General features: G+C 31.7%; 3 protein-coding genes across 3 annotated transcripts; 1 reads left to right on the top strand and 2 right to left on the bottom strand.

Annotated features, from left to right (window-relative positions):
* Positions 1–3,958: 3,958 nt before the first annotated feature.
* LOC115698010 (probable glutathione S-transferase) lies at positions 3,959–5,256 on the bottom strand. Its single transcript, XM_030625190.2, has 2 exons — positions 4,812–5,256; positions 3,959–4,592 (listed from the first exon to the last, which is right to left on the bottom strand). The coding sequence occupies exons 1-2, from the start codon at positions 5,121–5,123 to the stop codon at positions 4,254–4,256; spliced, it is 651 nt and encodes a 216-aa protein (XP_030481050.1). The 5' UTR covers positions 5,124–5,256; the 3' UTR covers positions 3,959–4,253.
* Positions 5,257–25,554: 20,298 nt separating this feature from the next.
* Positions 25,555–29,351, top strand: LOC133039605 (uncharacterized mitochondrial protein AtMg00810-like). Its single transcript, XM_061118502.1, has 4 exons — positions 25,555–25,651; positions 26,828–26,960; positions 28,197–28,342; positions 29,320–29,351. Exons 1-4 carry the CDS (start codon positions 25,555–25,557, stop codon positions 29,349–29,351), a joined length of 408 nt encoding a protein of 135 aa, XP_060974485.1.
* A 7,141-nt stretch (positions 29,352–36,492) lies between these two features.
* LOC115698009 (probable glutathione S-transferase) lies at positions 36,493–37,747 on the bottom strand. Its single transcript, XM_030625189.2, has 2 exons — positions 37,248–37,747; positions 36,493–37,051 (listed from the first exon to the last, which is right to left on the bottom strand). Exons 1-2 carry the CDS (start codon positions 37,557–37,559, stop codon positions 36,713–36,715), a joined length of 651 nt encoding a protein of 216 aa, XP_030481049.1. The 5' UTR covers positions 37,560–37,747; the 3' UTR covers positions 36,493–36,712.
* Between the last annotated feature and the right edge of the window lie 27,012 nt (positions 37,748–64,759).

Raw genomic sequence — 64,759 nt, forward strand, 5'->3', positions numbered from 1 at the left:
CTCTAATCTCTCTTCTCTCTTTCTCTCTTGTACACGCCCAAGGGGCTCTCTCATCCTCTCTCCCACATCTCTAAGGCTATACTTCTCTTTCAATAGTGATTTGCCTACTCGATTTAAGCTTTGTAACCTTATAGATAACTATATCAGATCCCACCGATAGTAATCTGAATAGTATTATCTCTAGGTATCAATATAACTAAATGGGGAGTAGGTCATTACCAGCTAACAAAGGGGGTCGAACCTCTATAAAAATCCTTGTCTTATTTACTTTATTGTTCTTGTTATGTAACACATGGCAAACACCAGATTTATAGAACCCAACTGTCAATTGATCACTTTTTCAGGTCAACAATATATGTTAGTATAATTTCAAATTTCTTAATAAATAAGTAAATTATAGAACACACTAATAAAATTTTCAATAATCCTCCAAATAATAAAAATAAATATAGTAATTTGCAGTGTAGATATCTAAGTTTAACTCTCAGTTACAAATAAATACCTAAGTTTAATTTTTGGCAGTAATAATTGTTAGGATTTTATGCCCTAAATAAAACTCATTTCAGTATAATCTTATTTACTGTCAATAGAAGATTAGAAATCATTTAGGTTTACATGTAGTTTTTATACTTATAGTTTTAATATATAATTTCTATTAAATTCTGAACATATAGTTACTCACAATTACAATGACATTATCACAATGGAAAGTAATTGTGATTATATGCTTTAAACTATTTAGTCCTATGATGTATCAGTGCACTAGATTTACACTGACGTGATAATCAGCGATAAAGTTTACTTGCACAATGATATGTGAAATGTCCTTTCTAGGGCATTAGCAAAGTATACTAGTATCATTTGTATTAGCTATACATCAGACTGGACCGATATTGACAGTGGATAATATATCATAAACTTACCGTTATATCTTTACAAAGTCAATGCCACTTAGTTTATCTTAGATCAAAAGATTTAATCCTAAGATTAGGTTCTGGATTAACTATACTGCATGAATGAATTCTTTGATTTGTTCGTTATAACTAACCACTTGGATCGACCTAATACTTACATCTTGGGAACATAGTAGTACAATTGAGTGCAAGCGCTAATCATAGATATAGAATCTATAGCTTCCATAACTATTTAGAAGTGAAACGATAATTTTCTTAGAGCTTGGCTAACAGACATAAATGAAATAACTCTTATTCCAGCAATTATATTAGTTTAGTGAAATATTATTTATAAGAAGCTAAGTATTTTAAGGATCAAATACGTTGAGGGGTAAAACGGTAAATTTATCCCTACTTGATGTAAATGATTTATAGAGGATCTTTGATTATTTAGATTGAAATAATGGATAATTTATCTCATATTTATTTTTGGTGAATAGAGCGTTTGATGTAATTAGGAGTGCAATTCTAAATCTGTAATGGAGTTAGGAGGAATTAATAAGATAGAGAATTCACTTGGTAAATTCTAGAACTACTTATTGGGAGCTTGGTTACATAGGCCCATGGTCTCCACACTAACTGTGATAATATTATTTTGTAGCCTCAACTAATTGATTTATTTAATTAATTAGAATTCTAAATAACGACAATGTCTTATTTGTGAATTTTATCAAGGGCATAATTAAGAAGAAAGAGAATTTAAATTGATATATTAATTAAGAGACTTTGGAAGGTCTAATTAATAAATATATTTAAATAGTAATTTTATTTGATAATTAATTATAATTATTAAATAGACATAATTAGTGTTTAAATAACTAGAGCAGAAAAATAACATTATTAAAAAAAAAAAAGATAAGTTTGTTTCATTAAGGAAGCAAAATAATGACAAAAATCTAACTCATAGGCCTTCATAAGGGGTTCGACCCTGAAGGAGTATTTTAAGCCATTGGATCTTTCAATACGCCTATTTAGTTCTAACCATAAACCTAATGAATCCCTATAAATAGAACATGATAGCGTTTTATTCAATAGAACACTCTTAGACTCTCTCATGTCTTACAAATTAAATCAAAAAGAAAACATATTATTTTCAAAATTCTCTGAGTTTTCTTCACAAAAATTTGTGGTCCTTGGTATTGAGAAATTGTCCACACATTTCATAGCAATACTCAGCATAGTGAGGAAGATTGTGTAGTTTAAATTGTCAACTGAAGGAGAATCTAGGTTTAGATCTTGATTAGACTCTGCAACAGAAATGATCAAGGGTTACGGATTTGAATGGAAGAAGTCATATTATTCTGCTGCCATCAATGTAAAGTTTTCTACAACTTTTATTTGTTTATTATTATTTTTAAAAATTTATATTTATGATGTTAGATTACAGAATTATAATCCAACATGCATGTTAGTAATTCTAGATCCTGGTAAAATAATTTCTAATAATAATACCTAAATTATATTTCTGGAACTTCCGTAAGTACCTGGCCGTTAAATATCAAGTCATTATCCACGTATCTTTTTCTTGTTGTTATTGGTATATTTAAACTATTTTTTTAAAAAATAAAAATTTATTGACTTGGACCAATCAAGGATTGTCATGTGGCAATTTACTTAATACTTAAAAGCCAGGAACCTACTTATGTTCCAGAATTATAACTTAGGTATTATAACCGCCAAAAATTAAACTTAAATATTTATTTGTAACTGTGAGTTAAGCTTAAGTATTTATACTGTAAATTAATGTAATTAATACTATTGTGACTAGAGAACTTTTTCTATTTTATAGAGTTTTATTTTTAATAAATTTAATTAACAATATTAATATGTAATTATTTTATATAATTTCAATATAACTATTTATTAAAATAATTTTTTAATTATATTATATTAATAATAATTTTTTATTATTATAATACTAAAAAAAATTATATTAATACGCGAAAAGCGACTATCTTACTTAAATTTGATATAAATTAAAATTTCTTTATATTATACAAAAATATAAATATATGTAACATAATACTATAAAATATAATACAATCTAGTTAGGCTTAACAAATGATCTATAAAATCTTAAGGATTATATATCCTCTAAATCATTGTGTCCAGCGCCTTATACTTCATCTTTTACAAACTCTAAAAAATTCTAGAGTAAGATGAAACTTTAAAGTACCTCCAAAAATCAAATATTTTATATGGAGGGTAGTGTCTAATGCCATTCCTGTAGCCTCTTCCCTTTTTGTTAAGCATGTTATTGATTCTCCCATTTGTCACATCTGTAAGATAAGTCTTGAAACAGTTAACCATGCTCTGCTAGAGTGCTCTAGATCGAGGAAAACTTAGAAATCTTCAATATTTGTGAATCACTACTATAATTACAAATACCTTGATATCGATCAATGAATTTTTAATGTGTATTATAAATATTCAGGATAAGGATTATGTTAGTATTTTATACTATTTTTTGTGGGCTCTTTGGAATAAAAGGAATAATGATCTTTATAATCATAGTGTTATTCCAGCTAATAATATCATTGATTGGTGTGTTAATTATTTCTTCAAATATTTGGATGCACAGCAGCACAATCACTACTCAAGTAAATCAGCTCATATGCACACCAGGTCTTTGGTAGCTTCTTCTGAGAGGATACTTTTCAGGTTTTTTACTGATGCTGCCATTGATCATCATAATAGGATACATAGCTTCGGCATTGTTGTTTTGGATGAATTGGATAGAGTTAAAACTGTGATATCCAAGCCTTGTATTGGCAGTGTTTCTGCTGTCATAGCCAAAGCGAAGGCAATTTTTCATGCTGTTCAATGGATTCAACTGCTTCACCTTCTTGTGGATGTGTTAAAAACTGAGTGTAAAACTATAGTAGATAAGCTCAATTCTTGTAATTGGAATGGTAGTCCACGAGATGACGTTTTATTGTATAGAGATTCTAATGAGTTAGCTCATAAAATTGCCAAGTTAAAATTAAGACTAAATAATGAATTGGTTTGAAATAATTACCTTCTATATAACTTGATTGCTCTGTACTCTCACTATTTATTCTAATGAAGTACAAGTTTTCTAAAAAAAAAAAATATTACAATATAGACTCAAACTCAGGACCTCTAACATATACAGACTCTCTTATCTCTTATGGCCACTTGAGTGTGGCTCAAGTGCTTACCAGCGCCCTATACTCTAGCTATATTCTATGGACATAACTAAAATAGATAAATCGTAAATATCAACCATTTGATGCTCACAAACTTTATCCATATTAATTACAAATTCTGAATCATTTTTCAATGGGTGATATTCAAACGAGGCCTGAAGTGTGCATTGAGTTCTTCTTTAGAGGGTAATACATCCTTGACCACAGGATGAGCAGCAAAATCATGGCTCCATTTACAGAGCTTAGGAAACTTTGTCTCTATCAACACCTCTATTCCCACAAGCTCTTGTACAGCTGGAATCCATTGGGCTACGAAATTTGCTGCTATGTCCACCATTCCAGTGCTTTCTCCTCCAAAGTATTTGCCTTTCAGCTCTTTCTCTAGAAACTCTAGATTCTCACTTGCTTCATTTAATGTTTCTTTCTGATTTTCTTTTACCCATAATGCTTTCCATACAGTTGGAACGATCTGGGAAAATAATATTCAACAACAAATTGTTATTTTACAGATTGCACATAACTTGTTCGACGAAAGTTCTAGCTAAAAAAAATGTAAAGATATTACAATGCATGACATATGATAATCACATTATTCATCATCAAAATTATCTTTACTATGAGCAGAAAGTTCAATTTCAAAAAAGAAAAGAAAAAAAGAGAGATTATTTTCAAAGAATTAACATTTTACCTTATCATCAATGAAACGAGCCCAAAAACGGGCTTGAGCTCTTTGGTATGGATGTTGAGGCAAGATGGGGTGAGTCTTCCATGTCTCATCAATGTATTCAAGAATGACAAGTGACTCTGCTAAGGACTTTTTATTGTGAACAAAGGTAGGGACTTTTTTGTGAATTGGGTTGTATCTGAGGAGTGAAGCACTCTTGTTCTTCAGATCTTCTTCATAGTATTTGTATTCAACACCTTTGAGTTTCAAAGCAATGTTTATTCTGTTACTAAAAGTGCTTGCCCTAACACCATAAAGCTTCGTTTCTTCTCCCATAATCCTATATATATTCTTACTAAAACACTTGATTTTCTAATCTCTGACTGTGTTTGGTTGGACTCTCTACTCTCTATATTTTTATTGGTTTTGTATCAAATATCATTTTCTCTTGACCACTAAGATCTGTTAGCATATGCTTTTTTCTATTCTTTCTTTTTCTCTTTTTATTATTTATTTATCTATAATAAATGTGTGGAAACAATATAAAAGGAGCTATTTGTATTTTTATTAAATAAAATATTTAAATCTAAAAAAAAAAAAAACTGTAAATCTATATTTAAAATAGTTTTCGTTATTTTTGAGTTTTTATGAAAATAGCCCATATGGCAATTCAATTACAATTTTGGTCTTAATTTATGGGTTTATACAATTTGAGATTTTATATTTTGCATTTATTTTCATTTAAACCTTGTATTTTAACAAATTAATTTTTTTTATCAAGAAGGAAAATACTTTATTAATCAAGAACAAAACCAATACAAACAATCAAGCAAAGAGCAAAATAGCCCTTAACCGAAGCAAACAAACAGTAAATTACATTTGTATAATCTGTAAAAACCTGCTATCTACTCTATTCAATCTTCTATTTTTTACATTTTGAACTCTATACCTCACTATACTTTTAATATCAGTAACAATGCGAGTATTCTTATGCGAATATCCCTCAAAAACACACCTATTGCGATTAATCCAAAGATAATAGCAGGTAGCGGCAACAGCTGCTACACTGATTTTTTTCACCCAATTGTCCATGTTCAAAGACAGCCAGCTTATCCAACCTTTAAAATCTGAAGGCCACATGCGATTACCAAGCCAATCGAACACCAACTCAACCACTATGGGAAAGACATCAAGAGAAAAACAAGTGTTCATGAGTTTCAATACAATCCTCACAAACTGGGCGCTTGTTCGACTCCAACAGAATGTGCATTCTAGCCATATTATTCTTTGTCAACAGATGGGAGTTAACCACTTGCCAAAGAACAAATTTGTGCTTTGGTAAGTTAAGAGAACTCCCTATAGTTTTATGGCAATGAAAATTGATTTCGATCAAGCATGCTGTTATATAACAGACCATTTCGGAATTTACTTGTATTCCCAGCTGCCTTTATGTCATCCTCCGTGAATCTCTTCCTCAAGTGACAAAGCTTTCGCCAATACCAACTTGTGTCAGGTTTTAAATCATACAACCAGTAAGACTCTTGTTTTAGGCAAATGGTATTGATCCATTTAACCCATAACAAGTCTTTTTTAATAGAAAGAGCCCAAACAAACTTGGCTAAGTTCACCTGATTCCATTTAGCACCATCCTTGACCCCAAACCTCCATAAGCTTTGGGCAAGAAGATTTTATCCCAAAAAGCAACATGGACTTTGCTTCTGTTACCATTTAAATGTTGGGAATATTTTACCAGGATCTAGATTTACTAACAAGTATGTTTCATTAACATCCTAAATATGAATTCTCTAAAACAATGAAAATAAACACATAGGGATTTAAGAAAACCTTACATTGGTTGCAGCGGAATATAATGACTCCTTCCGTTTAAGATCTCTAGCCCTTGATTCCTTTTTGTAGCAAAGCATTATCAAGATCAAAACCTGGATCTCTTTCTCTCCTTCAGGTTTGGTTACCACCGTCTTACTCACTATGATTGAGTACTTGACTTGCTATGTGTGGGCATGGCACTCACTCACTATCGGCTGAAGTAAGAAGAACAATGAAGGAGGTGAATTCTCTATAGAAGGAACTCTCTCATCTAGGTTTGGTTGAATAGTCAAGTTGACATTAATTGGATGAGTGAGAGTATCATGTTCCTTTTATAGTGTTCAACTAGGGCTTAGGGTTGAATTATATGGATTAAAAAAGAACAAAATATTGGGCAAAATTACATGTTGGTCGTACACTTCAAAAGGCCAATCTCTAGTTACAATTTTGCCACTTTATTTCAACCACTTATTCTTCTTTTCAATAATATCATATTTTCCAATTCAAACCTATAAATGCCAAAACTATTTATTTAATAATTATAATTAATTACTAAATAAAATTGTCATTTATGTAATTTATTAATTAGACCATACAAAGTCTCTTAATTAACAAATTGACTCCAAAACCTCTTTTCTTCACAATTAAGCCCTTGCTTAGTGAAAATTCATAAATAAGACAGTCTAATTTTAGAATTATAATTGATTAATTAAAATCAATTAACTGAGTCTGCAAGCAGTATTATCTCAACTAGTGAGGGGACCATGGGCCTATATAACTGATCTTTCAATAAGTAGATCTAGAATTCACCAAGTAAATTCTCAACTTATTAATTCTGCCTTGCTCCACTATAGATTTGGAATTGAATACACTCTCAGCTATATAGAATGCTCTATATGTACCAAGATATAGATACGTTATGATTATCCATTGTTATAATCCTAATAGTCAAGGATCCTCTATAGATGATCTACACTGAATAGGGATAAATTTACTGTTCTACCCTTTAATGTATTTCATCCTTAAAACACTTAGCAACCTATAAATGATACTTCGGTAAACTAATATAATTACTGAAATGAGGCCTCAATCATTTATCTCTATTCAGCCATGCTCGAAGGAAATCATCGTTTCACTTCTATGTCCAGATAGAAGCAATAGATTCCATATCTATGATTAGCGCTCCCACTCAATTGTACTCTCATGTTCCCAAAATGTACGTATCACCTAGAACAAAAAGTAGGCTTAACTAACAAATCAAAGAACACAAATAACACTCTTGAGATTGAACCTAACCATGTCAGGATTAAGATCCATAGACCTAAGATCAACCATTGATATTGACTTAGAAAGATATAACGGTAAGTTTAGAATATCTTATCTAAGATCAATATCGGTCCCTTCCAATGTATACTCCATACATCTGATACTGGTAACCTTTTCCAATGCCCTGGAAAGGACATAACACTTATCCAAGGTGTAAGTATACCTATTGCTGATTATCATGCCAGTCTAAATCCAGTGAACTGACAAATCAGGGAATTAAACTTTTGAACATATAATCATGATTATATTCCACTGTGCTAACAACACTATAATCATGAACAAATACATATGTTCTGGACTTAATAGAATTCATACATTAAACAAATTATGAAATAAATCATGTGAACTATGCAACATAAAATTTTTTATTAATTAGTAAACCTGATTATATTGAAATGGATTTTATTTAGGGCACAAAAACCAACAATAAACCCCAAAGGAACCCCTACACAACCTCTCAATCTCCTTATTAACACATTGAGGTAACACAAATATGCTCATCTAGTAGTTTCGAAGTCCAAGTAACACAGAGTGAATTAACTGAATTTTTCCAGCAAACGAAAGATGCTTACTTGCCCAATTATGAAGTCTCTAAGTGATCTTCTTGATGATTATGCCACAATCCTCGGCTTTCCACTTAGTTTGTCTCAAGGGAATCCCAAGATATATCATCGGGAAACTGCCTTCAACAAGTTTTAATTCTTCAAGAATGCTGTGTTTATTCAACGGATTGACTCCACCAAGAAAAATTTGAGACATGTCATGATTTATGTGCAACCCTGAAGCCTTACTAAACTCCTCAAGAACCTGTTTTAGAGCTGCTATTGACTGTTGAGAACCATTACTAAAGATGATGAGATCATCCGCAAAGCAAAGATTGATAAGCCTTAGCTTTTTGCAGCGCGGATGAAATCTATAGCTGGAGTTATTGGCAGCAATCTGCAGTAATCTCGCCAGATAGTCCATAACAAGGACAAAGAGTAAAGGAGAAAGAGGATCACCTTGACGCAATCCTTTTTTTACCTTTAAAACTTCCCTGAATTCTTCCATTCATGATTATGGAATAGGAGGTCGAGGTTATGCAAGTCATCAACCATTTAATAAATCTTTGGGGCATATTAAAAGCTACCAGTAAGCTTTCGATGAAATCCCAATTCACCGTGTCATAGGCCTTACTGATATCAATTTTTATAGCACACCGAGGTGAGATATTTTTCCTATTATAGTTCTTCAAATGATCCTGCAAAATCATCACATTATGGGAAATAGATTTACCTTGAACAAAGGCACCTTGATTCTGATTAGTTATCAAAGGAAGAACCTTGGCCAGTCTAGAGCAGAGCAATTTCGACACACACTTGTATAAAGTGGAACAACAAGCTATTAGGCGATAATTAACTGCCTTTGTAGGGTTATCATGCTTAGGAATTAAGGATATCATGGATGAGTGAAGCTCGGATGGCATAACCTGTGATAAAGAAATCAGAGATGGCTTTACAAACATCCTTCCCAATATCAGCCCACATCACTTTGAAGAATCCAGAATTGAATCCATTCGGTCCAAGATATTTTGTGTCAGGGATGCTAAAAAGAACTTTTCTGATTTCATTGTAGGAGAAGGCTTAAGTAAAAGAGCTTGTTGATCCAGATTCAATCTAGAATTCGAATCAAAACACTCCAAATTTATCCTTGCTACAATTTCATTCCTAGTCCCCATAAAGCCTTTGAAATGACTCATGAAGTGATCCACAACTTCAGAGAAGTTATCGATGACAACTCCATGATCATTAGTAAAAGAAGCAATCCCGTTTTCATATTTTCTCTTCTTTATACAAGCATGAAAATATTTTGTGTTATCATCTCCCTTTTGAATCCAATCGATCTTACTTCTCTGTCTAAGGAACTTCTGGTACATTTTATCATAACTGTTAAAATTGGCAGAAGCTACCCTCTTTTGATCCTGAAAATCTGAATCCCTTGGATGAGCTTGAGCCTTCATACGAGCTTCCTGATAAAAATCTTTGGCTTGTTGAAAATTCTTACCAACATCTCCAATAATCTCATTATTGAACTTCTTAAGAACATGCTTCAGTCTCATAAGCTTAAAGTAAATTCCTTTCATACCAGATGCTGCAAGAGGCTTCTCCCAGCTATGTAAAACCATATCTTTCAAATTAGAATGGTCAGCCCAAAAATTGTAGAATCAAAGTGGCTTAACCCCTATTTTCATGTCAGCCTTAGTAAAGACAACACAGGAGCAGTGGTCCGAGATAGTTTCCCAACCATAATGAGCAGAAGTATTTCCAAAAGTCTAGAGGAGAGCAGTTTGGACACACATTTTATCTTTGATTGGTTTGCGACTATATAAGGAACAGTCTCCTACTGATCTCCAAGAGATAGAAGATATTAGGGATGTTCGTGGTGCGGGTGGTGCGGGTGGTGCGGTTTTTGACCATTTTCTTAAACCAACCCGCACATGCGATTTTTTAATTTCTCAAACCGCATCCGCACCACGATACTAAAAAATAGCAGAAACTGTACCGCAAAAAAAAGGTGCGGTGCGGTACGGTTTTTGCGGTTTCTGCAGTTTAGATTATTACCAAATAATTAAACTATCAAAAATACAACAAAGCTTGAGCAACACTTGTCAAAAATACCATAAGGCTTGAAAATAAATATGAAAAAAAACTTTTAAGTTTCAACAATACAGTAATTAGTGGGCTTTGGGTTGGACATTCACATATTAGACCTAAATAAATATAAAAATTGGTATTTTTATAATATGTAGTGCGGTGCGGTTTGAACCGCATATTAACAATTTAAAACTATAAAATGCACCGCACCGCGCGGCTTAGGAAAAATTCAAACTACAACCGCACCACAAAGAATTTCAAAATCGCATTTTTTTTGCGGTGCGGGCAGTTTGAGCGGTTTGAACGATTTGATGAACACCCCTAGAAGATATGAGAAAAATTCCTTATGCTTCAATAGTTGGAAGTCTAATGTATGATATGTTATGCACTAGACCAGACATTTGCTATGCAGTGGGAATTATGAGAAGGTATTAGTCCAACCCAGGAAAGGAACATTGGACGACAGTTAAGCATATTCTGAAATATTTAAAGGGGACTAGGAACTATGCGTTAGTCTACAAGAGTGGTTCTTTGAATCCTTTAGGCTATATTGACTCAAATTTGCAAGCTTCCCTTTATGACAAAAAGTCTACATCTGGGATGGTATTCACTCTTGGAGGTGAAGTAGTTGTTTGGAGAAGTGTCAAGCAATCTATAATTTCTGACTCTACCATGGAGGCCGCGTACATAGCTATTGTTGAGGCTGCTAAGGAACTGGTCTGGCTGAGAAAGTTCTTCACACAGCTTGGTGTTATTCCAAATATGGAAAAACTATTGGTGTTACTTCGTAACAACACCCGTGCAATTGCCAACAGTAAAGAGCCTTGAAGCCACAAGAGGAATAAACACATTGAGAGGAAATACCACATCATAAGGAAATATGTGGAAAGAGGAGACGCGCTGGTAGAAAAAGTTGATACTAAAGATAACCTAGCTGACCCATTCACAAAGACATTGACAGAGACTATATTGGAAAAGCACAGAGAAAATCTAGGTTTAGTTGAAATGCACTAATTGTTTTATGTTAGTGCAAGTGAAAGTTTGTTGGGTTTATTGCCCTAACTAAAATTCTATTTCAATATAATCTTAAATTTCATTATCAATAAAAGAACGAAAAATTATTTTATTACTTGTTTAGTGTAATGCTTGGTTCACATGTTTATTTCATGATTATATGTTTGATATATAAATTCTATTAAATCCTTATCACATTATTATTCATAATTATTGTGTTGTCTACATAGTAAAAAATAATCAAGATTATGTGATTAAACTAATTAGTCCCATGATTTATCAATAACTGGATTTACACTGGTATGATAATTAACAAATTAGTTTACTTACACTTGTACAGTAGAATATCTTTTCCAAGGTATTAGCGAAGTAAGCTTGCATCAGATGTATGATTATACATCCAACTAAACTGATATTCATAGTGGAAAAGATATCATAAACCTACCGTAATATTTTTTCTATTTAAATATCACTTAGTTGATCTTAGATCAATGATCTCAATCCTGAGATGATTAGGTTTTGACTTAAATGTACTAAATGTGTTCTTTAACTTGTTTGTTAAAGTTAACCAATTGGATTGACCCAACACTTACAACTTAGGAACACAGTATGAAATTGAGTGGAAGCGCTAATCGTAGATATAGAATCTATAGCTTCTATAAACACATAAAAGTGAAACGATGGTTTCTTTAGAGCCTGGCCAAATGAGTTTAATTGGTGGAGTACTTATTTCAATAATTATATTAGTTTACTGAAATATCATTTACAAGTAGCTAAGTATTTTAAGGATAAAATACATTGAAGGGTAAAACGGTAAATTTCTCCCTACTCGATGTAAATCATCAATAGAGGATCCTTGATTATTTAGATTAAAATAATAGATAAATCATATCGTATCTATACTTGGTATAGAGCATTCTATGTAATCAAGAGTGAAATTTTGAATCTATAGTAGAGTTAGGAGGAATTAATAAGATAGAGAATTTACTTGGTAAATTCAAAAAACTTTTTGGAAGCTTGATTATATAGGCCTATGGTCCCCACACTACTTGGGATAATATTGTCTTGTAAACTCAATTAATTGATTAGAATTCTAAATAAGACTATGTCTTATTTATTTGTTTCACTAAGCAAGGGCAATTTTGAGAAGAAAAAGAGAATTTAGGGTTTGTATATTAATTAAGAAACTTTGAAATGTCTAACTAATAAATAAGTTAAATAGAAATTTTATTTGATAATTAATTATAATTATTATATTGATAGAATTATCATTTATAGAATTAGAATTAAAAGATGGCATTTGTTAAAAGAAAAATAAGTTTCAATAAAATGACAAAATTAAACCCATTAGGCCCATATAGAATTCAGCCAACATTGTTTTTATAAAGCCATTTTTATTTTTTTTTTAATTCAAAACCTAACCCTAAAGCTACCATATAAATAGAATATGATAACTCTTATTTTATAAAAAAATTTGACTCACTTTGTTAGACAAATAGAAAATATACAAAGCTCTCATTAATTTCAAATTCTCGTCTTCTTCTTCTTGTCAATTATTAAACCTTAAGTGATTGAGTAGAATCTAGGTTACCTGAAGATAGTGTGGAAGACTGTGTAGTTTTTTGTTACCTGAAGGAGAATCTAGGTTCAGATCTTGATCGTATTCTACAATAGAAAGGATCAAGGGTTAGACATCTCAACGGAATGAGTCATATTATTCCGCTGCCATTAATATAAGGTTTTCTATAACTTTATGTGTTTAATTTATTGTTTTAGAAATCTCATATTTAGGATATTAGACTATAGAATTATAATCCAACATGCATGTTAGTAAATCGAGATCCTAGTAAAATATATCTAACACATAGTGTCCCTTGAGTCAGTCTTGGAGTAGAATACCACTTCAGGGATGCCAATGTCCCTAGAGGGAGGATGTCCCATCCCAATGGGAGTTGGTGATTTGGCATTGGCTAGCTCAGCAGGGACATTGGACTCATCAATCATGCTTAGGTTGTCCAAATCATATTCAGAATGATACAACCCTACTAATTTGAGCATTACCATCGTTACAATAGTCGGGGCAAACCTCTCCTCTACTGGCATTACCGCCATGTTGGAAGCAATCTGGACAGGTGAGATATCAAAGTAGTCTGCTATATCAAAAAATTATTGGTTTTTTGATATCATGTCCAAGTACATGTGTGCATTTGGAGAGCTGTCACATTGGTTCTTTCTTCCTCCAGTCACTCTTCCACTATCCAAAGTGTTATAGTGAATGATACTTTTCCATGGTGCTCCACTTTAAGTCACTCACTGTAAGATCGCTTGTCACACTAGCTTTCTAGACTTTAGTCTGGTACACCACTTTCACTTGAATGGAGTAAGCAATTTTTTAGGCGGCTTTTTTCTTTCTCACTTCTTGGAAGGACCACTAGAGGTTGCATGAGCCACCACTCCTAGCTCATCGTTAGAAGGTGGATTGCCTACGTTAAGGGGTGAGGGGAGGAGGTATGAGCTTCCACTTCCCTTTGGTCTTGAGTGGAAGAGGGACCAACCATCTGTACAAGCGTGGAGGATCTGGAACAACACTTCTTCGTGTAAGAAATAAAAAGACCAGCATGGGAGAACCTTCTTTCATTTCCTTACTCTATGGGAAGGGGATATAGTTTCTTGAGACCCGATACAGAATTCATTACTATCTGAAAAACTAGGTGATGATGACGAATCAAGTGGTGACTGATAGTCTGTGTAAAGACAGGCCAGTTTCACCTCCCTAATAGTTATGGACATACATCTACAAACACAAATAGGGGAGGTGAGCCAACCGCCATAAGTGAGGTAATTCAAAAATAAATAATGCATATAAAAATAAATTAAATTCATTTATAAGTTATTTATGCTAATTAAATGAAAATATATTAGATAAAAATTAATTTAATTATGTAAATTAGGTACAACTAAATTTGACAAATTGGGAAAATCTAATTTATTAAATTAAATTAGAATAAATCTAATTTAATTAACTAAGTTAAATTGATATTAAAGGAAATAATTTATTTTATTTATTTATTTTTGGGTTTATTTTTATTTTTTTTAAAAAATGTGTGTTCAAAAGTTATGGAGCCATTTTAATGATAGTCATATTATACATAATATATAGGGGCAGCTGTTGTCACGCATGCACTTTTTGAGTGACTAGTGTCGCACGGATTTATAGCCATTAGATTCAGTCTCACTTTTGATCTAAGGGCCGATATTAGGTACCCCATATATCATTTTTATATAATATTTAATTTAGTGAATGGAGGGGTATTTGACTTGAGAATTGGAAGTGTAACTGGCTGCAAGTTTTTCGATTTCTGCGCCCATTTAGTAAAGTGAAGGTTCTCTCATTATCTAAGATCAAACTCACTTTCAGCTAAAAAAAAATTAAAAAAATCAGCTCAAGAGATCTCAAACTTCAGTTCTCTTTCATTATTTGAAGATCATCACCCAGATATTTGTTCTTTTTATTTTTATCTTCGTGTTCTTATAATTTTTTTCTATGCATGTTGATTGTCTGTAACTTTTCTATGCGTGTTCTTATATTTCATTTTTTGTTGGAAATGAGTGTCTAAATTTGTCCATAATTTTTTATTTTAGGGTACTAAACTTCCTTTTAAGAAACAAGGTACCTTTCCAATAGATCTTTATTTTCTCTATGTAATTTGCACTATGTTGGATTTAGTTTTTTTTTTTTTCTAGGTCTTGTGGAAACTATCAACCAATTTTGAAAGCTAAATGAAATGAAGATCGAGATTTAAAATCTTTCTAAGTTTTTGAACTAGTGTAAAACCCTAACATCTTTCTTAGTCGTGGCCAATAACAAGACATTTGTTTGGCTTGGACAAAATAAAATGGCCTTAGTTCTTTCTGCTATTCTTTAATTTACTTTAAAAGTAAATATTGTACTTTATTGCTTTGACATTTTAAGTGGATGTAATATTTAAAATATAATTTTAAGGTAGAAATTTGCATGTAAATATTAATAATTATGATTATGAGACTAATTGTGCTCAATTGAATATTATAATTAAGTAGAATTTAAAATCTATAAAATTTATGAAGTTTGATTATTTTAAATTTTAAATTATTTATAACAAAATTGAAATAAATATTCCAATTAATATTATTCTTCTCTCAGGACAAGAAATTACCATAATACTGGTACTCCTAACAAAATTTTTGGTAAACTAATATTTTCATGCATGGTCTATATTTACCCAATAATATTTATATTATTATTTATGTATGATATATATTCACCCACTAACCTAAGTGCCTGGTGTTGTCTCTCCCATTTTTTCAGAAGGCCAAGCTCTGCTTCAAAGTCTAAATTGGTGCCTCGAGTCCCAGTTTACACCTCAAGTGGTTTTTTCAGACTGTCTCAACTTAGTCTCAAAAGTGAATGAAGATTGGCAGGATAACTCGGCTCTCTCCGGTTTAGTTTCGCGCATTCGGTTGCTCTTCTCGAACTTCCCTGGTGCTTCTTTGCAGTTCATCCCTCGGCAGTTTAATATGGACGCCCACAACTGTGCCCGTGAAGCTCTCAGGTTCAGAGACGTGAGCTAGAGGAAGTTTTCTTCTTCCTCTTTGGTGCTTTGGCTGCTGGTTTCATCTGTTGTTTTTCTTCTGCAGCCTCTTTTCTTCAAGAAAAAAAAAAAAAAAAATAATAGATTAATTATGTATGAAAACTAATGTGAAATTACAAATGTATCCCTATCTAGCAGATATAAAATTATAAAAATAATTATTAAATATTGATGCCAACCCAACCAGTTAGTATAATAGGTTAGTAGTGTCCTCCATTTATTTTTTGTTGGTTTAAAATAGTGTCAGACAAAAGAAAAATTAAAAATAACATGTGTCAACTTTTTAGACTGTACTATAGTTACTGGCGTAATATATAAATTATAATTATTGTGTGTGACTACTCACGCAATTTAGACTGTGCGTGACTCTATTCATGACCTATATATACATATGACATGTGTCGAAGTGATGGTGTCAAATTATACAAGTATGAGAAGTGGTGAACAAGGTGTTGGGACTTCTTAAAAATAATTTAAAGGGCCAAAGGGCCTGAGGTCCAGGTGCCATGATCGCCAAGTGCACCCCACCTTGACCCAGACCAAACTGTCTCGCCATCGCCACACTACACCATCTCGGCACCATGTGAATCCCATAATCTCAGCCCTATGCCAAGGTGCACCATCACAATGGCCCCATGCTGAGGTGCACTACCACATTGGCAGCCATGGTCGAACTACCTCGGCTAGGTATGGCATCTCAGCCTAGAGACCGAGCCACATCTGCTCAAAAATCATTGTTGCTGGTCGTGTTTAGTGATGAAGAAGTAAATAATAATAAAAAAAAGAATCTTATGGAAATTTTACAATTTTGTATACATTATTTTAATTAATTACAAAATATGTCAAAAAAAAACTTATTACTATTTTCTCATACATTTTTTATATATAATTAACAACTTTTTTTTCAATTTTTCTCGTAATATATATAGTAATAATTATTGATTATTATATATATAGTAATATTGGCTATATTTATTTTTATGTTTACAATTATAATAAACATATCAATAATATAAAATATTTTATATATGTGTTTATTTTATTTTCTATTAATTAAACATACTAATTTAATAAACAAAATAATAATATTTACATAAGTTTATTATATCACTCTATGTGTGTTATGTTTATTTTTTAATAATTTTTTAGAAAACAAATAATATATATCTTTATATATTAAAAGTGCCTATCTAACGGCATTTCTTGGTTTAACATTCTTGGTTTAACAGAATATACTTAAAAATAAAAGAATATTCTGTTAAATTTAACGATTAGGTTTGATCTCCCGTTAAAAAATAAACCCAATAATTAAACCCAAAAAATTAAACAATCTTTTAAATAAACAATCTTTTAAATATTAATAATCTCTTTTTAAATTAAAAAAATCATCTTAGCCACATATCTCTCTAACAAACCTATCTTGGGAGAATATTAATAATTTTTTTATTTATTTTTTTTTAAAAAAAAAATATAGATAAAATATTTAGAAAAGATAATATAAAAGAATATTGATTGTGTTGGCTTAGACATTTTTGGGCTTGGGCTTAAAAAAATAATAAAAAAAAAAAGATAAAATGGGCTGTAATTAGTATTTACCTTATATGTTTGTGCTTATTTTTAGTTTTATTTTTAATTTTACCACCAAGAGGAGAAGGTTGAAAAATATTAGAATATGAAAATATTATTGGTGCTTATTAGTAATTTGCAAAGAATGTGAAAGTCTATAAATATATAGTTGTGTAGCTATTATTAGATATGAAATGAGATAATAGAACTTTTTTCAATTAGAAGATTAATGTACATTTTACTATTGATAACATACATTATTATAACACAACTATATTTTACTTACTAAATATACTGACACATATTTTATTTTTATAAAATAAATCGTTCAAATAATTATACTATTTTAATTATTAATTCAAATAAAAAACTAAAATATTAAATAAAACTAACACTACGTGGCTTGGCACGTAACAATCACCTAGTATATATAAATATAAAAAAAATTGTTTATCTTTATCTTTTTCTTTGTTTATTGTGTCATGTTATTTTATCTAATTAAATAATTTTTGGAGTTTATAAAGTTATGTTTGTTTATTTATTTTTTGATGTAAAAATTATACTTCAATATGAAAATTTGTTGACTAACTCATTAGAAAATAATCAATATATAGAAACAATAAAAAGAAAATATACTTATTTTAGTATAGTATATATTGACTATGTCTATTTTTATGTTTACAATTATAATAAACATACTAATAATATAAAATACTTTATATATATGTTTATTTTATTTTTTATTTATTAAACATACTAATTTAATAAACAAAAAAATAATATTCACATATATTTATTATATCATTCTATGTGTCATGTTTCTTTTTAGTAATTTTAAATATTGATTTATATTTATATACATTAATGTTTATAATTTTGATATTGTATTTTATTAATAAAAATCTTATTAAATTATAATAATTCATACTAAAATAGATAATAAACATTTATTTTTTAATAAAAAAATATTTAACTTGTTTATTTTTATAAAACTGTTCAATTAATTTTACGAAATTGTTTATTTTGAGTTTTAATAAACATATTTTTTTATTTAATAATTAAAATGTATGGTTTCATGTAATAAGTTTTCAAAATGTATAAATTTTTAAAATAATTTTTTTTTGCACATTTTTTGTAATTATGTTGTTTTTGTTGTACATTTATGAAAAAAGTCCTATTTATATTCTAAAACTAAAACCCCCCCAAACACTTTTTTAGCCCCAAATTTAGATTCTTGGATCATATTAAGTATTTTAAAAGTTCTTCACCATCTTCATCATGTATTTTTTCTTAGAAAACTTACCCAAATCACACCAAACACCTACATCTCTACCATTTTCAAAATTAAAGTGGATTTAGATTGCACTTAGTCTACATATCAAGTTCTATTCATAGATTCTAAAAACTACAAACTAAATTTCACAACTATAGCAAAATCAAAATGGGTAAAAAGAGGATTTTATAGAAAATTTTGAAGAACACTATATTACTCATGGATTCTATGCATTTTAAGATGGAAAATAAAAAGTGTATAGTGAAAGAGTGAGAATAACTTACCCAATGATTATCTTTAAGCTTGAATCCTCTCCAACAATATTTGATTTTTATTGGAGCTTTCCTTTGAAGTGAGTATTTGAAACTTTTGTGGAAAGGATTTTCTATTGTGGAAGAGCTCTTATATTTTCTAACAGAAGAGAGGAAATGAGTGTGACAGATAATGATGGCCCTTTTGAAGGCTAAACGATGCTTTTCATTTGCTATATTTTTCTTATTATTCTAAAATACTTAAAAATATTAGTGGTCATTTACATATTTGCTCCACATAATACTAATATTTGTGGATAGGGGGTGTAAAAATGCAAGAATTATTTTCTTTTATAGATCCACCATAAGACAATAGTATTTTGACAAACTTAGGGACAAATGCTATCTTTCAAAAAATCCATGGAGATGGTATGGTTTTTTGCCTTGGTGTGGAAAAAAGAGCCAAAAGACCAAATCCTTGCACCATGTCCAATCACCTTAACCAACACCTAGGTGGTTGCACCATGTCTAATCACCTCAACCTACGCCTAAGTGGTTGCGCCATGTCCAATCACCTTGACCTACGCCTATGTGGTAAAACAACTGTGATTCATCACGTTTGGCTCCATCTCGACATGACACCATGTGGGCCAAATCACCTCCCCCATGGCTGAGGTCCTCATAGCCAAACCACAACGTCAAAACACCTCCCTCATGGTGGAGGTCCTCATGGCCCAACCACGTTGTCCTATCACCTCGAGATTTGCCTGACTTCATCACGTCGATCCCATTCCAAGGTGCTCCGTTACACCAAGATGTCTTACTTCACCAACATGATGTGACAAACATGACATGACCAACATGACGTGACCAACATACCAATTTGGCATGACCAACCTTTTAAACTAGACACTTTCGGGCTAGGCACGTGCCATCAAAGAATATCTCCAATAATTATTATTTTTTAGATATTTGTTTTGAAATATTATTTTATAATTTTAAACTTAACCCAACAATAGTTGGAAAAAGATATATGTTAGGTTAAGGGACTTTAAAACCTACCATGTGAACCTATATAAGGAGGGGAGAAGTTACTTGTCAAATGGACTACGATTCATTCTCACGAACTTTCACTCTCTCATTCTAAAAACTTACTTGAGAATTGAACTCTTGGAGAACATAACATTAGAAACTCTTATCAAGCATTGAGATTAATAATACTCTAAGTGGACTAGTCTATTACCACTAAAAGGAGGTGAATCACTATAAAATTACTTGTTCGCCATCACCAAATTCCATTCCATAAATTGGTTTACTTTGATTGACGTTTACTTGTGTTCATCTTGCTCATTTGCAATCTTCTTAGATCTGTTGACGAAAAATCGTGTCAATGAATCATTATAGAAATTACTAAATATAAATATGAGAATTTTCCTTAGAAGTGTCAGGTGATATATGTTGGGAATATTTTACCAGGATCTAGATTTACTAACATGTATGTTGAATTAACATCCTAAATATGAATTCTCTAAAACAATAAAATAAACACATAAGGGTTTAATAAAACCTTACATTGGGTGCAGTGGAATAATATGACTCCTTTCGTTCAAGATCTCTAGCCCTTGATTCCTTTCTGTAGCAGAGCATTATCAAGATCTGAACCAGATCTCTTTCTCTCCTTTGGGTTTGGTTACCACTATCTTACTCACTATGATTGAGTACTTGACTTGCTATGTGTGGGCACGTCACTCATCACTAAGGGTTTTGAATATGGTGAAGAACAATGAAGGAGGTGAAATCTCTATAGAAGGAACTCTCTCATCTAGGTTTGGTTGAATAGTCAAGTTGACAAAAGTTGGATGAGTGAGAGTATCATGTTCCTTTTATAGTGTTTCAACTAGGGCTTAGGGTTGAATTATATTGATTAAAAAGAATAAAATATTGGGCAAAAAGTCAACCTTGGCCGTACAAGATAGTGGACCTCTTTCTAGTTAGATTTTTGCCACTTTATTTCAACCACTTATTCTTCTTTTCAATAATACCATATTTTCCAATTCAAAACTATAAATGCCAAAACTATTTATTTAATAATTATAATTAATTACTAAATAAAATTTTCATTTATGTAATTTATTAATTAGACCATGCAAAGTCTCTTAGTTAACAAATTGACCCCAAAACTTCTTTTCTTCACAATTAAGTCATTGCTTAGTGAAAATTCTTAAATAAGACATAGTCTAATTTTAGAATTATAATTGATTAATTAAAATCAATTAACTGAGTCTGGAAGCAGTATTATCTCAACTAGTGAAGGGACCATGAGCCTATATAACCGAGCTTCCAATAAGTTCATGTAGAATTCACCAAATAAATTGTCAACTTATTAATTCCTCATTGAACCACTATAGAACTTGGAATTAAATACACTCTCAGTTATATAGAACGCTTTATATGTACCACGACATAGATAAGTTATGATTATCCATTATTACAATCTTAATAGTCAAGGATCCTCTATAGATGATTTACACTGAATAGGGACAAATTTACCGTTCTACCCTTCAATGTATTTTATCCTTAAAACACTTAGCAATCTATAAATGATATTTCAGTAAACTAATATAATTACTGAAATGAGGCGTCAATCATTTATCTCTATTCAGCCAAGCTCGAAGGAGATCATCGTTTTACTTCTATCTCCAGATAGAAGCTATAGATTCCATATCTATGATTAGCGCTCCCACTTAATTGTACTATCATGTTCCCAAAATGTAGGTATCACTCAGACCAAAAAGTAGGCTTAACTAACAAATCAAAGAACACAAATAATACTCTTGAGATCGAACCTAAACATGTCAGGATTGATATTCATAGACCTAAGATCAACCATTGATATTGACTTAGAAATATATAACGGTAAGTTTAGGATATCTTATCTAAGATCAATATCGGTCCCTTCCAATGTATACTCCATACATCCGATACTGGTAAACTTTGTCAATGCCCTGGAAAGGACATAACACTTATCCAAGGTGTAGGTATACCTATCACTGATTATCATGCCAGTCTAAATCCAGTGAACTGACAAATCAGGGAATTAAACTTTTGAACATATAATCATGATTATATTCCATTGTGCTGACGACACTATAATCATGAACAAATACATATGTTCTGGACTGTTAATTCCATTTTTGGCATATTTAATTGACAAAAATATTTTATTATTTAATGTATATTTCGGCTGGAGTGTTTAATATGGTTTCCCTATTTGTGTATATCTAAACTTGGAAGGAAAGCTGTCTAGCTTTCCTTTTTATGGAAATTGAGGTAAATATGGTAAGTTTTGATTACACATTGATTCTTTTCTAACCAGCTGTTAATTTGATCTTGTGTTGAGTTTCCCTTTTTCTTAGATCAGGTTTCTTGAAGAGAAAACCGGAGCAAAACTTTCTTTTTCTGTAAAAGGAAAGTTGTAGTTACTGCCCACGATTCTGTAGGTACAGAAACGGAAATTCCTGGACTGATTGAAGAATTATTTTAGGGAAGTTTCTAGTAGGTTGAGGTCTTGTTCAGACCGAATGTAAGCTATCTATGAGACGTATATTCATTATAAATACATCCTATAGCTGCTAGGTTTTGACATCTCTTTCATTCACTTTCATATCTTAAGGAAAGAGTGTCTTTGTTTTGTAGAGAAGAGTTGTTCGACTCTTACTCTGTTTATTTGTAATTTGTATTGTCTTGAGTCTATATTTAAGTCTACAATGAAGAAGAACATCAGTGCACCTTCGGGAGAAGGGTATTTACAAGATTTCGGGAGATTGCTTTTGAAGTCTTGCATCAGGAGGATACAAGCACACCTTCGGGAGAAGGGTTTTACAAGCTTTTGGGAGATTGCTTTTGAAGTCTTGCATCGGGATGATACAAGCACACAACCTTCGGGAGATGGTTGTATAGGCTTTCGGGAGATAGCCTTTAAGCCTTGAATCGGGAGGATTCAAGCACTCTTCAAGGTGATCAAAGGGAGTTCGAGCTCTTGGAGTTTTATCAAGATTCGGTTAGTAGGTAGAATACATCAAGCTTGCGGCATACAATAAGAGGGAGTCTATTTATGCATAAGTCAATTACTTTGTATTTTTGATACCGATCTAATGAATCTTATCTCTGGGCGTGGCCCCGTGGACTAGTAACAATCTGAAAGGATTGTTGAAACTACGTACAAAAATCTTGTGTGTTTTTACTTTTATGCACTGTTTGTTTTTCTAGGTTTCTCTGGAGTTACAGAGTTGTATTCTGTAACTGCAGAAAAACTGTTTTCAGTACCAGTTTCATTATTCCGCATTTAATTAATCACTTAATTAAATAATCAAACTGGGAATATTAAAATACAGAATTTCAATTGGTATCAGAGCAAGTCACTAAATTCTTAGTGAGATCTTGAGGTTATTCCGTTTAACTTGTTTTGTGTGAGATGTCTTTGTTTGCAGAAGGAAGCTCTATCTCTCGACCTCCTCTGTTGAATGAGTCGAATTATCCTTATTGGAAGGTCAGGATGAGAACATTCATTAAATCGCAAGATGAGAAGGCATGGAGAGCTATTCTTACAGGGTGGTCTCAACCTACTGAAAAATGATGTAAAAGGTAATACTCAGGTAAAATCTGAACTTAGTTGGACCACTGAAGATGAAAAATTGTCTGGTTATAATAATAAGGCTTTACATGCTATTTTTAATGGTGTTGGTGAAGGCTTTATTAAACTAATCTCATCTTGTGAATCTGCAAAGGAAGCATGGGAAATCCTTCAAATTCAATTTGAAGGTACTGTTGATGTAAAGAGATCACGATTTACCATGCTGCAAACTAGATTTGATGAATTGAGAATGTCAGAAACTGAAAATTTAAATGATTTTTACGAAAGATTATCTGATATTTCTAATGAGTTTTTTGCCTTGGGAGAAAAATTAGATGAATCTATCTTGGTTCGAAAGATTGTTCGAGTTCTTCCTGATAGGTTTGACACAAAATTGCTTGCAATGGAAGAGGCAAAAGACTTTGGCAAAATGAAGGTTGAGGAACTCATGGGGTCTTCAAGAACTTTTGAGTTGAATCAACAGATCAAGAAAAAGAGTAAGCAAAGTCTCTCGAATGAGAAAATCAAAGGTATTGCTTTCAATGATTCTGAAAATATTGTTTCTGATGATGAAAATAATGATGAAATGGCCTTGTTAGCAAAAAATTTCCAAAGATACATGAAATCTGTTGGAAATAAAATGAACTTTTTAAAGAACTCAAATGGTAACATTTCAGGTAACAATCCCTCTAAACCTTTTTCATCTAACAAAGGTATTCGTTGCAGAGAGTGTGAAGGGTATGGTCATATTCAATCTGAATGTGCCAATACCTTAAAGAAAAATAAAAAGGGATTGAATGTTACCTGGAGTGATGATTCTGAAAGTAGTGAAGATGAAAAAGAAAAAGTTGCTCTAACAAGTGTTTTGTCAAGAAATTTGCAGGAAAAAGGAAAATTCATGTGCATGAATAATACCTCGATCGATGACAACAAGGAATAATCTAGATCCGAATCAGATGAGTTAGAAATTGATGAGAATTCTATGCCTGAATCCTACAAGGTAATGTTTGGTAAGTTGATGGAAACATGTGCTGAAAATCGCTCCCTGGTTAAAGATAATAAAGTCTTGTGTAACAAGATTAATGAGTTGGAAGATAAACTTAAATGTTGTGAATCTGAACTATCTTTAAAAGAGTCTAAAATTATTTCTTTAACCAAGGAACTTGATAACATTAAAAAGAATGTGAAAATGCTAAATCCAGGTTCCCCCATCTTTGAAAAAATTCAAAAATTTGGCCAAACCAATCATGCTGGTCTGGGTTATGTTTCTAATCAACCTAATTCTAATACCACTTTTGTTAAATCTAATAGTTTTGTTTCTGGAAGAACTGTTTCTACCTCGCAGGTTTTCGTCTCTACAGCAAAGCACTCTGCTGTTACAGAAAAGAAGCACCACGGTAAGTTTGACAATTCCAAAGGGAATGGAAGACGTTTCATCCCTATTTGCCATTTTTGTGGGAGAAAAGGTCACATTCGACCTAAATGCATCACTATGCAAAACATGTTTAAATCTAATTACCTTAGAAATAAACATGTTTTACAAAAACAAAAAATGGGTTGTCAAAAATAAATGCTTGGTAGGTTCTTCTTGTTTTAAAACTATTGCTACTAACATGTGGTACTTTGATAGTGGGTGTTCTAGACACATGATAGGTGAAAAAGAATATCTTGAGAACATTAGACCAATGCAGTGTGGAGATGTTACATTTGGTAACGGTCTTACTGGAAAAGTCATAGGAATGGGAACTCTCAAGTTCGAAGGGCTTCCTAAACTAAAGAATGTCATGTTGGTTGAAGGACTAAAAGCTAATCTACTTAGCATTAGTCAGATTTGTGATCAGGGTTATACTGTGAGCTTTGATAGCAATCATTGCTATGTATATAATATTCTTGATGAAATTGTGTTACAAGGGCTGAGATCTAGTGATAATTGTTATACTCTCACTACGTATGCTACTTGTCATTCTGTCATTGAAAATGTTACTGATCTATGGCATGAAAAACTTGGTCATATCCATTATAAAAATCTGAAAAAATTGTCTGTTTCAGGGATTGTTCGAGGATTACCTAAATTAGGTAAAGAGTCATTGAGAAAATGTGGACCATGCCAGTTAGGTAAGCAACTGAAAATCTCTCACAAGAGTGTCCCGGATGTGAATACTTCTAGAGTTCTCGAACTCTTGCACATGGACTTAATGGGTCCAATCCAGGTAGAAAGCTTAAATGGTAAGAGGTATATTTTTGTTTGTGTTGATGATTTTTCTCGATTTTCATGGGTAGATTTTTTGAGAGAAAAATCTGATACTTTTGAAGCTTTCCAATCTTTGTGTTTGAAATTACGAGTTGAAAAAGATTGTAACATTGGTAAAATTGTTAGGATTAGGAGTGATCATGGTAAGGAATTTGAAAATACCATATATGATGAATTTTGTAAAGCTAACAGTATTTCTCATGAATTTTCTGCTCCTAAAACTCCTCAACAAAATGGAGTAATTGAAAGAAAGAATCGTACTCTAACAGAAATGGCTAGAGTAATGTTGAATAGCAAGAAGCTCACAAAGCGTCTTTGGGCCGAAGCTATTAACACTGCTTGCTATACCATCAACAGAGTATTCTTACGTCCAGGTACTCACAAAACACCATATGAAATCTGGAAAGGTAAGAAACCAAATGTAAGTCACTTTCATGTGTTTGGATGTGTTTGTTATATTTTACGAGATCGTGATTACATTGGTAAATTTGATGCTAAAAGTGATGAAGGTGTTTTCTTAAAATATTCCACAAAGAGTAGGGCATATCGTGTGTATAACATGAGAACCCAAACTGTTATGGAATCTGCTAATGTTGTTGTTGATGATCTAAAAGATTTTTCTGAGTTTTCCACAGAAGAACAGATTGAAGATTTGCTTGAAAAGCCTGCTGCTGAGGAAAAGGACCTTGACGAAGCTACAGAAGCATTTGTCGAGGCTACTGTGCAGGAATCTGTTGCTACAGAAATACCAACAACAAAAGAATCTGAGTATCCTTTAAATTCAATCACTGATCCAATACAGAGGGAACCATCCTCCAGGATTAAAAAGAATCATCCTTCCGATCTCATCCTTGGAAACTTAGATGAGAGCATGGTTACAAGAAGAAAATATGCTAATATAATTCAATTTTTATGTTTTATTTCTTCTTTAGAACCAAAATCTGTAAAAGAAGCGCTAATGGATGAAGATTGGTTTCTTGCTATGCAGGATGAGCTACATCAGTTTGTTCGAAACAAAGTTTGGAAAATGATTCCAAGACCACCGTTTGTGAACATCATTGGAACCAAGTGGATCTTCAAAAATAAGAGTGATGAGTTTGGCACTGTCATTCGAAACAAGGCAAGGTTGGTTGCCCAAGGATACAGTCAAGTTGAGGGTATTGATTTTGATGAAACATTTGCTCCAGTAGCTAGACTGGAATCGATCAGGTTACTTCTTTCCATAGCTTGCATTCTTAGTATTAAATTGTATCAAATGGATGTCAAATCCGCTTTTTTGAATGGGCTGTTAAAAGAAGAGGTGTATGTGGAACAACCTAAAGGGTTTGAGGATCCTCATTTTCCTGATCATGTCTATAAGTTAGACAAAGCTTTGTATGGTCTAAAACAAGCACCACGTGCTTGGTATGAGCGTCTAACTGAATTTTTGCTTTCTCATGATTACAAGAGAGGAAATGTTGATAAAACACTTTTCATCAAAAATATTAATTCTGATGTAATTGTTGCTCAAATATATGTTGATGATATTGTGTTTGGCTCTAATTCTAACTCTGAAGTGCAGGATTTTGTTTCCTAAATGCAAAAGGAGTTCGAAATGAGTATGGTAGGTGAACTCACTTATTTTCTCGGTCTTCAAGTGAAGCAATCAAATGAGAGAACGTTTGTCACTCAAAGCAAGTATGCAAAGAACTTGGTGAAAAAGTTTGGTCTTGAGAAAGCCAAACATACCAACACTCCCATGAGCACAACTTTGAAATTAAGCAAAGATGAACAAGGAGTAAAGGTAGATCAAACTTTGTATCGAAGTATGATAGGTAGTTTGCTTTATCTTACTGCTAGTCGTCCTGACATTTTTTATAGTGTTGGTGTTTGTGCACGATATCAGGCAAATCCCATGGAATCCCATCTTTCTGCTGTGAAAAGAATCATTCGCTATGTAAATAGCACAATTGATTTTGGGATTTGGTTTTCTAAAGACACTAACTCTAATCTTGTTTGCTTTAGTGATGCTGATTGGGCAGGTAATGCAGATGATAGAAAACGTACTAGTGATGGATGTTTCTATCTTGGAAACAATCTTGTTTCATGGCACAACAAGAAGCAAAACTCAATCTCTCTGTCCACAGCTGAGGCTGAGTATATTGTTGTGGGTAGTTGTTGTACCCAATTGTTATGGATGAAACAAATGATGACAGATTATGGGTTTGATTTGAAAACTTTAACCATCTTTTGTGATAACACTAGTGCTATAAACATTTTTAAGAATCCTATTCAACACTCTCGCACAAAGCACATAGACGTTCGTCATCACTTTATTAGAGAGCTAGTGGAAAATAAAATTCTAGTCTTAGAATATGTTGAAACTAGCAAACAAATTGCAGATATTTTTACTAAAGCTCTTGACTCGGTCCGTTTTATTTCTCTAAGGAAATCCTTAGGGGTTTGTATTGTTTAATGTTTTTATTCTTCTTAATCCTTGATATTTGAGTTGTCTTAGAGTTCATAATGTCTTGTTCTTGTCCTAGAAGAAAATTTCAACCTTATAAAAATTTCAGTCATTATTTTATTGCTAATGTGGTAATGTTATGGTGTCATACAGGTTTGTCAGGAAAATTGTTCACTCCTCACAGGAATATTCAGGTTCATCAAACAGTGTTATGTAAGCTACCATTTTCGAATAATGTTGTTTAAAAACTGTGTGTTCAAGCTCCATTGGATGAATAGAGCTACCTATCTCAATGTGTGAAAGCCATCTCTGAGTAAGTTGGAACTATGTAATTAGGAGTTATGTAGAAGATACCCTACCATTGAAAAGGGCTACCATTGAGGTAGTGTGACAGCGTCTCCTATGGTTACAATTTATCAGAAAAAGTCTTTTTGACAAATTGGGCAATGTTCCCTGCTTACACTTTCACACACTTATGCTTGACACAGTTTGTGGTAAAAAAAAAAAAAATTATTCTCGAAAATGGTGTTATAAAGCTGTTACATACGGTTTGATTTGCTTTAATATTCTTGGTGACTGAGTCAATTTTTCCTGTGTAACCGGTATGATCTCATTCTATTACTTCATTAGCTTGATAAAATAATTTCTGATTATTCTTATGAGTTTGATTTTTTTCATCAGGGACAAAGACAAGTGGACATTGTGGATTCTAGTTACAAAAATATCAAGGTTATTTTATTTTTCTGTCTTTTAATAAAAAAAAAACTAAAAAAAAAAGAGAGAGAGAGAGAGAGAGAAATTTGTGATCGAGTTTGTCAATTGAGCTTTGTTAAAAATTCTTGTTATTTTTTGTTATGTTTCATTATATTCTTAGACACTATTTTTTTTTGCTCTTAAGTGGTGATTAGTGCTTTATGTGTCTCTTTGTGTTCTCTTGTTCATTATTTGCAAATTTTTTTTTGGGGACAGTTTTTGAAAAAATTAAAGAAAAAGGGGGGCATATTTTTTCGATTCTCTGTAAATATTTTTTTCTTTAATTTTTTCATTTTATGGAAACATGTATTAATTGTATTCTCTATTTTGTGTTTCCTTTATTTTTGGAGATTTGGTCTTATTTTGGTGTTTTTAGGAAACTTGTACTTAAATAATTAATTATTTTTTGGTTTCCTTTTTGGTGGCAATTTCGGTTTTGGTAGGGTAATTAATTGCTTAGATTGTGTGGGGATATTTGGTTTCCTTTTCCATTTAAGGAAACATTGACCACCGTTTGGAAAAACCTTTTTGGTTTTCCCTTTTCTCTCCACACGTGATGCAAAGGTAAGGAAGTTACTTTCCTATTTTAGTTATTTTTTTGATTTTGGGTACGTAAAATCAAATATTATATATGCTCAACTACCCACTCACCCACGATCACCACTCACTCTTCTCCTTCCATTTTTTTTTCAAAGGTCTAATATTTTTTTCAAAGTGTAAGAGTGTTTGTGTTCTAGGGTTTCAAAGAAAAATGGCCAAAACTAAGAATGCCCAACCGTCCAAGAAGCCCTTTCGTGGCTCTGCATCTGCTTCTCTGATCAGCCCGCCTCCGCCACCTGCACCATCAACCGGAGCTTCTGGTTCGTCTTCTGCTCTGACGAAGTCTGCCAGAAAATCGAAGACCCAAGCTCGAAAATCTGTGGTAAATCTCGCCTCTCCACCTGTCGTTGCTTCTCCAATTGCTTCTTCAACACCTGGGTTTGGTGATCATGATGAATCTTATTCATCCGATCACACATTGTCGAAGTCCTCTTCTTCGAATGGTGCTCCTAATGTCGACAAAGCTTTGGTGACCTTGCCCACGGTGAGTTCTCGAACAAGGTCCAAGGTTTCCACTCCTAAAAAGCCTGAAGTGATTAAACCTAAAATTGCATCCAAAGGGAAAAATGTAGTTTCTTCATCTTCAAAGGCCAAAAATCTCAAGGAGAATCCCCCTTCCGTGTCATCTTCGGACTCTCAACCTGAAGAAAGTGAGGAGGATCATGATTCAGAGGGCTTGTCCGATTCAAGTGAAGAATTTGTGCCCAAAGATCAACCTGCTGTTGATGACTCTGAATCCGAGAGTGAAGAACCAGAGACTAATCCTGTCACTATAGAACCTGTTCTTGTCCCTGCTGCAGTTCCAAAGAAGGACAAAGGAAAAAGGCCCATTGTCACTCCAAATCCTGTTCTTCCACAGAAAAGAAAGAGACCCTCTGGTATTTCTCTTGATAACTTCAAGCCCCACTCTCATTATTTTTGTTATAATGATCATGCTAGAGATATGAAATTCTATGAGAATAGGAATTTTACTGTGGAGAAAATTTTTAATGTTATTGCTCATAAGCCTTTTGGAGTGTATAACATGTTGAAAGAAAGACAATGGGTAGATACCTTGATCGGTTTTGATGGCTATGTGGATAGAATTGTGAAGGAATTTTATGCTAACATCACTGATGAGTTTCTCGATGAAGACTCTTTCATGTTTGGCAAAGTTTTTGTCAGAGGACACTGGTATTCCTTTACTGTGAAGGATGTTGCTGAGGCTCTCAATCTGCCTATGGGAATTGAGCCAACTGATGTGGAGTTTGATCGTCAAAAGGTGTTCGATTATCTCACTGGTGATAATGAAGTTGAACTCTCCGACACCATGCATATGTCTCAACTCACCTATCAACATGCTGCTCTCATGAGGTTTGCACTATCTAATTGGTTTCCTTGCTCCAATCCGGTAAATGTTTCAAATGAACTTGCATTCTTTTTGTATAAAGTTTCAATTGGTGCTAAAATTGATTTGGCTGACATGATTTGGGAGCAAATTGTTTCTCTTCAAAAGGGCAAGAAACCTAGGCTCAATCTCATTTTTCCTCACTTAATCTATAAAATTTTATCTGATCAAGAGGAATTGATTCTTGAGAACAAATCAATTGAGATGCCTGCTGTTGGAACCACTTTCAAAATTCCTGAGAAGCCTCCTCAAGGAAAAGCTGCTCAAAGAAAGGCTCGGTCTGCTTCCCCTAGTCTTACAAATGATCCTACTGCTGCATCTGCTTCAACTTCTGCTCCTACAGAAATGGCAAAATTCAATTTGCGTTTGGGAAGAATGGAGACAAGTCAGGCCTTGCTTCTTAGGAAGATGGACAGCATCATGAAATACTTCCGACCCAATGATGATGAACAAGTGGTTCAATCTTTTCTCTTTTGCTTTTTATTAATGTATGTTTGAACTTATAACTTTGTCCATGTTTATTTTTGCTATCTTTGGCGCCTTGATAGACAAAAAGGAGGAGAAGTATTATTTTTTTTGGATTCATTGTTTGGATTTTTTGTTACAACTCTGGACCCTTGGTTTTAGGGGGAGTTGCTTGTTTGTGGTTTAACACTTTTTCGTTTAAAAAGTTGTGTTTTCGGTTTGCAAGCTTTTCCGTCCAAAAAAAGTTATATTGTTTTATGTGTTAGAGTGCTTTCAAGCAGGGGGAGTATTTTCTATACTCTTTTATCTTTAAAAAGCTATTTGCTTTGGTTTCTAACACTTCATGCAGGTTTTCTCATAATAAAATGTTTTGTCAATCAAAGTGCCAAAGGGGGAGATTGTTAACTCCATTTTTGGCATATTTAATTGACAAAAATATTTTATTATTTAATGTATATTTCGGCTGGAGTGTTTAATATGGTTTCCCTATTTGTGTATATCTAAACTTGGAAGGAAAGTTGTCTAGCTTTCCTATTTATGGAAATTGAGGTAAATATGGTAAGTTTTGATTACACATTGATTCTTTTCCAACCAGCTGTTAATCTGATCTTGTGTTGAGTTTCCCTTTTTCTTAGATCAGGTTTCTTTAAGAGAAAACCGAAGCAAAACTTTCCTTTTCTAGTGCCCACGATTCTGTAGGTACAAAAACGGAAATTCCTGGACTGATTGAAGAATTATTTTAGGGAAGTTTCTAGTGGGTTGAGGTCTTGTTCAGACCGAATGTAAGCTGTCTATGAGATGTATATTCATTATAGATACATCCCATAGCTGCTAGGTTTTGGCATCTCTTTCATTCACTTTCATATCTTAAGGAAAGAGTGTCTTTGTTTTGCAGAGAAGAGTTGTTCGACTCTTACTCTATTTATTTGTAGTTTGTATTGTCTTGAGTCTGTATTCAAGTCTCCAATGAAGAAGAACATCAGTGCACCTTCGGGAGAAGGGTATTTACAAGCTTTCGGGAGATTGCTTTTGAAGTCTTGCATCGGGAGGATACAAGCACACCTTTGAGAGAAGGGTTTTACAAGCTTTCGGGAGATTGCTTTTGAAGTCTTGCATCGGGATGATACAAGCACACAACTTTCGGGACATGGTTGTATAGGCTTTCGGGAGATAGCCTTTAAGCCTTGAATCGGGAGGATTCAAGCACTCTTCAAGGTGATCGAAGGGAGTTCGAGCTCTTGGAATTTTATCAAGATTCGGTTAGTAGGTGGAATACATCAAGCTTGCGGCATACAATAAGAGGGAGTCTATTTATGCATAAGTCAATTACTTTGTATTTTTGATACCGATCTAATGAATCTTATCTCTGGGCGTGGCCCCGTGGACTAGTAACAATCTGAAAGGATTGTTGAAACCACGTACAAAAATCTTGTGTGTTTTTACTTTTATGCATTGTTTGTTTTTCTGGGTTTCTCTGGAGTTACAGAGTTGTATTCTGTAACTACGGAAAAGCTGTTTTCAGTACCAGTTTTATTATTCCGCATTTAATTAATCACTTAATTAAATAATCAAACTGGGAATATTAAAATACGGAATTTCATGGACTTAATAGAATTTATACATTAAACATAATCGTGAAATAAATCATGTGAACCATGCAACATAAAATATGATTTCTGATCTTTATTAATTAGTAAATCTGATTATATTGAAATGGATTTTATTTAGGACACAAAACTCAACAATATATTATATGACGATCCAATAGAAAATGTTCAAATTGTATTAAATATTGTGCTCGAATCCAGCTCTTCTGTAACACTTAATTCACCCCAGCATATCATATTAACACTTATTGAAGGCATCCTAACAACTAGGGGTGTGCATAAATTGATCCATTTCAATGATAATCGATCGATCCAATTACTACTGACCGACAAAGATTAGATATACAACTGTGATCTGATCGGATATTATTTTTGAATATCTAATTAAATCAGATCGAATGTTAGATGGGGTGTTCAAAAATCCAATACATCCAACATCCAATCGAACTAATTAGTATCTTCATTTAGTTTGGATGAGTAATTAGATTTTATAATATTATACGTAAAACATATATGTATATATAAAAATTAAAATTTTACTCTCTTTTTTTGGATTGTATGGATCTAGTCCAATCCAATACATATTGGACCTAAAATATTTGATGGATCTGATGATCTAAAAAATTCTAGGTCTAAAATATTGAATAAACCCAAATTAAACCAATAAATATATATGAAATACATCCAACAGATAGAACTGATCCAATCCAACATCTAATGAATGTTGTTGAAATTAATTAGATAGGATCGGATGGTAAAATCTAATATCTAATATATAATTTTATCAAATCTGGATATACCTAAAAAGATTTGATGTGATTTAATAAGCACCCCTACTAACAACTATGGGGTGTGTGATGTGAATTACAGGGTGTTTAAATACTATCAATAGATACTTAAAGTTCTCTTGTTTAACACACTTTTTTTTTCAACTAATCACCAAAAGAGTTAATAATTCCCAAAACTACTTTTATTTATTTCTTCTTTTAGTGTTTAGAGGAAGGGAAAATAAGATTTTTGGACAAAAGATTAAACCTTGTTAAATTTTGGTGATTTCCACTTAAGATTGTGTTTGTGTAGAGCTTGCTTTCATCTCTTCTCCTTGTTCTTGTTATTTATTTATTTATTTATTTATGCTCATCTTTCATTTATATATTCAAGTATTGAGTTTTTTTTCTTCTTTATTTAGTTGGCTTTTACTTTTAACATTGAAAAGTTTATTGGGTGTTTTTATATATATACAAAAAAAAAAATAATTAAATTACAAAAAACACATATGAACATTAAGTTAAATTCCATAAATTAAATATTACTAAAATGCTACTTCTTCTACTACTTCAACTACACGGAACGAAACAAACAACCTCACGCACACAATCTTTGATTGACTAACCCAGCAACCTAACACAACCAAAATGAAACCCAACCAGAAAGAGAACCGCCATTAATTCCGACGACTTCACCTGAAAAGACAACCAGAATCAATTAAAACATGGACTATTTCGAATTCATGAAAAAAAAAGTACAGAAAAACTACTATGAAACTAAAATTCCACCAAAAATCTAATTTAATTCGCATAAAACTAATGTCTTGACTTCAATTTTCAGATCCATGAAATCCTAATCTCAAAAAATTGAGTTGGAGTTCCCAAACAATCCAACTAAAGTATAATCCAAAAAAAAATTACATCAATATTATAGTTAAATGTTTATCTTGGTGCATGTTTGTTGTTTTCTGAATTTCTAATGGTGAATTTATTCATATTAAATCATGAATAAACATGTAGATAGAGTTACGTAAGTTGAAATACTGTTCTGATTTTTAATGTTTCATAACAGTTGCATTACAGTTGCATAAATATTTTTTTAACAGTTGTTTCTCCACATATTACTATTAAGGTACAACTAATTGTCGATTAGGGACAAAAAAATACTGACAAATAGTTTCTTATAGATACACATTCACATTTAACATTTCTAATTGCACGTTAGTTGAGTAATGGTTTTGCTACTATAATATCATAAAATTATAAAAACATGGCTCAGAATTATCAAATACGCGATCTGAATGTTGTAATATTTGTTTGTATTAAATATATGAAATTATTAGTTTTTTTGTGGTTTTATGTTAGTTGGCTCGCAACAGATATAATTGTTGTATTATAATTTCATCATAGTTGTCTTAAAGTTAACTTCTTCTTTCTCTTTTGGCCGTCGAAGTTGAAATTTTTTTCAGGCAAAGACACATTTGACCTCTTCTTCACTAGACGACGACTACCTTTAGCCATGGGGGGAGCGAAATCGGAGTCATCATCGTCGATGATTGGGCGTTTCCCTTTAACCTTATTAGTAACTGATTTATGACCTATTTTTAAAGCTTTTTTGGCAATGGAGATGGAGAAGCAGAGAAACGGGTAATGACCATTATATACACGAAATGAAAGATATAAAAAAAAAACTGAATGAAAATAGAGGCAGTTGGATGAAGAAGTTGGAGATGGATATGGTTGAATGGGTTTTGATCGTAGATTAATCGTCGGGAAGAATGTGATTTTTTGGAAAAAAAAAATGAAAAGAGAAACTCAACACTAACTTAGAAATTGAAAATAAAAATAAAAATAATAAAAAATGGAAAAAGCTGTGTAAAGTATTTTTATAATTTTTTTTTTTTGAAGGAAGTATTTTTATAATTAAAAGCAAGGAAAAATATTGTCCAAAGGTATTTTTGTAAATAAGATACTATTTTGTATTTTTCATGTAAATATTTCAAAGTTTATTCCTTGTTTTAATGGTTGGAGAAACTATTTAGACGACGAATTAAGGCTTGGTGAGGTTGGATCATTTGGATGGTACTGAATCTACTGATTCCCTACGTGACAATATGATTTGAAAATTTTATTGACTAGGCTAGTCCTCCCCTGAAATGTAGATATATCCTCAAACTCCTAAAATAGGCTATATAAACTATACACCGATTCCAAAGATGTCCAGAAAATATGAGGTCCTCTTGAGGAAAAACTCAAGATCAAAGAAGATGGTATCTAAAAGAAAAGAAACATTTAATTTCACATTATTTCGATTTCCAATCTCTTCGTTAAAAACATCTTTTAATTGTAAGTTAATGAAAATCTTTGAAACACATTGAAGCATAATTATGAAAAAAAACTAGGAATGACTATTCGAAGATAACAATGACTATGTCTAGTCCAGTATTTTATTCATTATGATAACATAAGGTGATAATGATATGATAATTTTCTTTTCAGTTGGTGGGGCTCCAACGAGGCTTGAAGATAGCAACGAGTTCTTCTTTAGAGGGCGATACTTCCTTGACCACAGGATGAGTAGCAAAATCATGGCTCCATTTACAGAGCTTTGGAAACTTCGCCTCTGTCAATATCTCTACTCCCATAAGTTCTTCTATTGTTGGGATCCATTGGGCTATGAAGTTTCCTGCTAAGTCCACCATCCCAATGCTTTCTCCTCCAAAATACTTTTCTTTCAACTCTTTCTCTAAGATCTCCAGGTACTCACTTACTTCTTCCAACGCATTTTTCTGCTCCTCCTTCACCTTAACCACTTTAATTGTTGTTGTTACGATCTGGGAAAGGATCATATTCAACGTCAAATTATTACTTGTGTAAACACATAAGTTGTTCGACGAAAGTTCAAGCTCAAAAAAGTGAAAGAGAGTGTCTAGAACAAATGGCATATGGGTTATTTCTTTTCAAATATGCTGTGTTCGACGAAAGATCTAGCTAAAAAAATTATAAAGATTATTTTGGAAGAATTGTTACCTTGTCATCAATGAAACGACTCCAGAAACGGGCTTGAGCTCTTTCATAAGGGTGTTGAGGCAAGATGGGGTGAGTCTTCCATGTCTCATCGATATATTCAAGAATTACAAGTGACTCTGCTAAGGGCTTTCCATTGTGGACAAAGGCAGGAACTTTCTTATGAATTGGATTATATTTGAGGAGGGAAGTACTCTTGTTCTTCAGATCTTCTTCATAGTATTTGTATTCAACTCCTTTGAGTTTCAGAGCTATGTTTACTCTGTTACTAAAAGGGCTTCCCCTAGCACCATAAAGCTTCACTTCTTCTCCCATAATTTTTATATTGACACTGACAAAAAACACTTGTGTTTTGGATTTGCAGCTGTGTTTGTTAAAGGCCCTATTTATGATACAACTTTCTTGATCAACAAGATGTTTTTCAATATCATATTAAAAATATATTGGAATATGTGTTATTTATAAAAGTAGTGGTAATGCTATTTATATTGTTTTTAAAATTTAGACCAAAAGATTATATATTAAAAGAATTTGGGTAACATTTTGTAAAGGCGAATGGTGATGTAATAGCATACGAAATCAATTGGATGGGTAACATCAATGAGAATCGGTTGTCCATCTCCTATGACACTAACGAGAACACTCCAATGACACTAAGTCATTTATTTTACAATTTCTTGAGGAAGAAAAGTCAAGTTCTTATTTTATTTTATTTATTATTTTTTAACAATAAGTGTTTGTAGATTAAAAATAAGAAAACAAGAGTTACACCTCACCGGGATTACATACAATGTATTCTATTATAGAAGAAAGCTTAACTATTCCAATAACATTTTTGGCGAAAGCCTATTTAGCTACATTATGGGTCGCAACATTACAAATTTTGAAAATAAATAAAAAATTACAACTTAATAAAAGATTATAGAGATATTTACAATGATGGACATAGTTACCAATATTCTAACTGGAATAGGTTCCTTCCAGCATCTTGATACCAGTCTCACAGTCACTCTTAATAATCACAAAAGTATGTTTTTGTACGAATTTTACCAATTTAACCTACACACAACAGAATTTAATCAAGCTTTACCCAAGGTTAATTTTGACCTTTCACTGTGAGTCAAACACGAGTTGACTCCCTTGATTCTTGAGTCAAACGACAGTTGACTCACCCAAACGCACTGTCATTTGGTTTAACCCCTTAACCCTTAGAACACTCTCGAATTAGGTCATTTCCAACCTTACACGAAATTGAAAGAAAACCCTAACAGAACTTCGAGTTTCTTCCAAGAAACTCGAAGGCTGCTATCAACCCAAATTAAGCTTTCTACCCTTCCCCATATCAAAAAACCAAAACCCTAAATCTATACACACAAATATATAAAGTGGTAAAAGCCAAAAAAAAATTGTAGAGAGATAGCACCAGATTTATACAGGTTCTCTAAAATTGTTGCTGTGTACATCCTCTTTCGAGCTCGCCTCAGAATTGGCTCGATTCCACTATATGATCTTCAAGATCAGTAGTTCACAAACTCAGATTCCAAATCACATGTACGATTGGTAATCCTCTTAATATTTTACAAGTATTTACAGTGTTTTTCTTTCTCTCTTTCTTTCTCTTATCAAATACTAACTCTGTCTTCTTCTTCTTTGTGTATGATTCTCTCTTGGATTGGATCTCTGAGTCCTAACCCTAGGGCTTAAGGACTTAGCTCTGTAAGTCTCCTCCTTTCCAATCTTATTGTGTTCTGATCTGTGTTTTTAGTTGTATGAGATTGTATTTATAGCTTAGGATAGATGAGAGATCTAAGAGTTAGTTGCAACAGTTTTAACAAACTTTACAACTAACTTTGGTTCTGTCTAATTAGGTTGTTAGAGGCCGAAGGCCACTAATTTCTTGTAACTGATTTGTGCTGATTTGGATAGTGCATATGGGGATTTGTTTTAACAATTTTCACCTGAATCCTCATAAGCACTCTTAATAGTTGTCTTAGTTATTTTCTGAGAGTCTTAGCTCGAACCCACTAGGGGTTTTACCAACCTGTGTCTATCCCTAATAAGCTTAAGTAAAGCTTAAACTTATTAAGGGAAGCTACCTTGGTTCCCATGTTTGTTGGGTTCACTATAGTAGGCACCTTTTCTATTTCTATTTGTCCTTGAGTAACCTTGTCCATGATAAAATGATATTTGAGTTCTATGTGTTTGGTCCTATCATGGAACACATGATTCTTGCATAGATAGATACTGCTCTGGCTATCAGAGTAGATGATATGTGTTTTCTTAACTAGGTTTAGCTCTTCCATTAATCCTCTCAACCATAAGGCTTCCTTAATTGCTTCTGTAGTAGTAATGTATTCAGATTCAGTAGTGGATAGAACTACTACTAGTTGTAATTGTACTTTCCAACTAGTACAATTGCCTCATGTTAAGAAAAAATATGTTGATGTAGATCTTCTAGTATCCCTGTCCCCTGCATAGTCTACATCTGTGAACCCTTCAGTGTTTTAATGTGACTGGTGTGCTTGGTATATCAGTCCTACCTTAGATGTGCCCTTTAGGTATCTCATAAGTCGATTCATGACATTCCAATATTCTTTCCCTAGACTAGACATGAATCTACTTAGCACACTGATCGCATAAGCAAGGTCAGGTCTAATAGTGACCTTGAGGTACATGATGGACCCGACTACTATTGGGTTTTATGCCCTAAATAAAACTCCGTTTCAATGTAATCCAGATTATTCAATATCAATAAAGTAACAGAAGTAATTTTTCATTCACTTGTGTATGTTTTGGTTCACTTAATCAATTACTTGTCTATTTGATTTATAAATTCATCCAAACCCCTTTTCACATACTTGATCATGTTTATTGTGTTGTCAACACAGTGGAAAATAAACATGACTATGTGAATAAAGTATTCCTAGATTTATCAGAACACTGGGTTTTACTCATATGACAATCTACAACAGAGTTTACTTACATTTGGAGAAATGTTATGTTCTTTCCAGAACATAGGTTAAAGTAAAGCTCAGGTTGGATGCATGGAGTATGCATTGGAATGGACCGATATTGAACTTTGAATTAGATTTTTAAAACTTACCGTAAATATCTATTCAATTCAATATCATAAGTTGATCCTAGATCACATGATCGAAATCCTGATATGGTTAGGCTCAATTTCAAGAGTATTATTCGTATTCTTTGATTTGTTAGTTAAGCCTAATCTTTAGTCTGGGCAATACATACATTTTGGGAACACGGTAGTGCGATTGAGTGGGAGCGCTAACATAAATATGGAATCTATAGCTGTTGGGTTTTATGCCCTAAAGAAAACTCTTTACAATCTGATTAGTTATCAATATAAGAAATTAGAAGTGATTGATGTTTGCATGAATTTTACATGCTAATGGTTTAATATGTTTAATATATTTATTACATTCATACACACAAAATCAGTTAAATCCAGATCATATGTTTATTCACAATTACAGTATCGTCAACACAGTGGAATGTGATTGTGATCATATGAATCAAAAGTTTTGGTCCCTGTTTCATCAGTGTTATTGGATTTACACTAATGTGATAATCAGCGATGATGTGTACTTACACTTGGAGTAAGTGTTATGTTCTTTCCAGGACATTAGTAAAGTATACTAGTTTCGAATGTATGGAGTATACATTGGACTGGACCGATATTGCAACTAAGTTAAGATATTACAAACTTACCGTTATACATATCTTTCCAAGTCAATATCAGTAGTTGATCTTAAGATTAAAAAGAATCTAAATCCTGATATGCTTAGGCTCAACTCAGGAGTGCTATTCATGTTCTTAGATTTATTAGTTAAGCCTACTTTCGGGTCAGGGTTATACGTATATTTCGAGGACATGATAGTATGATTGAGTGGGAGTGCTGAACATAAATATGGAATCTATAGCTTCTACTGGTGTATAGAAGTCAAGTGATGATTCCCTTCGAGCTTAGCAAATAGAAGTAAATGGATGAGCTCTTGTTTAACTGACTAATTATTAGATCACTAAACACCATTTACAGGTAGCTAAGTGTTTTAAGGGGCAAAATACATTGAGGGGTGAGAACGGTAAAGAAATCCCATCTCGATGTAAATCATCTATATAGAGGATCTTTAAATCACAATAAGATTATAACAATGGTTAAATGAGATAGTATATTGGTATCGTGAAACATACAATATGCTCTATATAATTCTGAGAGTGCAATTCTAAGTTCTAAGAGTGGATTAAACGAAGAATTAATAAGTAGGAATTTACTTGGTAAATTTGGTTCACTTATTGGAAGCTCAGCATATAGATCCATGGTCCCCATTCTAGTTGAGAACATTCTGCTTGTAAGACTCATTAATTGATTCGTGATTGATCAATTATAATTCTAAAGTTAGACTATGTCTAATTTTATGAATTTTCACTAAGCAGGGGTGAAATTGTAAGGAAAAGAGTTTTTTCTAGGTTTATTTATTTATTAATAGACTTTATATGTCTAATTAATAATTAAATTAAATGACAATATTATTTAATAATATATTTTAGTTATTAAATAATTAGTTTTGGCATTTAAAAGGTTAGAATTGGAAAATTGGCGTTTTTGAGAAAATAGAGATAAAATTTGATAAAATTGCAAAATTAAGTGAGGCCCAATAACTGTTGAAAATTATTTTACCAGGATCTTAGATCTACTCACAAGTATGTTTATTAACATCCTAAATAAGAACTTTCTAAACAATAAATTAAACACATATAAAGTTTAAGAAACCTTACATTGGGTGCATCGGAATATAATGACTCCTTCCGTTCAGATATCTAGCCCTTGATTCCTTTCTGTAGCAGAGCATTATCAATATCTGAACCTGGATCTCTTTCTCTGAATCTTTGATGCTGAATCTCCTTTGCTGATGATCTTTCTTCACGATCTTCCTCACTATGATTGAGGTATTGCTTGATGTGTGTGGGCACTACTCTAATCACTAAGGATTTCGAAATTCAAAGGAAGAAGAAAGAAGAAGTGGTAGCTAAAGATAGGGAGAGAGAAGGCTCAGTTTTTTCTGATTCAGAGAGTGTCAGAAGAAAAGTCTTATTTTTCTGAAGCCTTCACTATCTATTTATAGCATTCCACTAGGGTTAGGTTTGAATTATATGGCATTAAAATAATGAAAAAATCAACTTAAAAAAGCTACAATAGGTGGTCGGCCAAGCATTAGTGGATTGGGCCTTGGGCTTTGCAATTTTGCAATTTTAACACCTTTTGTATCTGATTTTCTCAAAAATGTCAATTTCTTAATTCAACCATTTAAATGCCAATTCTAACTATTTAATAACTATAAATAATTATTAAATAATATTGTCATTTATCATATTTATTAATTGAACCATACAAAGTATCATAATTAACAAATATGCCCCTATAAACTCTTTCTTTACAATTTCGCCCTTACTTAGTGAAAAATTCACAAATAGACATAGTCTAATTTGAGAATTATAATTGATTAATCAAAACCAATTACATGAGTCTTACAAGCAATATTATCTCAACTAGTGGGGGGACCATGGGTCTATATAACCGAGCTTCCAATAAGTAGATCAAGAATTTAGCACTAAAATTCACTAACTTATTAATTCTTCGTTGAATCCACGCATAGAACTTAGAATTGCACTCTCAGTATATAGAATGCTCTATATGCTCCACCATATAGACACATCATTAGTTATCCATTGTCATAATCCTAATGTGATCAATGATCCTCTATATGAATGATCTACACTGTAAAGTGATTAAATTACCGTTACACCCTACAATGTATTTATTCCTTAAAACACTTGACCCCGTATAAATGATATTTCAGCTAATGTGAAATGAGTACTCCACCATTTATGTTCGTTTGGTCAAGCTCGAAGGAGATCATCCTTTGCTTACTATTCGCCAGATAGAAGCTATAGATTCCATGTTTATGCTAGCGCTCCCACTCAATTGCACTACCGTGTTCCCAAAATGTACGTATCACCCTGACCTAAAAGTAGGCTTAACTAACAAATCAAAGAACACGAATAGCCTTTCAAGATTGAGCCTAATCATACCAGGATTAAGAACATTTGATCTAGGATCAACTTGGCGATATTGACTTGAATAGATATTACGGTAAGTTTAATAAATCTAAGTCAAAGTTCAATATCGGTCCCTTCCGATGCATACTCCATGCATCCAACCTGGGCTTTACTTTAACCAATGCTCTGGAAAGAACATAGTATTTCTCCAAATACAAGTAAACTCTTGTTGTAGATTATCATATCAGTAAAACCCTGTGTCTGATAAATATAGGAAACTTTATTCACATAGTCATTTTTACTTTCCAATGTGTTGACGGCACAATAAACAGGATCAAGTATGTGAAAAGGGTTTCAGATGAATTTATACATTATGTACATATAATCATGAAATAAATCATGTGAACCATGCAACATTAAATGTTATTTCTGATCTATATTAATAAGCAAATCTGATTATATTGAAATGAGTTTTATTTAGGGCATAAAACCCAACAAACTCCCTCTTGCACTAATATAAAACAAAAAGTGCGTTTCAAATAATCTCAACACCTTGATATGCAAATCAAGTGTAGTAGTAGTAAACTCCTCGTAATAGGATCTGAAAGGTTGAATTAACCACAACCTTTTCTCCACTATTACTCTTCCTTAATCACAAAATCATTGATAATGTGAAATTCCTCTCTATATGTCTACTCTCTTGGGATACTTGATTCTATATCTTTGGCAACTACTTTTGGTTAATCAGGAAATTAACACTAGTAGTTTAAGGCAATTTGGAATGGTGCCAAAGATGTATAGAACTTTCCTTAGACTGAATAAGTACCTTTCCTGCAGCTTTAACATTCAGTCCCTATCTGGTAGACCTAGAGAATTCAGATAGGTTTTTACACTTCTCCAAAATCACTATTCCACCCCCAGAGTAACCACCATCTTATCAGACATATTTACTAGCACATAGGCAAATTTCGAAATCTGATATGGTGTAGTCTAAGAGTTTTAAACACACCCTTATAGACTAACATATAGTTCCTCTTCTTAATCTTAGGATTTACTTGATTGTCTTCCAATGTTCTTCTCCTGGATTAATCTGATACCTACTCATTACTCCCACTCAACAACAGGTGTCTGGTCTAAGGCATACAAAAGTATATCTAAGACCTCTCACTGTTGATATAAGAAATTCTTTCATGGCTTTATCTTTTCTGGAATAGTTAAGACTTTTCCTTAGATAAAATCTATGCCTAAGAAATTGTGAAGCTTCTATAGATTGCCATTAGAAAGAAAATGCTTCAGCATCTTACTAAAGTAAGTTGCTTGCATTAGAGTAAGTAATTACCAGGTATACCACAAGCCATAGGTTTAGATAAACTCAAACCTATAATACTAGGAACAGGAAGTTTTGTTAAGTCCATTGAATGGACTTATAAACGAAAATTTCCTTTTATGTCCTTGTAACAGAAAACTTTAGGTTACTCCATGTGAATGGATTAAACCATAGTTCTATTGGCTTTCTTCTTAGTTTCTTATCTTGACAATCCATTACTTGTTTAAACTCACAATGGATTTTAATCACTAGTGTCTCCCAAGTCATAAGAAGGTGAGTTCCTAGAAACTCTCCCACTACGACAAGGTACCGTGAATTATGTCGAAGAAAAACTAAATGGTATTAATCTCTTCGGTTGTGACAAGACAACAGAGGTAGTGGGATCATCATATGTTATATAAGATGATAGAACACTTTTGGAATCAAGAATTAAATATCTCCTTTATTTGCTACTTATTTTTCAGACTTAGTCATTTTCTTAGAAAAATAGTATTTGTTTGAACAAACACTTTCTTATCTATTGACAATGGGATGGTCCACCCCTAATCACTTAGAATAGCTAACAAACCATGGTTAACAGTTTTAGCTTTTCTTAAGATTTTGATTAGGTCATCCATGAATCTAGTAATGATTTACATTAAGTATACAACCATTACATCATTCTGAAATTGTATTACCATAGAAGGATTAAGGCAACGACTAGTAACTAATCATCAACATCCAACTCGAAATTTCTGGGGAGGTAAGTTTGGATATAATTCAAAAATCAATTTAATGATCTTTGAACTGCATATCTACTAACTATTTCTCCACTCCTATCAGTTCGCAAGATCTTTAACCACTTACCTTAATGGTTTTAACCATTGCTAGAAATTAATGAAATTTTTCAAACATTTCAAATTTCTTGCTAAAAGGTATAATCTAGAGTTATCGTTTTAAGAATACAACGAAAAACTCATATCCACCCCTGAATGTACATCCATCTGCGAATGAGATGAACTACTTTCAGTGGATATAGGCATATTAACTCTTTACAGAGAATGATCTTGTCAAATCCACTATGAACAAGATACAAATGCCATAGATTAAAAAAAATGTGGTAGTGTCTATTGATGACATAGGTTTAGTTACATCAAAGAGTTCTAGAATACTTCAAGTGGATCCTGGTCACAGAATACCTAACTCATATTCCATACAGTTTGAATCCATTAATAAAAGATGGATATTAAACACTTGAGAAAGTGTAACTGTATTGTATCTGGAATTAGAAATATAAGAAAATTTCTGTTTGGATTCTAAAATTAAAGTCAAAGAATTAAATTCAACCAAATATAATGAGTAATTCTTTCTTGGACCACCACTACTAATACAAACTCTAAGTCAGATTTGCCCATACAAGTAGGAGATTTCTAAGATTGAGGATTTATATCAATTGGGAATAGAATTTCGGGATTATAATCATATGCGTCATTTAATTTCTTAAGAGAAAATATAGAATGACATGAAATGATTTATAGACCATTCATCCAATGATATGTTTTGAAGCTAATTCGAAATGAATGAGCTAAGAGGAATTAGGATAATTTCGTTTATAAATAAGAATCCAACGATGCTTCGATTAGCGAAAGACAAAGTAATCTTATTTATGTAATCTTCTTGTTTCATATTGTAAAAATACTAGTCTAAGGTGTCATCAATTGATGAACAGCTAGATGTTGCATATACAATATTTATCTTTCGAGATCTTACACTATTATGTATGTCTAATGGTGAAAATCCATTAGGGATTTATCTCATTAGAAAAACAAACATGTTAGACCAACAACGAAGATTCGAAATTAAACTACAACTTAATAACAGAAAATAACATGGTTCAATATAAATTCATACACAATTCAGAAATTATAAACATATAGCAAGTAGGAATGACTAGTGAAAATACTAAAACATACAATCCTAAATAATTTCCAAGGTTTTCAACAAACTGATACAGTGTCCCGGTAGGCGAGAGTCAAAGCATCATTTATTGAATAGAGTTGTCAGCTCATCTAAAATAGAAACGATTCTAGCAACCTTTTATTCGATCAAAATAAGAATCCAACGTTGTCCCGGTAGGCGAGAGTCAAGGTTATTCTCATTTTATGAGCCTCTACCATTGTTTCATGTTTCATAAGTTTATCTCTAAGTAGTCACCGTAGGGGAGAGTCTAATAGAGACGAAAACTTACAAAACGCTTATCAAATGAAATCTTACGGTGTTAGATGCGTTCAACGAATAACCATCCATAGGGGGACGAAGTCTAGCGTCTCGAGGTTATATTGAAAACATTTAACTTTTGTAAGACCAACAATGGAGATCGAATATCTTAATAATAATCAAGCTCATTATTTAAAGTGAGTTGTATTTTCTTTGATTCTTTTTATTTATTCTATTTATTTTAAATATATATTTATTTAATTAAAATTTCCAATTTAGAATGAAAAATTCTAAATATAAATTTTAATTTAATATTTATAAATTTTACTTAGATGTATATGAAAATAACATGAATTATTTCCATCTTAGTAATAATTTCCAATAAATATTTAGAAAAATATTCAATTTAAGTTGTTACAAAATTAATTTAAATTAATTTACAACTCAAATTTAATTTTCTATAAATATATATTGCATTTCGAAAAATTAAAGTATATAAGAATACAATTTTCGAAAAATGCATATTAAAATATAAAATAAATCCTGGAAAAATTATTCTAATTTAATGTTGGCCCAAAATTAATTAATAAAATTAATTTACAACAAAAAATATAATTTTCCTATTTAATTAAATATATAAGAAAATTTTTAAATATTTAAGTATGATGATGAAAATCAACTTAAATATTAATTTTCTATTTAATTAAATACACTAAAAAAATACTTCAAGCAAAAATATCATCTATCTAGATTTTCTTTTGACTAATTAATTCAATTTCTAATAATATACTTTAATTCAATTTATTTTAAATTAATCAATAAATGAAAAAAAATCATTGATTTAAGTTGATCCAAGAATTAATTAAAATAAATAATTAATTTACAACTTAATCTATTTTTCAAGATAAAATTCGAAATTCTAGCATTTTAGAAATACAATTTCGAAAATTGATTAATAAAATAAAAAATATATATTTTGAAAATTATTTAAATTTAGTTGAAAAAAAATAAATTTCAACTAAAAATAATTTTCTATTTAATTAAATGTCATGAAAAAGAAATATTTAAGTATGATGATAAAAATCAACTTAGATATTTAATTTTCAAATTAATTAAATGTATTAAATTCAAGAAATAAATAATTAAGTGTAGAGAAGGCTTAATTATTAATCTCTAGTTTAATAATAGGAAAAAATATACCTAAAATAAATTGTACCAAAATTAATTATATAAATAATTAATTTCACAATGTATAATATTTTCCTATTTAATATTAGAAATAATAAGTAGTCTAGAAATAACTATCTAGAAAATATCTTATTTGACTAAGTATCTTTTCCACAAAATTTGAAAAAATATCTAATTTAAGTTGTATTAGAAAAAATCTAGAACTTAAATATTTTTCAAATTTAAATTTAATTAAATATCAAAAATTAAGTTGTAACCACTTAATTTGAAAATATTCCATTTTAAGTTAATATTCGAAAAGATATTAACTTAAAAAATATCTAAAGAATCTTAATAACCAATGCCTAAAATTCCTCAACTTAATTTTGAAATTTTGAATTCAAAAGATATTCAGATTTAAGTTGGTTAGTTGAAGATAACTAAATATCAACTTAAATAGGAATATTTAATGAAAAATTTAAATTAAGTTCCAGAAAGAATCTAGATGGTTATAATTCTATATTTAATTAAATACAAGAAAATACATATAGTTTAGCTTAGAATATAAAATTCTTTAAACTATGATTTTCAAAATTAATTTCAAAATAAATGAAATTAATTATGTTGCTAATCAATTTTAATTAGGTTAAACTAGTGTAATTAACCTAGTACAGTAATTCAAATCAGGCAAATGGGCCTTCACAATTGGGGTGGTTTGTGTGAGGGGGTGCTGGGTTCAGTATGTCATACCCACTTCTATGGCTCCCAACTCTCACACAAGGCCCAAAAGAGAGTAATTTAACCTTAATAAGAACAACTGTTATTAATTGAATAGGCCCAAAAACTAAATGGGCCTAAATAAATTCTATCAAAAACTATGATAATTTATTTTAGCAACATTAACCTATATGCATCTATAATAAAATTAAACACTTAGGCTCACACAGGCACACTTTGGATGGGTTCTATCATGTTGCTAGGTCATACACAGATGAAAGAAGATTGTCAATTTACCTGTTACAAATTATTATCTTGACCAAGGGAGCCATCAGATCATTAGATCTAGCAAAAAGTAACCATGGCTATTTGCAATCAAGTAATAATAGGTTTTCAAAACTTACATACAAGCTAAAACCACATACTCCTGCAACAAGGTTAGCTGGATAGTTGGATGTAGGATTTATTTAATTTTAAATAAATAATTTCGAAAAATAAATAATTAAAAAATATTTTAATATTCGAAAAATAAAATAAAATTTAAAAAAAATTTTAATTTTGGAAATAAAATTTAAATTTCGAAATTTAAAAAAAAATATTTAAAATTAAACCTACTTTTTGAAAAATTAGGTTTCAACCAACCTAAATATCATTTCAAAATTTGCTAACTACTTTTAAAAATTAAATGTTATTTTAAAAATAAAAATTAAATAAAAATTAAAAAAGATAAATAAAATATCTTTTCAGATTTTAAATTTAATTTAAATAAATAAAATAACAAAATTTAAAAGTTAGCAAAATATCTTACATCTATTTAAAATTACATGATTATAAATATCTTATTTTAAATTTAAATAAGGTCAAAATATCTAAAAAGATTTAATTTAAAAAAAAATCTTAAAAAATAAGATATAATTAAAAATATCTTAAAAGATAAGATATCTTAAAAATATCTTAAAAGATTTTATAAATATCTTATAAAATCTGACCTTAAATTTAAAAAAAAATAAGATATAATCAAATTTAAAAATAAGATAGATTTTTAAGCAATAAGATAGATACTAATTCTATTCAAATTCAAATTACACTAATATCTTGAATTAAATTAAAAAAAATGAAATTAATTCAAAATGATAATTAGAATTGAATTAGGAATAGTAATAGTATATATACAAAACTATGCAAAAAAATTGGAAGTTAATTCCATGAAAAAGCATGAAAAATTGAAGAAAAACAAAAAAATTCGAAACTCTACGGACAGATTTGCGATCGCAGGAAAATATCAGCATAGCCCCGATTTTTTCAAATCTTCAAAAAATCATAACTAATTCAAATAAAATCCAAATTAAGTTCTGTAAAAGGCTAACTTGCTTAATTTTTTCCATACTATCCAATAAAAATAATTCCAGAGATAAAATCGCAATTATTTTTCACGAAAATTTTACAAACATCAATCAATCATCAAATAACACTCAATACAACATGATACCATCCAAAGAACATACAAACAATCGTTTTAAAGTCCAAATTTCTTGCAAGTAAATCAATTACTATGGCTCTGAGGCCAGTTGTTGGAAATTATTTTACCAGGATCTTAGATCTACTCACAAGTATGTTTATTAACATCCTAAATAAGAACTTTCTAAAACGATAAATTAAACACATATAAAGTTTAAGAAACCTTACATTGGGTGCAGCGGAATATAATGACTCCTTCCGTTCAGATATCTAGCCCTTGATTCCTTTCTGTAGCAGAGCATTATCAATATCTGAACCTGGATCTCTTTCTCTGAATCTTTGATGCTGAATCTCCTTTGCTGATGATCTTTCTTCACGATCTTCCTCACTATGATTGAGGTATTGCTTGATGTGTGTGGGCACTACTCTAATCACTAAGGATTTCGAAATTCAAAGGAAGAAGAAAGAAGAAGTGGTAGCTAAAGATAGGGAGAGAGAAGGCTCAGTTTTTTCTGATTCAGAGAGTGTCAGAAGAAAAGTCTTATTTTTCTGAAGCCTTCACTATCTATTTATAGCATTCCACTAGGGTTAGGTTTGAATTATATGGCATTAAAATAATGAAAAAATCAACTTAAAAAAGCTACAATAGGTGGCCGGCCAAGCATTAGTGGATTGGGCCTTGGGCTTTGCAATTTTGCAATTTTAACACCTTTTGTATCTGATTTTCTCAAAAATGTCAATTTCCTAATTCAACCATTTAAATGCCAATTCTAACTATTTAATAACTATAAATAATTATTAAATAATATTGTCATTTATCATATTTATTAATTGAACCATACAAAGTATCATAATTAACAAATATGCCCCTATAAACTCTTTCTTTACAATTTCGCCCTTACTTAGTGAAAAATTCACAAATAGACATAGTCTAATTTGAGAATTATAATTGATTAATCAAAACCAATTACATGAGTCTTACAAGCAATATTATCTCAACTAGTGGGGGGACCATGGGTCTATATAACCGAGCTTCCAATAAGTAGATCAAGAATTTAGCACTAAAATTCACTAACTTATTAATTCTTCGTTGAATCCACGCATAGAACTTAGAATTGCACTCTCAGTATATAGAATGCTCTATATGTTCCACCATATAGACACATCATTAGTTATCCATTGTTATAATCCTAATGTGATCAATGATCCTCTATATGAATGATCTACACTGTAAAGGGATTAAATTACCGTTACACCCTACTATGTATTTTATCCTTAAAACACTTGACCCCGTATAAATGATATTTCAGCTAATGTGAAATGAGTACTCCACCATTTATGTTCGTTTGGTCAAGCTCGAAGGAGATCATCCTTTGCTTACTATTCGCCAGATAGAAGCTATAGATTCCATGTTTATGCTAGCGCTCCCACTCAATTGCACTACCGTGTTCCTAAAATGTACGTATCACCCTGACCTAAAAGTAGACTTAACTAACAAATCAAAGAACACGAATAGCCTTTCAAGATTGAGCCTAATCATAACATGATTAAGAACATTTGATCTAGGATCAACTTGGCGATATTGACTTGAATAGATATTACGGTAAGTTTAATAAATCTAAGTCAAAGTTCAATATCGGTCCCTTCCGATGCATACTCCATGCATCCAACCTGAGCTTTACTTTAACCAATGCTCTGGAAAGAACATAGTATTTCTCCAAATACAAGTAAACTCTTGCTGTAGATTATCATATCAGTAAAACCCTGTGTCTGATAAATCTAGGAAACTTTATTCACATAGTCATGTTTACTTTCCAATGTGTTGACGGCACAATAAACAGGATCAAGTATGTGAAAAGGGTTTCAGATGAATTTATACATTATGTACATATAATCATGAAATAAATCATGTGAACCATGCAACATTAAATGTTATTTCTGATCTATATTAATAAGCAAATCTGATTATATTGAAATGAGTTTTATTTAGGGCATAAAACCCAACAATAACACCATATGGCCGGCCACTTAAATAGATTTTTTAAATTAATATTTTCATTATTTTAATGCCAAATAATTCTAAACCTAGACCTAGTAGTTGCCTATAAATAGAAAGTGATGGCTCAGTCACAACACATGCTTTCATTAGCTTTCTGACAGAAATTTCTCTCTTCAGAAAAACTGAGCCTTCCCACTTTCTATTCCTTGGCCGAAATACCTCTCTCTCTTTTCCCTTCATCTTTTTCGTGACCCTAGTGATAGAGTAAGTGCCCACACACAGCAAGCAGTAACTCAATCATAGATTGGAAGACTGTGAAGGATCAAACTTGAAGAAGAAGGACATTCGGGCTTAGATCTTGATTATACTCTGCTACAGAAAGGATTCAAGGGTTAGAGATCTGAGTGGAAGGAGACATTAATTCCGCTGGATCAATGTAAGGTTTTCTACAAATATATGGATATTTGTTTTCTACTATTATCCATACTTATAGATAATCGACATAGAGACAAAAGAAAAGGGTGTAGACGAACGAATAAATGAAAGAAGAAGTCGAAAAACCTAGGTTTATTTACTCACTTAATATCAATCAATAGAAAAAAATACGTAAAAGATATAAGTCAAAGTAAAAAAAGTGAATGCTTTACTTTTTATTTGTTCATAGAATTTCTATGAAAAACAACCATTGATATCACAATAATATCAAAAATGGAAGACAAAATTGTTTATTCTCTTGATATTTTTTCTATCTATTCCATCAATAAAACCAAAAAAATAGATTTTTATTTTTATAAATTTATAAAAGACGACATTTTTATTTATTTTTTTTCTATATTTTTCTATATCTCTTTACTATAAAAATTATAGTAAACATCCTAAATTAAATAGGATATAAATTGAACAAGAGAAAAAAAAAATAAATAAATTAAAATAGCAGAGAAAAGATTATAATCCGAACTTTATATTTATTTGATTAATTGAATTTTGGTTGGTGATTAAGGCGAAGTTCCATAAAAACCCTAGTAGATCTTTTTAGGAGGCACAAATGACTATAGATAGAACCTATCCAATTTTTACTGTGCGATGGTTAGCTGTTCACGGACTAGCTGTACCTACCGTTTCTTTTTTGGGGTCAATATCAGCAATGCAGTTCATCCAACGATAAACCTAATCCGAATCATAGAGCTACGACACAATCAAACCCGAACGAACAAAATGTTGAATTGAATCGTACCAGTCTCTACTGGGGGTTATTACTCATTTTTGTACTTGCTGTTTTATTTTCCAATTATTTCTTCAATTAAAAAAAGAAGAATAGGAAATAATAGTAGGAATTCTCTTATCCCATTCGGAAGGATATCATCTCATAATTATCTATGGCTGTTTATGTCTCTAGCACGACCACCTGATGAAATGTGGAGGAAAGTAGGACAAATGGCTGATACTACTGGAAGGATTCCTCTTTGGATAATAGGTACTGTAGCTGGTATTCTTGTGATCGGTTTACTCGGTATTTTCTTTTATGGTTCATATTCTGGATTAGGTTCATCCCTTTAGTAATTGGGTAAACTGAGTTGTAGACAGGACATGAAAGCGTAATGGCATAAAAGATATTTTAGAGGCTCATAAAGGTCCATTTACCGGTCAGGGCCATAAAGGCCTATATGAGATCCTAACAACGTCATGGCATGCTCAATTATCTCTTAACTTAGCTATGCTGGGCTCTTTAACCATTGTTGTAGCTCATCATATGTATTCGATGCCCCCTTATCCATATCTAGCCACTGACTATGGCACACAACTTTCATTGTTCACACATCACATGTGGATTGGTGGATTTCTTATAGTTGGTCTTCTTTGCGCATGCAGCCATTTTTATGGTAAGAGACTATGATCCAACCACTCGATACAATGATCTATTAGATCGTGTCCTTAGGCATCGCGATGCAATCATATCACATCTCAACTGGGTATGTATATTTTTAGGCTTTCACAGTTTTGGTTTGTATATTCATAATGATACTATGAGCGCTTTAGGGCGTCCCCAAGATATGTTTTCAGATACCGCTATACAATTACAACCCGTCTTTGCTCAATGGATACAAAACACCCATACTTTAGCACCTGGACTTTAACTCCTATTATGTAAATCAAAAACACCCGTAATTCTTTGTTATAATCATAAGATAAATATATGATTATAACAATTTTTATGGAATCTACATATCAGTATTCATGGATTATACCTTTTATTCCACTTCCAGTTCCGATATTAATCGGAGTAGGACTCCTACTATTTCCAACGGCAACAAAAAATTTGCGCCGTATGTGGGTTTTTCCTAGTGTTTTATTGTTAAGTATAGTTATGGTTTTTTCAATCTATCTATCTATTCAACAAATAAATAACCCTTCTATTTATCTATCTATATGGTCTTGGACTATAAATAATGACTTTTCGTTAGAAGTTGGATATTTGGTTGACCCGCTTACTTCTATTATGTTAATCTTAATTACGTATCTAATAAATTGGGGTTTATCAGGCCCAATGCTGCGAGCTTCTGGAATACAATGGGATCTTCGTAAAGTTGATCATTATGAATGTTACGATGAATTTGATTGGGAAGTACAGTGGCAAAAAGAAGGCGAACTCCGGAAAGTCACATAGGACGAAATGAAGAATTAGAATAGTAAAAAAAAATAGAAATAAATGAAAGGGGATTAAATTCTATTTAGACTATTTCTGAGATGAATCTTGGCCAATCTTATTTTTTTTTATTGTCATATGAATATTCAAGAGCTAAGACCATTCCAATGCTCCTTTTCGCCATGCATAAATTGAACCAACAATTAGGATAAGTACGAAAATTAAAGCTTCTATAAATACGGATACCCCCAACGAGCATAAATACCCTCTTTAACTTCTATTCTGATTGATTGAATGTCTTTCATAAGGAATCGGAGGAAGATTCGACGATTTTTTCCAGGAAATCCCCAACGAAAAATACACACTATTCCTTCTTTTAGATCAAATCGATACCATGCCATTTAAAATTCCATCGAATGAATCAATAGTTTTCTATTCTAATAGATATAGAATGCTATTTAACTCAATTTAACTCAACACTAACCATAAGATAAATAAGCAGAAAATAGATAACGAAGATATGAAATAATTATATAGAATCAAAATAATTATTTGCTACAAAGAAGATATGAAAAACACCTATACAAAGGGCTGATCATTGGTTTAACCGATGATTTTAATAATTCAATTTTTCTCAACAATGTCTTTGTCATTTGATCCAATAGCGTTCCGTTAGATAGGAACAGCTTTGATAAATACTGATAACTCTCAGATGGAGTATTAGAACGGAAAAATCCATTAGATAATTTGTTGCTGGATATCTCGTTCGTACACATCTTCTTTTTGTTTCTCGAGCCTATAGTGAGTTACAGACAGAGTTCGAAAGGGTCAAATCTTTGATGATTCCATCATACATGATTGAGTTGCGAAAACTTCTGGATAGGTATCCTACATCTGAACTGAATTCTTTCTGGTTAAAGAATCTCTTTCTAGTTGCTCGGGAACAATTAGGAGATTCTCTAGAAGAAATACAGGGTTACGCACGGCGGCAACATGCTATGGGGTGGCGGTCCCACTTATGGGGTCAAATCAATACGTTCTAAGAAGAAATATTTGAATATCAATCTCATCGATATCATCGATTTCATAAGTATCATACCAAATCCCATCAATCGAATCTCTTTTTCGATAAATACGAGACATCTAAGTCATACAAGTAAAGAGACCTATTCATTGATAAGAAAAAGAAAAAAGGTGAACAGTGATTGGATTGATGATAAAATAGAATCCTGGGTCTCGAACAGTGATTGGATTGATGATAAAGAAAGAGAGCTCTTGGTTCAGTTCTCCGCCTTAACGACAGAAAAAAGGATTGATCAAATTCTATTGAGTCTGACTCATAGTGATCATTTATCAAAGAATGACTCTGGTTATCAAATGATTGAACAACCGGGAGCAATTTACTTACGATACTTAGTTGACATTCATAAAAAGTCGCTTTCCACAGAATTCTCTATGTATCTATGAGATCGGGTATGGAATTCTGTTTACTCACTTTAAATTGAGTATCCGTTTCCCTCCTTTTCCTGCTAGGATTGGAAATCCTGTATTTTACATATCCATACGATTGAGTCCTTGGGTTTCCGAAATAGTGTAAAAAAGAAGTGCTTCAAATCATTGCTATTTGACTCGGACCTGTTCTAAAAAAGTCGAGGCATTTCGAATTGTTTGTTGTCATCGGTTAAAATCCGATAAGGGGTTATAATCATAAAAACTGCTGGGTTTCATCCTCCCTAACTTTAGGTCTTTTTTAAATCGATTCCATTTTTATTTATTTTTTATTTATTATTATTTTTTTTTTGAAATAAAATAAATAAATTACGACGTGTGTATCTAGGGAATAGTCGCTTCAAAGTGAATTTTCCCTAGATACGGTTAGTCAATTCTATTTTTGATATATTCCGAGTATATGGCTGATGTTAAAGATTCAAAAAAAATGGATAAATAGAGATATATAAATAAGGGTCTAGATATATTTTTGGATGTTGAGACTGGTTGACATGCGTATATAAGTCATGTTATACTATTGAATAACAAGCCCTCAATTCTCTATCTCTATTTATAGAGAATTCATGTGCTTGGGAGTCCCTGATGATTAATGATTAAATAAACCAAGATTTTACCATGACTGCAATTTTAGAGAGACGCGAAAGCGAAAGCCTATGGGGTCGTTTCTGTAACTGGATAACCAGCACCGAAAACCGTCTTTACATTGGATGGTTTGGTGTAACAATTACAATGACAGTTACATTTATAGTTATATAAGTTCATGAATACTGATTGATTGAATGTCTTTCATAAGGAATCGGAGGAAGATTCGACGATTTTTTCCAGGAAATCCCCAACGAAAAATACACACTATTCCTTCTTTTAGATCAAATCGATCATAACCACTACCCACATTCCACGAAATTGTGCACCACAAATAGGAACTAAAAAAAAGACCCGCGAGTCCATAGAAAGACATCACGAGTCCTTGTGGAAAAAAAATGATTTGCTGAGGGGGAAATAAGGGTATAAAATTCTTACCAAGATAACTAGAGGTTCCAACCAATAAAAATCCTAATGAACCTAAAAAAAGGATAACGGCCCGGCGAAATTACTCGATTTCGAGACCCCGCTATAAGTTCTATCCATATCCGGTCTGATCGCCAACTCATACTAGATCTAGTTGCATTTTATTGTAATTGGAGTTATCCCCCAATAAATTTGACTTTCATTTTTTTTGTTTCCGAAATAACCCTCATCAACTAGTACTATATATGATGTAAAGCTTTAGGAGTAATTCATCAATTGCTTAGAGCTAAACAAAAATAATAACATCTTTTTCATATGATTTCTTATAGATATCCACGGACATGTAGATATATTGACTTTACGTTTCTTTCAGATTCATCCCAATAACAAATACTGATCTATTTTCAAATAGCTATAATGCATTTAATCATATATTATGTTTATGCGTGAATACGAGCTTCTGCTCGGAGTAAGCTACATGTTATCCCATATTCTACTAAATAGATATTTTTGCTATAATCCATCTGCCGAAGTCTTGAAAAAAAAATAGAGGAGATTTAACCTCATAATATCTAAAAAATCTTGTTTTTTTGAACATGAAGAGATAAAGAAACCATTGCAATTGCCGGAAATACTAAGCCCACTAAAGGAACAAAAATAGCGGGTAAGTTGCTGATAGTTGTCATAGAATGGGTACCTCGATTTAATATTTGTACCTGTTATTTATTGGTATATTTGTTATTATATTAAGATTTTAACCTGTTATAAAGATATCTTATCCTTCATATATAATTATACTATTATAATTATACTTAATACTTAAGTGAGTATATAGAAAGAGAATATTAAATAATATATAAACTAGATAATATTAAGTATATAATAAATGTAAATAAAAGTGTAAATAAATGAGCTTATTCATCTTGTTATATGTTTATACATATAATACTTGTTATATGTTTATACATATAATATATGTATGATAATCCACTTTGATTTATTATTTCCGTCGTTGTTGATTTTAATAATTCTTATTATTAGTCTATTTATTAGGTAACTATGAAAAAGAAAAAAATGAAAAATGAAAGGGTCGTCTTATTCAAAACCCCAATTATGAAATCCCTTCTCTCCCACTTCACACCTCGGAACGCACCGTTCTTATATAGAGAGAGGCGCTTTCACATCTTCTTAAACCACAGCTTCTTGTACCAATTTCTCCTGACACATTACTAATTCCCCTGGCGTAGATCTACTTGTTGTTAATAAATCGATAAGAGTATTGTTCCGATAGATAACTCTTCTATAGAGTTCATTAATATCCGAACTCATTAGTTTACCGCCATCTATTTGAATGATTGGTCTAGACAACTTGTTTTTTTTATCAACTGAATATTATTCATTATACATTATAATATAATAAACATAATACCAAATGTTCAACCTTATAACTAGAATTACTATACTAATTAGTATAGTAGATATAGTATAATTCAATAAAAATTTTATTTTTCTATTAATTTAATTAATAAAATAGAAATATTGTTTGCTACTTTTTTATTTTATTTCAAATATCAACAATATCTCTATTCTTCCTTCAACTATGAATACTCCCACGGGAGTTTTATGAAAAAACCAAAGCCCCTTATCGGATTTGAACCGATGACTTACGCCTCTTCTTTGTAGCAAACAATTACAAAGCCACCCATTAATAGTAGTGGAACTCTGCGCAAAGTTTTTTTTTTTTAAATTTTCAAAAAAAACTATGGATAAAAATAATTAGATAAAAGAGCTTCGACTTTATCGACGGATAGTGAAAAAACGAAATCCGGATAAATACCAATAGCTATTATAGGTAATAAAATACAGATCGAAACAAATAATTCTCGCGGTCCAGAATCAACAAAATAAGAGTTTGGTGCATTAAAAAGCCTATATCCATAGAACATCTGTCGTAACATAGATAATGAATAAATAGGAGTTAATATGATTCAATCATTTCATTATGCGAGATAAAAGAATTTAAAATTATGTTATATCATCAGGGTAATGATCCATCAACCTGCTAGTTCTTTTTATGAGGCACCGACAGGGGAATTTATCCTGGAAGCGGAAGAAAACTTTATATGTGTTTAATTTATCGTTTTAGAAAGTTCATATTTAGGATGTTAATAAACATACTTGTGAGTAGATCTAAGATCCTGGTAAAATAATTCCCAACAATAGCTTCTATCTGGCGAATAGTAAGCAAAGGGTGATTTCCTTCGAGCTTAACCAAACGAGATAAATGATTGAGTACTCATTTCACTTAGTTGAAATATCATTTATACAGGGTTAAGTGTTTTAAGGGTAAAATACATTGTAGGGTGTTACGGTAATTTAGTCCCTTTACAGTGTAAATCATCCATATAGAGGATCATTGATCACATTAGGATTATAACAATGGATAACTAATGATGTGTCTATATGGTGGAACATATAGAGCATTCTATATACTGAGAGTGCAATTCTGAGTTCTATGTGTGGATTCAACGAAGAATTAATAAGTCAGTGAATTTAAGTGGTAAATTGTAGATCTGCTTATTGGAAGCTCGGATATATAGACCCATGGTCCCCTCACTAGTTGAGATAATATTACTTGTAAGAATCATTTAATTGATTTTAATTAATCAATTAAAATTCTCAAGATAGACTTGTCTATTTGAGAATTTATCACTTATTAAGGGCAAAACAGTAAATAGAGATTTTGAAGGGCATATTTATTAATTAGGAAACTTTAATTAGTTTCATTATTAATAAAATAAATGACAATATATTATTTGATAATTAATTTTAATTATTAAATAATTAGATTTGACATTTATGTGGTTGAACAAAGGAATTGGCAGTTTTTGACAAAACAGGAAACTATCAGTGTAGGAAAAGGAAAGTTGGAAAAGTGGCAAGCCTTGTTTCCACAATGCCTAGGCCGGCCACTTAAGCTTCCTTTTCTCTTTGATTTTTTCAATTTTAAATGTCAATCATAGCCCTGGGTGGTCTTCTATAAATAGAAGGCAAAGGCTTCAGAGTTGAACACAACTTTACAACCTTTTCACAACATTATTCTAACAGAATTTTCTCTCTAAAAATTCTCTCTGAGCCGCCACCCTCTCAATCTCTCTTCCTTCACTGTTTCGAAATGTATAAGTGCTAGAGTAGTGCCCACACACATCAAGTAATACCTCAATCATAGTGAGGAAGGCTGTGTAGAATTCAGAAACAACAAAGAAGGACTATCGGGCTCAGATCTTGATTATACTCTGCTACAGAAAGGAATCAAGGGTTAGAGATTTGAGTGGGAGGAGACATATATTCCGCTGCAATCACTGTAAGATTTCTAATACTCTTATGTGTTTAATTTTCTATCGTTTTAGAAGTTCATATTTAGGTTGTTAAATCAACATACTTGTGAGTAGATCTAAGTTCCTGGTAAAATAACTTCCAACAACTGGCACTAGAGCCATGGTAATTGATTTGCTTGCAAGAAATTTGGACTTAAAACGATTTGCTTGTTTTTTGGATGGTATCATGTTGCTTTGAGTGTCATATTGATGTTTGATTGTTGTTTGTGAATTCTGGGAAAAATAGTTACTTTTCTGTCTCTGTAATTATTTTTATTGGATAGTTTGAAAAATTCTAAGCAATTTACTTTTTTACAGAACTCGATTTCGATTTAATTTGAATTAGTTATGAATTTTTGAAAATTGGAAAAATCGGGGTGATAAGCAACCTCATCACGCGCGCGGAATGGCTGCCAGCAGCCTTCCTGCGCCGTGATTTCTCGGCGTGCACCCCAGAAACGCGCGCGGATGGGCATGCATGGCATGCCATCCGTACAGTTCATCCAATTTTTTAATTTTTTCGATTTTTCATGCTATTTCATGGAATTAAATTCCGATTTTTTGTGTAGTTTTGTATGTTAATTTTTGTTTTTCAAATTTCAAATCTAATTATCAGAAATAAATTAATTTTAATTTTTAAAATTAATTTTAGATATTAGTGTAATTTGATTTTGAAAATAGGAAAAATCAATTTTTGCTTACCTCTTTTCTTATTTCCTTTAAAATTTGATTATTTTATTTTCTTAAGGTCAGATATTATTTTTTTTTTTGTAACTTGACCTTAATTAAAATAAGATGAAAATAATCATGATAATTTTAAAAGAGGAAATAAGGCATTTTTGTTAACTTTTAAATTTTGTTATTTTTTAATTAAATTAAATTGTAAAACAAGAAAAGGGTATGTATTTACCATTTTCTATTTTATTATTTAATTTATTAAATGACATGAAATTTAAAAAGGAAAGTTAGCAATTTAATTTTGAAATGACATTTATGTTACCCAAAACCTAATTTTTCAAAATGGTAGGTTTAATTTTAATTTTATTTTCGAAATAAATATTTAAAATTAAATAAATCCTACATCCAACTATCCAAATCTAACCTTGTTGCAGGAGTATGTGTTTTAGATTGTTTGTAAGTTTTCTAAAACCTATTATTGCTTGATCTAAATTGCCTTAGTTAACTTGATGATAGATCCTATGATCTAATTTTAACCAAAGGTTCAATTGATGATAGATCAAGTAAATAATTTGTAACAGGTAATTCTTACAAACTTCTTTCATCTGTGTATGACCTAGCAACATGATAGGATCCATCCAAATGTGTATGCATGTGTGAGCCTATATGTTTAATTTCTATTATAGATACATATAGGTTATTGTTGCTAAATAAAATATCATAACTGATAGATTTTATTCAGGCTCATTTAGTAGTGAGCCTATTCAATTAATAATAGTTATTCATTTTAAGGTTAAATTCCTCTCTTTTGGGCCTTGTGTGAGAGTTGGGAGCCTTAGAAGTGGGTACGACATACTGGACCCAGCCCCCCCTCACATGAACAACCCCAATTGTGAAGGCCCATTTGCCTGATTTGGATAACTGTGCTAGGTTAATTATATTAGTTTGACCGAATAAAAAATTGATTAGCAACATAATTAATTTCATTCTTCCTTGAAATTAATTTAAGAAAGACATAGTTTGAATAGTTATATTCTGGAAAGCTATATGTATTTTTCTTGTTTTTAATTAAATATGGAATTATAACCATATAAATTCTTTCTGAATCTTAATTTTATAATTTCATTAAATATTCCTATTTAAGTTGAGATTTAGTTAAATCTATCAAATCAACTTAGATTTGAATATTTTTGAATTTCCTATTATAAATTAAGTTGAGGAATTTTGGGAATTGGTTATTAAGATTCTTTAGATATTTTTTTAAGTTGATATTTTATAAATATGGGAACTTAAAATGGAATATCTTCTAAATTAAGTGGTTACTACTTAATTGGTAATATTTAATTAAGTCATTGATTGAAGAATATTTTAAGTTGGGTATTTAGATTTTTTTTTTTTCTAAACAACTTAAATAAGATATTTTTCAAAATTATTCCATTTTTTGAAATTTAATTAAAGTTTTTACTTTAATTTGTAATATTTCATTATTGAGATATGGAATATAAATGATTAAACAAAATACATTTTTAAATAATGAGCTTTAATCAAGAGAAATTCGATCTCCATTGTTGGTTTTACATAGCTATTGTTTTAGTGAGTAATCCTCCCTAATGGAGGAACGTTCATTAGCAAGTTAGCGCCGTTTAATCTCGAAAGATAAGTATTCTTATAAGTTTTTTTTTATATGGTTCATGACCACCCTAATGGTGGCGATGTTAGAAATTATTTTACCAGGATCTTAGATCTACTCACAAGTATGTTTATTAACATCCTAAATATGAACTTTCTAAAACGATAAATTAAACACATATAAAGTTTAAGAAACCTTACATTGGGTGCAGCGGAATAATATGACTCCTTCCGTTCAGATATCTAGCCCTTGATTCCTTTCTGTAGCAGAGCATTATCAATATCTGAACCTGGATCTCTTTCTCTGAATCTTTGATGTTGAATCTCCTTTGCTGATGATCTTTCTTCACGATCTTCCTCACTATGATTGAGGTATCACTTGATGTATGTGGGCACTACTCTAATCACTAAGGATTTCGAAATTCAAAGGAAGAAGAAAGAAGAAGTGGTAGCTAAAGATAGGGAGAGAGAGAGGCTCAGTTTTTTCTGAATCAGAAGAAGTGTTTTTCCTGAAGCCTTCACTATCTATTTATAGCATTCCACTAGGGTTAGATTTGAATTATATGGCATTAAAATAATGAAAAAATCAACTTAGAATACTACAATAGGTGGCCGGCCAAGCATTAGTGGATTGGGCCTTGGGCTTTGCAATTTTGCAATTTTAACACCTTTTGTATCTGATTTTCTCAAAAATGCCAATTTCCTAATTCAACCATTTAAATGCCAATTCTAACTATTTAATAACTATAAATAATTATTAAATAATATTTTCATTTATCAGATTTATTAATTGAACCATACAAAGTATCAGAATTAACAAATATGCCCCTAAAACTCTTTCTTTACAATTTCGCCCTTACTTAGTGAAAATTTCACAAATAGACATAGTCTAATTTGTGAATTATAATTGATTAATCAAAATCAATTACATGAGTCTTACAAGCAATATTATCTCAACTAGTGGGGGGACCATGGGTCTATATAACCGAGCTTCCAATAAGTAGATCAAGAATTTAGCACTAAAATTCACTAACTTATTAATTCTTCGTTGAATCCACGCATAGAACTTAGAATTGCCCTCTCAGTATATAGAATGCTCTATATGTTCCACCATATAGACACATCATTAGTTATCCATCGTTATAATCATAATGTGATCAATTATCCTCTATATGAATGATCTACACAGTAAAGGGATTAAATTACCGTAACACCCTACTATGTATTTTATCCTTAAAACACTTGACCCCGTATAAATGATATTTCAGCTTATGTGAAATGAGATCTCCACCATTTATTTTCGTTTGGTCAAGCTCGAAGGTGATCATTCTTTGCTTACTATTCGCCAGATAGAAGCTATAGATTCCATGTTTATGCTAGCGCTCCCACTCAATTGCACTACCGTGTTCCCAAAATGTACGTATCACCCTGACCTAAAAGTAGGCTTAACTAACAAATCAAAGAACACGAATAGCCTTTCAAGATTGAGCCTAATCATAACAGGATTAAGATCATTTGACCTAGGATCAACTAGGCGATATTGACTTGAATAGATTTTACGGTAAGTTTAATAAATCTAAGTCAAAGTTCAATATCGGTCCCTTCCGATGCATACTCCATGCATCCAACCTGAGCTTTACTTTAACCAATGCTCTGGAAAGAACATAGCGCTTCTCCAAATGCAAGTAAACTCTGTTGTAGATTATCATATCAGTAAAACCCTGTGTC

The sequence above is a fragment of the Cannabis sativa genome, chromosome 7 (assembly GCF_029168945.1).
Source record: "Cannabis sativa cultivar Pink pepper isolate KNU-18-1 chromosome 7, ASM2916894v1, whole genome shotgun sequence".
NCBI lineage: Eukaryota > Viridiplantae > Streptophyta > Magnoliopsida > Rosales > Cannabaceae > Cannabis > Cannabis sativa.

Bases quoted from the DNA above. Each gene is read 5' to 3' on its own strand.
- LOC115698010 (XM_030625190.2), bottom strand. From the start codon at position 5,123: ATGGGAGAAGAAACGAAGCTTTATGGTGTTAGGGCAAGCACTTTTAGT. The intron at 4,593-4,811 runs GTAAAATGTTAA...TTATTTTCCCAG, and splicing joins CTCGTTTCATTGATGATAAG to ATCGTTCCAACTGTATGGAA.
- LOC133039605 (XM_061118502.1), top strand. From the start codon at position 25,555: ATGTGGTACTTTGATAGTGGGTGTTCTAGACACATGATAGGTGAAAAA. The intron at 26,961-28,196 runs GTATCCTTTAAA...TGTTTGCTTTAG, and splicing joins CCAACAACAAAAGAATCTGA to TGATGCTGATTGGGCAGGTA. The intron at 28,343-29,319 runs GTAGTTGTTGTA...TTTTTTCATCAG, and splicing joins GGCTGAGTATATTGTTGTGG to GGACAAAGACAAGTGGACAT.
- LOC115698009 (XM_030625189.2), bottom strand. From the start codon at position 37,559: ATGGGAGAAGAAGTGAAGCTTTATGGTGCTAGGGGAAGCCCTTTTAGT. The intron at 37,052-37,247 runs GTAACAATTCTT...ATCCTTTCCCAG, and splicing joins GTCGTTTCATTGATGACAAG to ATCGTAACAACAACAATTAA.